At 38.6% G+C, this 72,089-nt stretch overlaps 1 protein-coding gene and 1 long non-coding RNA gene across 2 annotated transcripts; one reads left to right on the forward strand and one right to left on the reverse strand.

Annotated features, from left to right (window-relative positions):
• Positions 1-37,115: 37,115 nt before the first annotated feature.
• Positions 37,116-37,955, reverse strand: LOC149238292 (uncharacterized). Its single transcript, XM_089369522.1, has one exon. It carries the CDS (start codon positions 37,953-37,955, stop codon positions 37,116-37,118), a length of 840 nt encoding a protein of 279 aa, XP_089225648.1.
• Positions 37,956-67,764: 29,809 nt separating this feature from the next.
• Positions 67,765-68,613, forward strand: LOC149238293 (uncharacterized). The gene is made up of 2 exons (XR_016245360.1): positions 67,765-68,398; positions 68,537-68,613. It is a non-coding gene; the product is annotated as an uncharacterized LOC149238293 (long non-coding RNA).
• Positions 68,614-72,089: the final 3,476 nt, after the last annotated feature.

The following is a 72,089-nucleotide window of genomic DNA, read 5'->3' on the forward strand; positions in this document are numbered from 1 at the left end:
AAGGATATGAGGAACTGTTTGATCTCAGGGAAAGTATGCCAACGAGATACTGAAGAAGTTCCACATAGAGAGCAACAATCCCATGGATACTCCTCTAGTAGGGAATTGGAGGAAGGAAAATGCTATTTCAGGTGAAGTAGTGGAGGCTACTATTTACAGGAAGCTTGTGGGTTCACTTATGTATTTTGTGAAAACATGACCAAACATGTGTTTTGCAATTAACCAACTTAGTCAAGCAATGGTTAAGCCAATCAAAATCTATTGGAAGGTAGCTAAACATGTGTTGAGATACCTCAGAGGCACCACTCAGTTTGGTCTTTGGTACAAAACGATAGAGGGAGTGAATCTGCAAGGCTTCATAGATGCAGATTGGGTAGGGAGTCCATCCGACAGGAAGAACACATCAGGGGGAATATTCTTTAATGGGTCAGCAATAGTTTCTTGGTACAATAGGAAGCAAAGATTAGTGGCACTCATCTCAGTAGAAGTAGAGTACATGGCTGCTAGTGAAGCAACTTGTGTGGCTATCTGGATGAGGAACATCCTTGTTGGGTTATTTTTTCAACAAATGGATCCTACCGTGATTTAGTGTGACAATAAGAGTTGTATCAAACTATCTGAGAATCCAATTTTTCATGATTGGTCCAAGCATATCGATATCCAGTATCACCATCTACAAGATTGTGTGCAGAGGACAATCATGTTGTTGGAGTACATTCCTACAAAGGAACAAGATGCAGACATTTTGACTAAGGAACTGTTAAGAGGAAAATTCAAGTTCCATAGAGGAAGGATTGGGGTAGAAGATAATCCCTTTCTTGTTGAGAGGGAGTGTTGAAAATGCAACAAAAAAATCCTAATTTAATGTTGTCCTTGAATTAAATTAGGAATAAAGTTGTAACTCCACATCACATGACAACTTGTATTAGTTAACTAAGTTAATTTGACTTAGTTGGCTCAGTTAATTCGAGTTGAGGGTCTAACTTGAGTCATGTAAAGTGTCTCCTACATTATAGGATCTCTCATTGAGTTTATTTTGAGTCGTAATTAATTAATTCAGTTTAAATGCGTTAAAGTCAGTTAAACTAGTTCCATCATAATGGAGGAACTAGTAGGAGGTCATATAGTGGGGTGCTACTTCATGTGTTCAACTATTTAACTGATGATTCACTCATAAATAAATCATGCATGTTAGATCTAAGAGTTACCCAGTTGAGATTGGAGTTTAGGGACAGTGTACTATTAGTTGTATAATCATTCGAATTGTACAAGTGGTGCATGTAGTCACAAGAAGGCCTATGAGGATTGCATTCCAATTGAGGAATTCCCTAATTAATAGGGGCTAATTCCCAAATAAACAACACAAGGAAATAAGGTCTTGGGCATGCGATAAATTGATTAAGTATTGGTATGGTTTTGTCTAGGAATCAATGAGACAAATTGAGATAGTGTAGAGGTTGATCGGGCTTGAGAAAAGCAATGTAATCTTCTCATATTTCTAACTAATGCAATATATAGATAGAAAGGGTTTTTAGCTATGGATATCCCCAGGAAATCATTGTGTAATGTGTTGACTGAATTCTTTCTCTAGTATGCTTCATGATTTTACGATCATTTAATCGTTTTTTCTAATGAGTAGAGTAGATTCAAGTCTATTGTTTTAGTAAATTACAATTAGCAGTTTGAATCTATAAGGAATTTCTACAGGAGTTATGTGAATCCCAATAGATTCAATATCCATGAAGCATATAGAGGTTACATGTCCCAAAAAATTCAAGGATGAAGTACGAAGTCTATGACTCAGCATAGCCATGGATGGTATCAACCCATATTCCCTCAAAAACACCAACTATTCTATTTAGCCTATTGTAGTGATCAATAATAATATCCCCCCATGGTTGTCCATGAAGAATGAACATCTTAAGTTGGCTGTCATAGTCCCTGGTAGAAGACAAGTAAAGAATATCGATGTCTACTTACAACCATTAGTATAATATGAATTGAAGGAATTATGGGAAGGGATACATGTATATGATGTATCAAGACCCATCACAATAGAGAGGAGTTTTATGTTGTATGGCATATGTGCTTACACCATACATTATTATCCAAGCTTAGGAGTTTTCTCTTGTAAATTACATGTTTATTTATTTTTTTGTATACATAACAATATTGTTTCACATATTAATTTAATTCACGACAATTGTTTTGATATTCATGATCTCTAACGTGCTTGGTATACAATAATTTTGCAGGTATTGTAACAAAAGGGTATCATAGATGTAAAGTTTGTGGATCTTCGATGAAGGCTAGGTGGTCCAACCACCTATGAAATCCAATGTATGACTACTCTAGGGTATTCCTCCCAGAAGAACACCCTTATAGAAGAGAAATATTTGCTTTCAATGGTAAACCAGAGAAAACCCTAAGCCCTGCAATAATGACACCAGTTGAATGGCTTAGATCATATGAGAGATAAAAGGAGAAGGAGTTTACAAAAATGTTCGATTCAAATGGGGAGCCTATGTTCAATGATCCATAATTCTTTGACACCTATGTGGAGAAATTTCCCATTGGGATGAAAATGAAATATGTCTTTTATGAGCTGCCATATTGGGAGTATCTTAATATTTCCCACTTACTATATCCCATGCATATATTTAAAAATGTTTCATATTATTTATGAAGGCATATATCATCAAAAGAAAATGAAACATTGGTTGTTAGGAGAGATCTTATTTCTTAAAAAACTAAAAAGAAAAATTGGCGAAGAAAAAAAACTAGAGGAGAGGTTGGTCCCTCTTGGTCTTTCAAAGAAGGTGATGTCCCAGGGATTTAAAAGAAATATTATCTTTCTTTGGAAAAGGAAGTTATAATGGGTGTGAGGGTGCCTTCTTTAGATGGGTCTTCACTATGGCACTACACGGTGGATGACCATTTGTCGGGGTTGAAATTGAATGACGATTTGAACCTTCTAAGAGTACATATGTCAAAAACATGATTTTATTATTTGTTATTATTTTTTGCAATGAGATAAAATATAATTAATTTTTGTATGTGTTTACTTTGCAATGTCATTATCATCTTCTCGTACATGGGTGTGTGAACCATGAATTCCCCCAAGACCTACAACGTGCCATATATAAATTATCTTCATTTGTACGTTGGATCACATAAAAGGAGATCCATATGGCTAGCATTCCACGGTGGCGTCAAGAGATAGCTTATTGTTTATATGTTTGGGAAGAAACTGCCGATGAGTTTCATGGACTTGTAGGTTCATCTTCTACTTCATCTAGTAGACAAGGTTGAATTAGTTGGGGTGGTTTCTTTTCGTTGGATGCTCTTCTTAGAGAGGTACATGAAGAAATTGAAGGGTTTTGTTCGACAAAGGGAAAAACCCAAGGGGTCTATGGCAAAGGGGTACATATCATATGCAGTTTCTTATCGTTGGATACTCTTCTTAGAGAGGTACATGAAGAAATTTAAAGGTTTTGTTTGACAAAGGGAAAAACGTGATGGGCCTTTGGTAGAGGGGTACATATCATATGAGTCTTTTTATTATTCTAGTGAGCACATCAAGCAGATCGATAACACAACAGGTGTTGTGATTTGGGATGAAGAAAGAGATGAAGACAAAAGAGAAGGGGAGCTTCTCTAAACGAATGGAAAAAGGGGCATGATAAAGAGTAAGTGACTTATCATTGGTAAAGTTTCTACACAGTAACTGTTCAAACTGAACTTCATATTAATGCATATTTTGATCTCATACATTCTATATATTTTGGTTTGATTTCATCAGCGAATTCAGAAATTCAAGCCATCAACAAATTCGTTCTTTGTATTTGTGAAGTGACACAACTGTGGGTCGCATTGTACGAACAAAAGAGGAGGAAATGGGACAATGACATGAAATAATTTAGAAATTTTAATGGTAGAAGTACACCTTATCCTGATCATTTAAAATAAAATATGCCAATGGCATGCCCTAACAGTTGGGTTGTTAATCAAGTTAGAGAGATTTGGTGCATTTGGTCATTACCCGCATGCTGAAGAGGATGCGCTAAACATAGGGATTGGATGCAACAACTTGGTAATAATATATTTCTGTACATTTTTAGCTTCATAATGCACCTTTGAATTGTAACATCTATATTTTATAGTTTAATATGGTTTGGTTTATTAGACACATGCCACTGTGATTTTTTCACTTTTTTATAGGTTCATTTGTTCCCATCTATGTGGGCATATGGACATCATTTTTGCATGGAGGATGCCAATGATGGATGCATGACACAACACTGTGGAGTGGAAATCGAGTTCGACCAATCTAGTCGTGCTAGCCACCATGATCAAAACCCAATACAGGGGATGTTAGGTTACGTTGGAAAGATACAAAAGAACATTGAAGTGGACTTATCTTCATTCCATTGTGTTATTTTTAGGTGCAAGTGGTGGGACACCTTTGATCAAAATAATGTAAAGGAAGATCACGATAGTGGGATGATATCTATCAACTCTAGAAAGATGTGGCATGAAGCTAGGGAGCCTTATGTTTTTCCCAAACACTTCAACCATGTGTGTTTTTTCCCAGATGTGTTGAATAGGGATTGGTGGCTTGTATTAAGACACGACCTTAGATCAAAACATATTTTTGATAACAACAATGTTATCATGCCAACCGAGGAAGAGAATCAAGGTGATGACAATGAAGAGTGATATGTACTTGTGTTATTTCATCATTTATACTAGTGTTTTATGTTTTTGTTTTCTTTATTTCGCTAATTATATTGTTTTTATTTATCTTGTTGGAATTTTATATAATTGGTAAGATTCCCAAATGTTTTTACATGTTTTTTTTTCCAGTGGAAACATTTTTACACTTAAAACTAAGTATTTCCAATTGTGTAATTTATAATTTAAAAATTAAATTATAACATATTTGTTAAATTTGTTTAAATCTATTTTACAATAGACTTCTTCTATAGGCTTTGGATAGACATCGGGATGGATCAAGATATTGTAATTCTTAACATGAGTTATCAATTTTGTACTCTTTTCTTGTACTTTTGTGACCCCAAACATATATTTCTAATATACAAAAATTTCTACTCTAGATATAAAAGTCCAATTTGAATCCTAAAGGTGAGCACTTCATTAAGAATGCTTATTTATAGGTATATTATTTTAAGATACCAATCTAAATATACTTATTATATTCTTTCTCAAATAACATCGAGTATTAATCTAAAATAACTCACAAAGTGATAGAAAATGGAGAAGAAAAATCATATATGTGTACTAAAAGGCCTACTATAACCATCGTCAAAGTTTTTCAATATAGTAAAATAACCTCCTTTATTGTCACTATGTAACATATCTCCATAAATATAAATGTAGTTTAAAACATGGTGTACACTATCTATGATAATAAGGATTCAAGGTGACAATCCTTCTGAAATAAGAAAATGAGAAGAATATAACAAAAATGAGAAAGTAGGGAATTTGGAAACAACATTGAATATTTATTCTAGATTTAGATAATTATTGGTTTATTAATCATTTCATATGATTTTTCTTGAAGTTTATATAATAATCAATAAAAATCATGTAGTGATAAACCTATGAGGACTATAGAAAGGAAAAAATTGTGTATTAATATGTAAGATAAAATTCTTGACATGGGAGATAAACTCATATTTACAATATTTAAGTTCCAGTGCTTTCAACATTATGTAAACTAAAAGGAGGTCTTATGTGCATGCGTAAAATCTTGATTACATCTTTTTATGGACCATAAGAGAAACAAATGGGCTTACATGAATGCATGAGAGGTTTTAATTTTTTCTTCATGGATAATGGAAGAGTTTTGACTTTTCTTTTCAATGGTAATTATAAATAAAAGTTGAATTAATAAATATTTTATGGTTAGCAATTAAATGATAAATAATGTGATGGCGATTAAAAGACATTTGTTTGACTTTCTAATAGACTTAGTGATGCATTTTTCTTTCCTATTTATATTATGTAAAATAAATATCTATTTTTATGTATTTATAAGTAAATTATTTAAAGTAGACATGTCTTTATCATTGTAAACATGATGTATTAGCTAGGAAAATTTGAAAACATGAATTTTAGTGACTATCTCATGATAAGTATGTGGAAAAAAAATATTTCTTGACTTTTTAAAATTTAACAACATATTTAATCTCTTTTAGTTCTTCATAAATCTGTGATTAAGATGGATCTATTATGTTTTTCTATCTCTATATATAGACCATGTGTAATTTTTTATTGTTTAAATTGCATTTTTTAATAAATTATTACTATTATTAATAGTTTATATTAAAAATTGAATGAGTTACACATTTTCGTATTATTAAGAACTAACTAAATTATTTTACCTTTAATTATTTTTTCCTTGTCAGTATTGAAATATTCTACTAATTTGGTTAGAATGAATATGAATGAACTATCTAAGCAATAGCGAAATATTTATGGTAATTTTACAATTATAGTTTCAACCATACTAAACATTGTAATTTATAAAAATATCCTAATTGCATTTTTTTTTTAAGTCATTTTGCATGTAATTTCATATATGAAATTTTGATATAACTTCACCAATACATAATCTATAATAAATATTATTTCATAAAAATAAACATCATGATGATAAACATCTAACAAACATAAAAATCTTCTAAAATACACATTCAAATTTGCTAACATTATCTAATTATATACACTTCTATCACATATAAGCGTCATTAGCTAGCACACAAATCTAATAATCTAATAGGGAATCATCATCGTGATCACATCTAAAAAAACACAAGCATGGTAATCCAACATGATCACCACACACATCCTCAAATATACATATCATGTCAAATAATTGCTATCACATACAAATCTATCTACAAGCACATTAAATGAACATATCTAACATGACCTAACAATATACACATCAACACCAACATATAAATTAAGTACATCAACATAAACAAAAGAAATGCACCGTATACACACACACACACACAAACAATTCAAATAATTGCTATAAAATATCTTATATAACAGACGTAATAGTGGCAACCTCGTCTGTAGCGGAAGGTGATGGATGGTCAAGTGCCTCAACAGTCGAACTATGAGTTGGAGTAGAAGGTGCAATATGGTATGCTCTCTTAGAAGAAACATGAGGCAGTATTGGGTGATCATGATGAGGTGAATGATGATGAGGTGGAGTACTACTTGAAGGATCACTAAAACCCTGATCATGATCCGATGGGGTAGTAGGTGTGGGTGAAGACTGTGTAACTAATGTGTCATGACCATCTCGAGTAGGTGGAGATGTAGTACTGGAAGGATCACCTCCTTGATCATCATGATCTGATGGGGTAGAATTGGGTGAAGACTCATGTGTATTGGCTTCACACCCATCCCTCCTCATCATAAGTAGCTTGGTAGCTTCGACGATATGACACATAAGACTCATCATATCACACAGACAATCCCTCAAGATATCTAGGAGCCTAAGATATGCCCTGATATCTTAAGCCCTCGCAGGGCAAACTCCATCCTTAACCAAAAGTTTAGAGAGTCAGTTGCAATACTCCATCATGAGTCTAACACTACCCCTATGCACTTGCATGACTACACCCATCTGCATCTCAGGATGTGCCTTACCCTCTGTGGCCTCGACCATCTTTGCAACTCCCTCCAGTGGGGGAGGAGGCATGTCCCCAATGAAACTGCTGATGTCTACACAACATATACTATACATGAACAATAATTAGACAATTTCATTAAACAATTTAATAAAAGAAGTTAAAGAACATGCTAGAATACATTTTATTCTAATTAATTAAGACAATAAAATGAAACTAGATTAATTTAAAGAAAACACTAGTATTACCTCTATCATCTCAAGCTCATCTCATGTTAAGAGGGTTTTGCGACACTGACTCCAATCAAACCCCACGTATGGACACAACACCAAGACAAACATGTGGTCAACCTCACTGGCCAGTAGCCTCAATCCCTCGGTGTAAATCTTGGTCGGATACTTTGACAGACCCCTCTTGGGCATCATCTCACCCCACATGCTCATCCACACCTCAGTCATTGGCCTAGGGTGGCGATGGTAAAAAGTAGGCCTCATCTATGGAAAACTCTCAAAAAATAAAAAATAAAATCTTGGAAGCAAAATGAAAGTTCGTCCCCCCATGTATCATAGCACAACATCTATCTAAAACCATACAAAACTATGCAAAAAAATGGCATACCATCTGATACATCATGGCCTCTACACCAAATAATTGACATAAAAAAAAAGAGGGAAACTAATGCATTGCCTGTTGGGGCCTTCGTTTAAATTTTGAAAAGGTTTTGACCAATTTTGGCTGACCAAGGGATGAGAAGGAAACGGGTGGCAGCAACGGTTGGTTGGCGGAACAAGCAGTTGCGCAAGAGTTGTGGCAAGGTGGCAACGGAAGGAAAAGGCAGCCGAGGGGGAGGGAAGGTGCAGAAGCAGCCGAGGGGAAGAACTGGTAGTCCAAGTAAGAGAGAAGGATATAAAAGGAGAAGACCAGATAAGGAGCGGGGTTAGATTTGGCGAGGTTGAGAGAAGGTGAAAGGATCCTTGTTGCAGCAGACGGAGGGAAGGTTGCAGGAGTCGGGAAGACATGGTCTGTGAAGCTGAACAAAACCTGTGGAACTGAGCCGGGTATTTCATGTAGTTTTTTATAGCAGAAGCCAAGTGATATTGTAATGTTTGATTGTTATGATTAATATAAAGATTTGTTAAGATTAGTTGCAGCTTATTATGTATCTGGGCCCTGTGTATGATGGATCTTTAAATTTTTTTGAACGTCTTATCAATTGCATGTAATCGGTAGTCCGTATGATATCATGAGTATGTTGTTACCTCTGTGTTTTATATAATGGATCTATATATTTGATCGAATGAAACCCGGTTAAGCCTTCCGTGACCCCATGCTGAACCCTTCTCCCTTTTGGTCGTGACGCACCTCGGGTGAGACTCCTTGCCCTTTAGGGTAAGGTGAAAATGCCATCATTGTCCTAGACTAAATCAGACCATTGTTGGCATCCTATGCCCGAACCCAAGGTCTCCCCCTTGATGACTCTCACGAGCCAACAAATGGTTCCATTGCCGAGACCTAAAGGTATGAGAACTGGTTCATACTATGGTGTCGAGGATATTTAAGAGAGATATTAGGGATTAGTGGAACCATAGAGTAGATCAGTTTGTAGTGGAGCAAGCTACCCGTAGATGTCAACCGATCAACAAGGTAAGCGAGGAAATTTTATATGCTGACATTAATGATCAGTATCAAATTTTCTGGTGTAAGTTCCCAGAGGAAATGTACAATTGGTTAAGAAGGCTGAAGCGATAGACTCAGCCAGGTGGATCGACGAAAACTCGCTGAAGCTGGACTCCGTTGGATGTTTCCCTACTACAACAGTTGGATAATGATATGACTATAGCAGTCAACTTTTGGGTAAGGACTACGGTGGAGGGATATGTAGTTGAGTTTGCCGCAGAGAGTTATCAATCTTTCTCAAAAGAAGAAGTTGTGTTCAGCTCGGGACTGAGAGGTGATTTGATGAGGGAAGTCCCGATGTGGATCAAAATGTTTATGGTGGAAGAAGGACTGTTGTCTTCGCCCGCTGCGGGGATGGCAGCGTAAATCCCCAGTACCAGGGGAAGATGTAGAGGGGGGAATGTTGTCGGTTGAGGGATAGAGATGCTGCTGAAGGGATGGATGTCAAAGAACTAAAGAAAGAAAGAGATGTTAGGGCACAAAGAAGGGCACTGCTAGTAGATAAGTGGCAGGCGAGAGTGATTCAGACTCTGGGGAAGAAAAGGATGGGGCCCCACCAAGTAGGAGCGGTGAAGGGAAAACCCTGAGTCGAAGAGGAAGGAGAAGAAGGTGCTGGGCAAAGCAAGAGTGGTGAAGGAAGATGGAGGAGTCAGGGAAATGAGGACGGACCTTCCCTGTAGGTTGCAGAAGCTGTATCACAAGTACATGTTGTGACAGACGGATTGCAAGATGAGAGGCCACATGGGCATGAAGAAGGAAGCAAAGAGGATACGGGCGAGGTGATGAGGAGATTATTCAGTGAAGAGGAGGCATCCATTAAGAGTCAGAAGAAATACTCCCGAGACATAGGTGGTGTTTCTCCTGATCTTCCCCTAGTACTTTATCACAATCCAGAGGAATTTATTATTAGCTTAGCTAAGGAAGTGCGGGTATATAGTGTGCGGGAGAAATACCGAGTCAAGTTCAACATTGGGAGTGGCACAGGAACTAGTAATATCAGTAACTTAGGATTACAGGGATCCCAGCAGCCGGGGAGCAAAGGGTTCGTGCTGATAGCTCCTACCCAGATAAGTATGGCAGGATATTTTACCAGATACCCTGAATTTGCAAGAAGAGGAAACAAGGATGTAGTGCAGCACTGGTATCTCTGCGAAGCTATTTGGAGGGCCCGTCAGACTCCATACAATGTAAGGGCAGTAGAATTCCAAACCACGCTAAGGGAAAGGGATCTGCACTGGTTTACAAAGTGGGCAGAGTAGACTCAGAACCCCACAGTAGATGATATTAAGAGAGGATTTGTGCACGAATTCAAGGTATCGCAGATGGATTAGCAAGGGCTATCGGAACTATGGGAAATTAAGTAGAGGGAAGGAGAGACGGCTTGGGAGCTCATGCAAAGGTTTAAGGATGCCATTGCCAAGTTGAGTTACACTCTGGACCCAAACCACCAGCGGGACTGGTTCATTAAGGCACTATTTCCTTTGACCAGAACGCCACTAACACAACAGAAGATAGGAACCCTCCAGGATGCGTTGGAACAAGAATCACACATAGAAGCTATGGCGGGATACCCACATGAGTACAGGGGAGGGGCGAGCCTACAAGACATGTCAATTTTAGGCCTGTAAAACCAGATCGTGACCTTGACAGAGAAACTGAAAGATCTTCAGCCAGTGTGTCTAACCAGACCCAATGTTTGGTGCACCCACTGCATGGTGGAGGGGCATGTCATGACAGAATGCCCGAGGTTGCGAGGGATTAATCATCTAGGTGGGGTTGCAGGGTCGTCTAGTGCCCCACCAACTGTAGGAGTTGCGGCAGTGGGAGTGCAAGAGGCCTTCCCAAGGAGGAATAATCAAGACTTTTGTGAAGTCTGCGGGGCATATGGACACCTGCCATGGATGTGACCCATTTTTCAAAATTACTCTAACGTCCCCAATAACACCTACTGTGAGTTTTGTGCATCAACGACGCATCACACCAATCAGTGCTGAGTGCTGGATGCTCTAACAGAAAGGCAGGACAGATCCACGTTCAGGATCAATGAGTCAAACTGGGGGGGACAAGGAGGAAATGGGAGAGGAGGAAGAACCAAAGGAAGAGGGTATGTGAGGTGTTACAACTATGACCAGGAATGGCATGTTTCTAGAGAATGTCCGCTGCTGAGGAGAGCCTGGTGCTCTCAATGTAGAATTAATACCCACGCAACGGAGGACTGTCTGGAACTCATTACGAAGTGGGAATAAAGGACCAGATAGAGAGGGGCCAACTTGGTGAATGCTAAACCACGGACCGATGAAGACCTCCTTGCAACGAATATTAATATAGTCACCAGGGGAGGAAAGAAGATAGGGGAGGACTGCTACATAGAGGACCCCCCCTTAATCCTTAAAGTGGCGTCTCCGCGAAATGGGTATCAACCTGAATGCCAAAAAAAGTACTATCAGGATGCAGCTAAGTTGTTTGAAGGGATGACCGTGGAGAAAGATAATAAGAGACTGCGAGATCACATACTTGATCACACCTAGCTGATTGGGGAATGGTTTAAACTCTTCTTGAAAATTGTTGAGAATGAAGGCATCTTGAAGGAATTGAGAAAAATTCTAAAGGCTGCAGTATCCATGGAGGAAGAGGAAGTGGAACGACCATGCATAGGGTTGCCAAAGAAGGCTTCCAGAAGAGTGAAACGGAACAAGAGAAGAAGCGGAAAGGAGTTTCGAATCAATGCGCAAGTGGCAGGATTCTAGATAAGGGACACCATGTTAGACTTAGGGTCGAATGTAAACATCCTACCTAGGAAAACTTGGGAGGAAATGGGGAAGCCTCAACTAAAATACTCGCTAATTCAACTAAGAATGGAAAATCAGTACTGCATACTACCAATTGGGAGATTGGAGAATGTAGAGGTTGATGTGGCAGGGGTGAAGACGCACACAGAATTCGAGGTGATTGACATCATGGGGGATAAGGACCCATACCCAGCACTCCTGGGGATTGATTGGGCATACGAGAACTATGCGGTCATAGACTTGAAGAAGTAACTGATGATTTTCGAAGCAGATGGGCTAAGGGTGATCCAACCGTTAGACCCCCACCAAGGACCTAGCTTCACATAACCAACAAATGACATGGATGAGCCAGGAGGGTTAGACCAACTATACACGCTCACAATAGGGAAGAGGGAGGAATGTTGGAAAATACTGAGGGGGGGGGGGTGAATCAGTATTCCTTAGCAATTAGCACTTTTAAATATTTTCAGAGCATTAGTTAATCTTCAATTATTATTAATGTTTATGCACTAATAACAGTAAATAAAAGAACCCAGGAGGCACAAAGATTTTAGGTGGAAAACCCCCTTCGGGTCAAAAACCACCGAACGCTTTTCAATAAATTCTTTAATTTTCAGCCCCAACTGAAATGAAAGCAACACCTTCCTAGAATTCTAGAAAAGCATTCTTCTCCAGCTCCCACTGGATGGATGCTCCAACGCCTGAGATTCTTCAGTAGTCAAATGAATGGATGCCCCAACACCCAATGAGTTACAACTCACCCTAGCACCACCCTACCACCCTATAGAAGAATAAAAGAAGAATGGACTCTCGTACTAGGGAAAATGGTCCACGTTACAATGATATAGAATGATGTAAAATAAGAAGACACACTAGACCATAAGCCCAACTATGACACAACCACCTAATGATGATCCTAGACCTCCCAACACTGCCTCTTCAACTCTTGGCAGATAGACACTTGTACAACTTTTACAATGACTCTGTACAATGATACTTTTACAATGATTGTATGTAGTGCTTCCCACTTGAATACTTCATATGGTGAACTTATTGTTGTTGTTCTGCAGCTTGATTGCTGCTCTTGTCATGCTACCCTTTCTCATTCTTTAGAAGATTAGATTATGAATTGAGTCTTCTCTTGATGAATATATAATACCTGCAAAAAAGTCTTCAAGGAAATACCCATGACATGATAATAGAAAAACTTACCTCATCCTGCAGAGCATATGTCATTGCTAAACAAAAACAACAAATTAGAATACATATAACCTAATGCAATTAAGAAATGAACATGCATATACAAAAGATACTTACCTGTAACTTACCTCTACTGCATCATTTTGCTGCACCTTTCTCTTTGCTGCCCTAGAAAGTTCGGTCCTTTGCACCCCTTGACAACACTTGATCTATTTTTTCTCTCCTTTTAGGAGCATGATATTTAATCTAATGTATCTCTGTGATTTCAGATCCCCAATATGTGATATTCAGTCCTGTAGTGTCCCTCTGAGTCTTCTTTCCAATGCCACAGGTCTGACCCGATTTGGACTCTTCAAGGCAAAGTTACGCCCAATCTCTCACAAAGACCTAATTATGGACTAGCTCAGTAGAGCGAACTTGTACAACGTGCCACGTGTCATTGTGTCCTCCTTCGGTTCTAAAATTGATACAAATAAAACTGCATTTCGTGCACTATCTGCCACTTTTTACAGAATTCCAATCCTCTTCTCAGAGAGAAAGAAAGTTATGACGCTTTTCCCAAGGTCACTTCTTTGAGATGAAATTCGGGAGCCTGCAAAAACCCTAACATCCACAGATCATATATCCGAAAATATAGGGAACCAAGATCTGAAATTCGGTCTTGACATTCATCAAGATTGCGAATAAAATTTCTTTTCATTTTAGAATCTAAGACTTCACAGAAATGAAGTTATAACGAAAATGCCATGGTCACTACATTTGGAGGATATATGAGATTTATTTTTATAGAGTTGAGAGGGGCTTCTATAGAGAATGTTGGAGGGATTTTAAGAGCTTAAAAAATTATTAATTATTGACGATTCAACGAACAAAACTAATTATGAGTTCCATGCCACTACCCCATAGGGTTTTAGCCCACTAACAGGGGTTACTAACTTCAAACATGAATATCTCTCAAACCGTGAATAATTACTTGGCGTGTCATTTATCAACATAAACATCTCAACGAGTAGAATCCATATAGAAGATCCTTGAATCAAAATAAAGTGAGTTGTCAAGTCAAAATTCCCTTGCAAGATCAGGGTAGCCCCTGGTGCTGCATGGGTTGACATCAATGAAAACCTCAGATCATCTTTAGATCAACAAGGACTACATCAACCCCATGGTTGGAGGATCAGTAAGCTGGCGAAGTATCCAAATCTAGGAAACCAGTTCAAAAGCTGCTTGGCAGCAGGGGGAATACGAACTGACCACTAGACGATGTGTGATGATAAGCCAAGTAAACCAGGGAGAAATGGAGATAGCTGACTACCCGAGGTATCATGGCCTCGAACCAATGCACACGTTCTTAGACAAAGTAGACCGGGAAATAATAGAGGATCAAAGGATCTCCTATCTAAGTATCGACCTCATGGAAACTCCGACAAGATGGTGGAGAACGTATTGCAATACACTAAGAGACCCGATAAGCGTCAAACAAGCCATGAGGGAAATATTTTCCCAGAATGAAGATCAGCCACAGGACAGGGAGGATTCAAGTCCTAAGGAGCACATCAAGGATTTCCTAATTAATTGGAAAAGCAAAGGAATGCCGAAGGATCGATGGGTACACGCATTTATACATACCCTCGTAATTGTTCCCCGAGCTTAGTATGTCCAAAAGGAGCTCTGTCGACAGACAACAAATTGGGATACATTGGAGGTACAATTTGTCAGCAAATTCTCATTCAGAGGAGACAAGGCACAAATGATAGGGGCACTCCAAGAAATAAATGGAGTTATGTTCACAGTAGAGCCATTGGTTGAGGGAGGGCCCGATGAAAATTTTCTACAATATTTGTATGAAATGGAGTTGCCAGCATATGCAGCATGCGACAGGGTAGACGCAGGACCAGATGACGATGACGGGTTGGAGGGACTGAGACATCTAGCCTTTGGGGAAACAGAAGGGGATAGGGACATCTGGGAGAGTCCCCTAACGGAAGGTGTTCACCTTCTACCAATGAAGCTAAGGAAGCAAAATCTTGGGTCAGAGGATAAGCTCAAGATAGCATTGGTGGGAGATTACTAGAACGAGCAAGCCACCAAAGAAATTTTTGACCTATTGCATGAATATCAAGGCCTATTCTCGGCTTCAATGGTAGAACTGAAGGGAATAAAAGGAAACCTCGGGGAAATGAAAATTGTCTTGAGACCAGATGCCCGACCGGTGAAACATAGACCATAGAGATTAAACCCAAGGGGAAAGAGAAAGTTAAGAATGAAATTGACAAAATGTTGGAGCCAGGAATCATTTTCCCGGTGGATGAAGCTGAATGGATAAGTCCGATAGTTATTGAGAACAAGAAGGACACAACTGAAATCAGAGTATGTGTCGACTACAGGAGCTTGAATAATGCATGTGTGTATGACCTGTTTTCTACACCCTTTACTGATGAGGTCCTAGACAATGTTGCGGGGAACGAAGCATATTCGTTCACAGATGGGTTCTCGGGGTACCACCAAGTTAGAATAGATGAAAAAGATAAGAGTAAAAAAACATTCACTACGGATTTAGGGTCATATGCCTACAATGTGATGCCATTCGTACTAAAGAATGCACCAACAATTTTCTCAAGGATTGTCATAGTTGCATTCCGAGATTATATTCATAAGTTCCTAGAAGTTTACGTGGATGACTGGATGGTAAACAATCTGTTGAAAAAGCACACCAGCCTATTGAGAATAATGTTCAAAAGGTGCAAACAATTAAAAATTTCTTTAAATCTCAAGAAATGTATCTTCGCAGTCCCCTTTGGAAATCTACTAGGCCATATCGTCTACAAGGATGGAGTATGTGTAGACCCTGCAAAGGTTGCAACAATTATCCACATGGAACCACCGCACAAAATCAAACAATTAAGAGCAAATCTGGGGCATATAGTATAGTACAGGCGATTTATCAGAAATTATGCATCCATCACAGATCCAATGGAAAAATTACTGAAGAAAATGGAAGAGTTAATTTGGACTGCGGATTGCCAGGCAGCCCTGAAAAACTTAAAAGAAAGACTAGTAAGTGCCCCTATATTGGTGTATCCTGATTGGAACAATATGTTCCATGTTCACATCGATGCGTCAAGAATAGCGCTGGGAGCAGTCATAGCACAACCAGGGGAGAAAAACATGAACCATCAAGTCTACTATGCTAGCATAAATCTATCTATTGCGGGAAGAAACTATATAACAACCGAAAGATAAGCCCTGGGAATGGTTTAATCTCTCCAAAAGTTCAGAAACTACTTACTGGGTGCACCATTCAAATTCTTCAAAGACCATTCTGTGCTCAAGTATTTAGTAAACAAGCCAGTACTAGAAGGGAAAATATGCCGATGGCTGTTACTGTTCCAAGAATTCATGTTTGAAGTAGTGGTAAAGCCCAATAGACTCAATGTGGGACCATACCACTTATCACAGCTGGAAACAGGGGAGAATGAAGGAGAAGTGGATGATCGACTGCCTAATGCTGATTTAGTTAGAATAGAGGCAATCCCGCACCACCTGGAACAAATCGCCTCATTCTTAGCAACTGGTCACTGCCCAACAAAATATAGAACAACACAAAGATGACACTTAGTGGTTACGGCAATAGATTACCAGCTGATTGCAAGACACCTTAACAAGATGGGCTTAGATCAAATAGTGAGGCGTTGTGTCCTTCAACATGAAAAGAATGATGTATTATGGGAGTGCTATGCAGGGGTCGTAGGAGGTCATGTAGGAGGGAAGGCCACCACAAGAAAGATACTCCACGCAGGACTATGGTGGCCAACTATCCATAAGGATTCTAAAGAATTTTCCAGGACATGCGACATCTGTCAAAGGGTCAGGAAGCTGTCAAGACGTGATGAGCTACCTCTACATCCAGTCCACACAGTGCAAATCTTTGATAAGTGGGTGGTAGACTTCATTGGACCCATTTCTCCACTAGCAAGGTATTCGCGAGAAAGGTACATCATAACAACAATAGAATACCTCACAAGGTGGGAAGAAGTGGCACCTATAAAGGACTGTAAAATAGAAACAATAGAAAGGTTCATATTTGAGAACATCATTTCACAGTTCAGCTACCCTCACAAGAGACCAAGGCACACATTTCCTGAACGAGACCATTGAGTCTCTGCTAAATACATTCATGGTTCAACACAACAAGAGCAACCCGTACCACCCACAAGCCAACGGTGCAGTAGAAGCATTAAACAAGATACTAGAGAAAGGACTTACGAAAGTCATATCTGCCAATAGGGATGACTGGGATGAAAGAATACTAGCGAATCTTTGGGCATATAGGATGACAGTAAAAAGACTCCATAAGAAAACTCAATTTCAACTTGTATATGGAAGGGAAGAGGTAGTACCAGCAGAATTTATACTACCTAGCATGTTCATCTAAGAGGCAACGAGAATGACAAACAATAGTGCCTTACGAGACAAACTAAACCAACTGATGGAACTTGACGAAACCCAGTTTTTAGCAGAATTCCATCAATCAGTGGAGCAGCGAAGGAAAAAAGCTTGGCACAATAGGAATATCAAGAGGAAGTCATATGAAGTTGGGGAACAAGTGCTCCTTCATGACAGCAAGTTCTAGAAGTTCCCAAGGAAATTGCAGATGCATTAGCTGGGTCCATTCATAGTAATAGAAATAAGAGATTTGGGTGCGGTAAGGATGCGCAATTGGATGGATTCTTACTGCATGGATGGGTGAATGGCGCACGCATAAATCCATTCTACAACTATATATATATATATATATATATATATATATATATATATAGATATATATATATATATATATATATATATATATATAGATATATATATATATATAGATATATATATATATATATATATACATATACATATACATATACATATATATAAAATAATAATAATAATAATAATGGGCGGCATATATCAATAAGGTTGTGGCAAAGTCTTCGCTTACCGCAACCCATTTGTGGTCGCGGGGGTGGGGGGGGGCAAAGTAGCATTAGTGGATACACATGTAATCCCAGTAAGCAGAGTCAGTGGCCACACACATAATCCTAATCAGCAGAATACACATAGGCATGCACTTTTTCCAACATTTATGACCACACAGATACCCGTCCTGTCTGTCGTACCAGTAGTCATTTCCTGATTAAGTAACTAAATAAGTAGCTGTCAGAGTAGGAGCCGCAATATATTTTCCCATTAAGCACAAATTTAGTTAATAAATAAACGCATCATGGAAAAATAAATACGCCATGCAACACATTTTGTACCTTCGAGTCCATGTCAGGGTTGTCACATCGAAGTCGACCGACGGTGGTAAGGTCTAGATAAAATGCATGGGAAGATCGACGAAGTAGCTAATTATTAAGGCCTCGTTAGTCAAGGAACATCGTGTTAGGACCAACTACTTAAGTCGCAGAAGAATGAAGGGAATTCCATAATTCCAATTGCAGACAACATAAGAGTTACAAGTTCTCTTTGAAGAATAGGTGCAGAGACAAAGAAGCAGGAAGCCTCCAGTGCAGATAGTTTATCACAGGAGAAAGGAGATGGCCAAAGGACTTGTATCAGTTCCATAGGACGCATTGGATGCACAAATCGAAGCAGTTGATAATTTATATGGAAAGTATGACAAGGAAAATTTGATAGACAATGACTTCACAGACTGTTTTCAGTTCCTGACAATGAAGAGAGAAGTTTACAAGGAGGATTTCTAGAAGGAGGATGACACTAAGTCCTCCAGGGTCAGGGAAGAATTTAAGGGATTACAGCGATAAACAATACTCCATTTGAGGAGCCTACCTGTGTTCGACACTCAATTTTCCCCGATGTAGTGTACCAAGATGTTAGTGAGCAGGATGTATGGAGGTTCACTATGGCTGGATAAGGAGTACCCTATCCATGTGGAAGATATTAGTCGACTCACAGGACTAGTCGAGGGTGGAAATGTAGTTAGCACCGCGTTCCAGGCAGGGGCTAAGCGGGGCAAGAAGCAGAGTGAAGACAACATTTATGCCAGATATGGGACCGAGCGGGGTGGGAGAGGAGCGAAGTTAGATAAGATTAACAAGGATGACATTAGATTTTCTTGTTACCTCATTGTAGGTAAAACAATGTGGCACTTCACAAAGAGCGAATGCACCTTGGATATAATCTTAGTTGCAGAACATTGCTGCCGAGGGGAGGTGCTCAACTGGTTAGCCTATGTTCTCAATGAGCTGTTTGAAGCATGTGAGGACATGTATAGAAGGGGTACTGGGTTCGTGTTTGGATATCTGTTGATGTCGTTGGCGATGTGGAAGTGGAGGCCACCGAAGGAGAGGCAAATGGCACCCATCCTCGAGGGCCAACCAATTGCGCTCTGGTATGACCCATGGAAGGCATCAGGAGACCCCAGCACAAAGGAGATCAACAAGATAGCCTTCAGGGACTGGTACGAGCAGATGCTAGCCACCATAAGGTCGACAAAGAGGATACCCAAGGCTTTGTTAGACAAATTCTCAAAAGACCTTTGGTTTGGTGCCTCCCACGCGCATACGTACCTGAGACCAAGGTGCGTCCACCCTCAAACGTTTAAGATGAGACCTCTGAGGTTTGTCCTAACTGAGGAAGCACTACACAAAGAAGTGGGCTCATGGCCAGGAGTGGCCTGCGAGATAATAGAAGGCAAGCATAAGCACATTTTTTGAGCACTGACTCCATAGGGGCAAGGGGAAGATGGGGCCGAGAGAAGTAGGAAGCAGCCAACTGAGGACGAAATTGAGCTGATGGTGCTCCAGATGGAGGAAAGGATGTTCGAGCTCCGACGAACAATTGCTAGCTTCGAGTCAGGTGAGAGAAACTACCCTACCATATTTTAGGGCTCCACCATGTTTACACTTATTTTCATGACGCCGCTGGCCATGAAGCTCCCAACAGGAGTAGCACAAGCCCCCTGCCAGTCCACAGTCTCCAAACCCAATAAAAAGTGAGTCGCCCTCATCCCAACTGTTAAGAAACCAGAAGTTACTCCACCAGCTACGATTGTCGACCTTATTATGGAGGCCAAGCAATAAATCCCCGCAACCACCATCATTGAAGAGATCCCCACCACCACCTCCACTGCATTACATCAGTCACGGGATTTATCCCTGCACATTGCCTCAACCTCCGCGACTTTATTCGAGATCCTTCAACCTGGACGGTGAGGGACGACTACGGAAGCAGAAGTCCAGTTAGCCAGGTGGACAGAGGGCACCACTCATACCACTGGGACACAACCTACAGAACTCATCACATTCTCGATGCTTGGGTCAGACCCACTAGAAGGGGGAAACTTAGATTCTACTCTGTAGGGGGAAAGGGTTGAGCCGTACTTTCCACCTTTCCCTATAAGTCTCATAGTCTGCCCGATTCCCAGCATCATTCCACCCACTCCACAGTTCACCCCGCCATCACAGCAAGCCCATTCGACCGCCTCCCATTTCGACAAATTGAACTCCAGCAACCTACCCCTACAACAATAGTTCCCAAACCCTAGCACAATGTAGGCCGAGACACTCCAGTACTGGTCATCGGTCCAATTGTTTTCATTTATTCAGCAGGCATCACACATGGCTGAAAGGCTCCATGAGGACATGGCCCAGGAGCATGAACAAAAAATGAAGTAGTTGCAGATGGTGACCAAAGGGTGTGATCACCTGCGACAAGTAAACGCTGGATTGCAGGCCCAAGTCGACCAGGTCACTCAGCAATTCAGATCATTGTGGCCGACCATCACCGAGGCAGATACTGAAGTACCGACATACATGGCTACCTGCATGCTAGTCAGATTCTATGACCACATTCAGGCGACATACTCGTGCCTGGCAGCCAGCAATGCCGAGATGAAGAAGAAATTGGAGATGGTGAAATATGCACTACCGGATCCAGTGGAAATTTACGCAAGGATGGACGAGGGAAAGGTCATGGAAATATAAGCAAAGAAGCAAGCTTTAACCGACTCCCTCGGTGATGGATATGCCTTGATGAACAAGGTCCATGACTGGTTTAGCAATCTGGCACTGAAGAACCACTTGGTCTACCCCCTCCGAGAGAAAATAAAAACCCTCTTTGCCAGCATGAAAGATTGCACAGACCTCGCCTAGCTGCAACAAATCAACAATCAAATGGACACCCTCCAAGGTTAGGTTGATAATATAAAGGAGGAGTTTGCGAGGATGAAAAAGATAATCTGGGATCTACAGCCACCGGTCTGAATGTAGGTGTTACTTCTGAAGGAGGTGTGTGACTCCAGTGGGCAACAATGGAGCGACATCGAAAGCCAGTTTCTAACTGAACTGACGTCCCACTCGGCCGAGGTGTTTACTCAGGCCGCTGATGCAATTCTTGCACGGTGGGACACAACCGTTCAAAATTACACAGTGTTCAGGCAACAGACAACGGCCTCTGTCCCAGAGTTGGAGCCTTCGTTTGGAACGGGGGAACCGCAAGAGTGAGAAGGTGCAATAGAAGCAAATGCCACCCCGCAAGAAATGATCAAAGCAGAAGAAGCACCTACACAACAGACAACAGAACCAACGTAGGCAATAACGTAGCCACCACCTGCAGGATCAGCAGGACCGACAGAGGATGAAATGACTTGACTCGGGGACGAGTCAAGGAATTGTGGTCGGGGCCTATTGGGGCCTTCGTTTAAATTTTGAAAAGGTTTTGACCAATTTTGGTTGACCAAGGGATGAGAAGGAAACAGGTGGCAACAACGTTTGGTTGGTGGAACAAGTAGTTGCACAAGAGTTGCGGCAAGGTGGCAGCAGAAGGCAAAGGAAACCGAGGGGGCGGGAAGGTGCAGAAGCAACCGAGGGGAAGAACTGGCAGTCCAAGTAACAAAGAAGGATATAAAAGGAGAAGACTAGGAAAGGAGAGGGGTTAGATTTGGTGAGGTTGAGAGAAGGTGAAAGGATCCCTATTGCGGTAGACGGAGGGAAGGTTGCAGGAGCCGGGAAGACATGGTTCATGCAGCTGAACAAAATCCATGGACTGAGCCGGGTATTTCATGTAGTTGTTTACTATGGAAGCCGAGTGATATTGTAATGTTTGATTGTTATGATTAATATAAAGACCTTCTAAGATCAGTTCTGGCTTAATATGTATATGGGCCCTATGTATGATGGATCTTTAAAATTTTTTGAATGTCTTATCAATTTCATGTAATCGGTAGTCAGTATGATATTATGAGTATGTTGTTACCCCTATTTTTTATATAATGGATCTATATATTTGATCAAATGCAACCCGGTTAATCCTTCCACGACTCCATGCTCAACCCTTCTCCCTTTTGGACACAACGCACCTCGCGTGAGACTCCTTGCCCTTTGGGGTAAGGTGAAAATGTCGGCGCTATCCTAGACTACAACGAACCATTGTTGGCCTCCTGTGCCCGAACCCAGGGTCTCCCCCCTGATGACTCTCACGAGCCAACATTGCCCATTGCTATTATAGTGTGCAATGGTAGTCACTAATAGTTAAAGGCACCTAACCTCCTCTGCACCAAAAGAAGCGACCCATATTTTTCCACTAGACATCTGAAAATCTGATGCATGCACTACATGATCCCCAACATATCTCTAAGAGTTGACAAGATCACTCTAATGCAATTCCATGAGGTGTTGAAGAAAAGTGTAACTAGGTTCGGTATTTGTAAATGTAATTTTGATATTTGTACTTGTCAAGAAAAATAAATATTAATATTGTAAAATTATTCAAATGAGTTTCTTGCTCATTCCATAGGTCTAGGAAAGACAAAAATTAAAGTCTTGTTAAAGAGCTCTTATTGATGATGAATATGGGTCAACCTAGTGTCAAGTAGCCCTCCAAGACAAGTACCATCCTCCAAAGAAGAAGTTTACACGCAAATCGAGGTAAAATATAGTCATGTGGACCTAAACGAATTAGATTCACTCATGTTGGATGAATGAAATAGACACAACTCTTTATGAATACATGTTGGCTTAATATGAAGGACTAACCACTATATATACCTAGTTAGGGTCAGTGTAAAAGGACATGAATAATTTAGATTCTCTCTGTGATTTTCAGATGGTTTAGAAAGTGAAGGATCTCAGATATTGTGAATGGAGTAGAGGGCACAGTATCTCAGACAAGGTACATGATTACAGTATTTCGGTTGAGCACATAAGTACAATATTTCGATGGGTATAGTATCTCTATGTTTTTGGATGATCATCATGATCAAAACCTTGGTATACTAGGACATTCTTGGCATATATATCATGATAAAGATCATGGTGTAAGAAAATCTCAGCTATACACACTAGACATCATTCTCCAGATAAGGTCCCAGTCTCGACATGATTATGATCTCACTATTATACACTCTCTATATGCCAAAACACATTCATAATCTCAGCACAGTGACAACTATGATGGAAGATCATAATGAAGACCTCGGTGAAGCGTTCACATATATATCTCAGTATGAAATCCTAATCAACATGATGATGATCTCAGTGAGAAGTGCAGTAATGATCTAAGAGAAGGTGGAGATATGGTGCAACAATTATGTTCTCATTATTGTGATGAATATCTTAGTGAAGGTGCATGAATGATTACCTCAGTGAAGCAGTAGTGCTGATGATGACCTCAACAATAAGAAGAGGATTAGTGACTTGGTATTGGAGTGGCCTAGTAGGTCAATGGTTATGGTCTTGGTTCTCATCAATTGGAATCTCTATAAGAAGAATTATGTGTGGGTTTTCCTCTCCAACAGGGAGAGGTTTTGGCCTTGGCATAATGCCAACATCTTGTGTTCTTGTCTCTTTGTTTTTGGTAGCTATTTGATTAAATAAGAAAAACACATGCTAATAATGTCAAAGTGAATATTGTGCTAATAAGAAAATTAAAATGCCTCACAAATAGTTATCATGACAAGAAGAATCTAATCAACGCTAACTTCCCTAGATTCTTCAACATGGTATCAGAGCTAAGGTGTTGAAGTCAAAGGAAGGGCAACAAAAGATACATACAAGGATAAATCTTCAAGAAGGGCATCAAAGCAAGAGCTTTGTTAAGATTAAAATATTAGTCTACAACAACAGTCTACAACAGCAAAGGCTTTTGTCTATACAATAAAGGAGACAACCTTCAACAGTCTATACTACCCACTGTCTCGGTGCTATGCTATTGAGATCTCGGTGCCACAATAGGACTAAGTAATCTTAGTCAAAGAATGAAGTTTCAATCACAAGTACTCAGAACTCAGGTTCATGGCAACAGTTTCGATGCCTCTCACAGTCTTAGTCTAGGTCATACCACATGGATCACAATATAGAATGAAGGTGTTTGTTGATGGGTCTCAATACTATAAAATGATAGCAAGCAACATCAAGAATCCATGGTTCTACTCATTGCTACATACTACAAGGTTCCATAATCCACTTATGTGATAGCAAGACAATGCTCTCTCAAGTTCATCAACAGTTTGTTAATCATAAGAATCATATGTATAAATTGAAGAAACTTGAAGGGAAGAATGAAAGCTTCATACCATTACATCAAGGATCTCATCTGAAGGAAGCATCAATGCATCTACTTCAACCATCATCAAATCAATCAAGGTGAATATTTCATCTTCACATGAAAAGTAAGTATCTTTTCAATTTTATAAATTTGGTTAAATGACTTCATGATTGCATGGACATATATAGGTTGGATGGGTCATCAATATTCCTTGCATGAAGAAGGAGGATATACATAGTCCTCTAAGTAGCGGAAGTCATTAAACATATCAATAGGTCTGCTTTGAATTTATGAAAAGGGATGCTTATGAAAGATCGCCTCACATTGCAACGTTAGAGACATCAAAGTGATGTAGATGATAAACTCATTCTCTAAAGATGCAATGAAGAAGGTCACATGAAATTAAATGGCATCAAAGGATGTAGGATATCTTCCATCTACAAGATCTAGGAAGGAAGATAATCATCATCATTCTAACTGATAGGAAAGGTAACAAACGTCCATGAACAATAAAGTTACCTCATTCAACAACTTGTGGTCTTTATGCTAGATATAGAAAGACAAGTTAATGGAAAAACTATTGAAGGTTAAAAGAACTCAAGCATGTGTAGAAAGGAAAGGAAAGGTTGGTCCTCAAGCAAGAAAAAATGAGTATAGTCAAGATTCAATGCTATATAAATATTTTGGAAGCCCATAAGCTCATATCACTGAAATATGGAGGAATATGAAGAAAAGGGCCAAGGAAAGAGGGAGTAATAAATCTCTCTTATGAGTAAGATAGTATCCCTCACAAAATGGTCCAATCATAAGCTCCTAAATCTTGTGTTATAAGATATGTCTATGAGAATAAGGTGCATCATGGAATCATGGAAACATTAGAAACAAGAGCTTGTGACATCACCATGGGAATTATAAAGGACAAAATCCATGGCAGACAAACATGTAGGATATATAGCTCTTGGGAACCTCAGTGGACATGGAAGGAAAGAAAGGAGTCATCTAAGGCTCATCATACATCAAAGTAAAAAAGGAAACATCTTCCAGTTAGGGATATACAAGATCCTCAAAATTATATAATGGAATCCACATCATAAGGTTAACTAATCTAGAGAGGAAGTAAGTGTTTCAATAGGAACTCTAACTTATGGAATCCATGAGACAATGACATGATGACATAAAGAAGATCAAGATATTGAAGATATCTTTAATCAAGTAAGATGTTGGAAGAAGCCTCTATGCCCTGGAGGTAAAAATATGGTATATATGCTTGTGTTTAATATTATAATGACATGTCATATGGTTGCAGGTAACATAGATCATTACTTCTATCTTGATAAGCATGATCAAGAGAAAAATGATCTCCTCCTCTAAAAGGATGCAAGAATACATAAGACAAACTAGATGAAATCAACATAATATGTCCTCATATGAAGTATGAGGTGGTTGATCACAACTAAGAAACTCTTATTAAAAGGAACCTGGATATGGAATGTGTAATGACAGAAGAGATTGTGAGATATGAAACCCTGATGAAGGTAATCAACATCCAAAAGATTAAGAAGCCTTGACTAGAAAATCTCTCGGAAAGATATGAAGACTTTGATGGAAAAGATGTAGAATCTAGACAATGGATATCTTTGGGAGATGTGTCAATATGAATGTAAGATGTTGATACCTACAGAAAAATGTCATGATGAAGAGCCACCTAGTAAGGTACGATTTGACTTAATGATATATTTGATTTCTTGAATAATATTTGGATAAGTTCATGCAAGGCTACTTACAAGTACAACTAGCATCCATGTGATGAATGGAAGAAGAATGATGAGAAAGAAGTAGTTATATGACAAAGGTTCCAGATATGAAGATGGCCACTTTCCATGAAGAAAGGAATGACATGACAAACTAAGGAAGAAAGTGATCGATGACTATTTCCCTACAAGAAAAGAAGCTCAACTAATTTTCATGACATCAAGGAGAGAAGTTGATCAAGCAGCTAAAGGACCCATGAAGAAGAAGTTGTTGATGTAGAGAAGATTCCCTAGCTAAGAGGAAGCTCTAACAGGCCCCTGACCAAGAGGGAGCTTGAATTAGATCACCCCTAATTACAAAGGAGTGACAATTGTGTTTTTCTATTTCACGTGTCATGCACTAGACCAAGACTAACAACTGTAAGTCTAGTTGAAGGCCATGAATGGAAATGTAGATACATGAAAGATACAACATTTTTGTCTTCACCTAGGAAGGAAGAATGGAGGGTTGGGTAATCATTTGGTATCTGATTCTGTTTGAGGATGTGTAGGGAATCCAAGATAAGAGTAGGCAAGAGGACCGATATTCTTTAAGGGATGGGAACCCAAGATAAGAATATTCCTACAAGGTCATCCTCAGTGAACACCCGAGTGGGTATGTACCTTGAGAGACAATGATAAAGGTGTCTATAAATCATTGGTCTCACCAAAATTGTGTTATGATATTATGAGAGATAGAGCTATTAGTCAAGACCTTGCTATAAGCAATGTTGGTTACTATGATGCTATAACAGATGGGTTACCAATCCTATTATTCTTATGAGAAATTCTTCATATTGAGAACGACCAAGTACCATTGTAAATACCTCCCTAGTTAAGAGGGAGTGTAGAAGAAAAGTGTAACCAGGTTCGGTATTTGTAAATGTAATTTTGATCTTTGTACTTGTTAAGAAAAAGAAATATTTTTTTTGTAAAATTATTCGAATGAGTTTCTTTCTCATTCCATAGGTCTAGGAAAGTCAAAGAATCAAAGTCATGTTAAAGAGCTCTTGTTGAAGATGAATATGGGTCAACCAAGTGTCAAGTAGCCCTCCAAGACAAGCACCATCCTCCAAAGAAGAATTCTGCAAGCAAAGAGAGGTAAAAGACAATCATGTCGGCCTAAAAGAATTAGATTCACTCATGTCGTCTCAAAGAAATAGACACAACTCTTCATGGATACATGTCAACTTAATACGAAGGACTAAACATTATATATACCCAGTTAGGGTCAGCATAAAAGGACATGAATAATTCATATTCTCTCTTTGATTTTCGGATGGTTTAGCAAGTGAAGGATCTCGAATATTGCATATGGAGTATAGGGCATAGTATCTCGGATAAGATACATGATTACAGTATTTCGGTTGAGCACATAAGTACAATATTTCGGTAGGTACAATATATCTGTGTTTTCAGATGATCATCATGATCACAGTCTCGATATACTAGGAAAATATTGGCATATCTATCATGATAAGGATCCTGGTGCAAGAAACTCTCAACTATACACACTAGACATCATTCTCTAGATAAAGTCACAGTGTCGACATGAATATGATTTGACTGTTATACACTCTCGGTATGCCAAAATACATTCATAATCTTGGCACAGTGACAACTATGATGGAAGATCATAATGAAGACCTCGGTAAAGCGTTCACATATATATCTCAGTATGGAAGCCTCATCAACATGATGATGATCTCAATGAGAAGTGCAGTAATGATCTAAGAGAAGATGGAGATATGGTGCAACAGTTATGTTCTCATTATTGTGATGAATATCTCAGTGAAGGTGCATGAATGATGACCTCAGTGAAGCAACAATGTTGATGATGATTTCAACAGTAAGAAGAGGATTGGTGACTTGGTCTTGGAGTGGCCTAGTAGGTCAAGGGTTATGGTCTTGGTGTTCATCAATTGGAATCTCTATAAGAAGAATTATGTGCGGGTTTTCCTCTCCAAGAGGGAGAGGTTTTGGCCCTGGAAGAATGCCAACATCTTGTGTTCTTGTCTCTTTGTTTTTGGTAGCTATTTGATGAAATAAGAAACACACACTCTAATAATGTCAAAGAGAAGATTGTGCTAATAAGAAAATTAAAATGCCTCACAAATAGTTATCAAGACAAGAAGAATCTAATCAACTATAACTGCCCTAGATTCTTCAACATGAGGGACATCAGGGAAATCAGTAAAACCCTCCCTTCTTAGATAGGTCAGTGATAAAATATAAGTCCTCCTCTCTATGCCTATACCACGTGTCAGGACCAATGCAGAAATAATGTTGGTGGATATCCCACCGACAGATCAGTTGTGCCAACAACCCGGAGTGCCTCTTCAAGGATATAGCCTCCTCACAATACTTAAGGATTCCTACATTCCTCAAGAGCACTCGGGTTGCTAAGTTAATATGGAGAGGGTATAAATCTCTCTCCCTCTCTCATGCCTCCCACGATAAGAGCACATTATATTGGTCCGCCATTTTCTCCTGCTGTTGTTGTAGCTCCCTCTGTTGACATCTATGGTACATGATTGACATATAAATTACATATGCCTCATACATAAAACATATATATTTTTTTAAATGAAAAATGTATTTATAAATATGGACATATAACTTTCAATTTAAAAAAAAACATCCTCGGTGAGCAAAAAAAATAGGAATTCACTGGATGTTGTGCACCACAAAATAGGAAAGCACCAGACATGGTGCGTAAAGTTACATGACACACTACTTTTGGTTCACATACATACAAAAACATTTGTTATTTTTATTTTCAACACGATGCGTCAACATTAAATTCTGCACTAGTGCATATGTATAACCTTTTTGCATAGAAATGAAATGTTCGTGTTATCGAATGCATTGAGATAATTTTTTTTAATATTATGTGTGCGATGTGTTTGGTAAATATAAATGCATTGAGAAGTAACTTTTCCCAGATACATCACCATAAAAGTTATTACTTTTCCTGGTGCATTCTAATTTACCAAACACACTACCAAAAATGTGGTGCGTTAAATTAACGCATCGACTTTCGGTGCACCCTGTAAATTTATAGGGTGCACTGTTCTTGGTGCAAGCCAAACTTGTCGAACCCACCACGAATAATTTTTTTTTTAAACAATCAATTTTTTAACCTAATTTTCAATTCTACTCCGCTAAAAAATTAAATTAGAGAGAAACATAGACATTACTTGGACAATTGCTTGTCGAGGAGGCATGGTTGCCAAGTAAATGAAAAACAAATTTCACCACCATTTGAGAAAATTTGAAAGCCACGCTCTGAGCACCATACGACAAGATGACGAGCAAGGGAAGCACCAATGATAGGGTGCTTGATAGAGGAAATAATAGCACTGGTGCATGGGAGCTCTACAATATTACAAATGGTAAAAATGATTTTTATGGCTAGTAAGTCTTTTTTTATTTAACCCTGCTCCAGTGTGCTCAGGTAACTACACTGGTTACACAATTTCCTAAGTCAACTGCCTTTTTTTAAATTAAAAACCCTATCATGGTGCTCCTTGTTATTTACGCACCAAGGAATTTCAATGCGTGAATAGAACTAGTGCTTCATTGAAGTCTAACATTGAAATGGTGAAAAGGAATTTTACAACTGACATTTTTTAAATTTAACCTTTTTCCAGTGCTACCGAGTAGTATAAGCGCATGTGTGATTGATATAGGTAGTGCACTGTTGTTTTTATTTGTATAAAAAATAACCCTACAACGGTCCCTCACTATCTATTAAGCACTAGGGCTTTCAGTTCAAATGACGACACTGGTGTGTATCATATAATAAGCGCATCCTTATGTTTAAATTAAAAACCCCACAATGATGCACTATATTATTTATGCACCGAGGCATTAGTGTACTTGTTTAGCACCGAGGCATCATCAGAGTATAGCACTATACTGGGAAAAATGAATTTTATGAAAGACATTTTTTTTTTAAATTTAACCCTTTTTTAGTGCTATCAAGTCATATATGCATCAGTGTGCATAATGTACTTAGTGCACCATTACTATTTTTATTATTATTAAAAAAAATTCTGCCATAGTGCACCATATGCTATTAAGCACCAGTGCGTGTATGTATAGTAATGCATCAGTGCGCTAGTTTATTATCGACGTACCATTAAAAAATATCCGTTAAAACATCCTCCCATCCAACTCTGCTAGTGACCTCCACTAGACACGGTTTTTTGGGCTATTTTTATAGGGGCTTCCGCAAAAACCTCCACTAGAGGGTCTTTTCCTTGTAGTGGGGTTTTGTTCATAAATTCTCTCGAACCTTGGGTCAACCCCATGCACACCAATAAGTACCATCACTTTAAACTTGAGAGAACACCCATCATTGAGTGGAAGTGTAGTGAAAAAAACACTTTTTTTCTATCTTATGGGATCTATAGTAGTTTTACAGGAAATTTTATAGCAGTATAGGAAAATGCAAATAAAGTTAAAAGGAGCTATAAGATGGGACATAATTCCTTATTATCCTGCAACTAAATAAATACATTAAATCAAGCCATTCACAACACGTTCACATTGCAAAAGTAGTACTTGTGCCATAAAATTACTTCTATAGGAAAAAAAATTCTAACCATGAGTAATCTATGCATATATAAAACATCGAGAATAAAACAAATGAAAGGGAAATGAAATTATAGAGTGTTTCTTAGGGTACCCTTGGGTTGGTCCTACCTAAGGTGCTTAGGGAAAAAAATTAATAATTACCAACTAAGTAAAAGAGCTTCTTCATTAAAGGATCATCAAAACATAATACAAGTATTCAATTGGATAAATAATTAGTAGACTAGCTCAAGATATTTCAAAGTACATAAATTTATTATACAAACTAAATAAATAAGGATAAGAATCACTTTTTCCTTTTATACACAATAATAATGAACCAATTCCTTGGTTGGAAGATTGTTTGTCCCCTTGAATCCTAATATTTTATGGCCTTAGTTCTAGGAACCAATCCCCTCAGCAAATTTGGTCTTCTAACTATTTGAAGTGTACTCAAGTGAATTGTTGGTGTCTTCGACAATATTCCAACTCTAAAGGTCGAATAAAACAAGTATAATCATGAATAAAACCTAACTAATCAAGCAATCTTTTTAGACTTGCAGATTAACCACAAAAAACCATACTTTATATAAAATGAGATCAAAATATGTGTGTTATAAATATAAAAAGGTTAGAAAGCTGTTATTGATGGGATTGTGGAATAGTCAATCTGTAGGCCCATCAATTAGCTTATTGCTATATATATATATATATATATATATATATATATATATATATAAGCTTATTAGGACTACATCTTCATCATGTCCAACTTCTCACCCCGATCGGAGGGGATAGCACAAGATTTGAATCCAAGACTTCCGATTCAGTGAGACTTCATTTCCACGACCATTGCCAATTGAACTACCCCAAGCAGACTTATTTCTTATATTTATGAAAACAACTTAAATAGGAAAATAAAAGAATGAGAAATTGAACATGACATCCACACAAATGAAAAAAAATGTGCATCTTTGGAAACTCAATATGAACCTAGCTAAAAGGTGATGCATATGTTATGCTCTATTTTCTTCATTTATGAACATGCAAATACAAAGAAATGGACTCACTATAGAGTTGTATATGACACTATGAACTAAATTGTTGCTAAAGAATCTTCTTCCTCCTTTGTTACACTCTCAAATATTAGTCTTAGATGCTCCACTCAACTATGGAATAGGTATAGTGCTAAAAAAATGAAACCTTCTCTCTTTCTATTGGTTCAATATTTAACATAGCTTCATAGCCATCTATGGTTAGGGTTTTTTCATTCCTCAGCCCTCAATCAGTTAACATTTTGAACTTTCTAGAGTCTTCCTAAAACCCCACATGTGACTATCCCTACATTTGATTAATGGAGGTTGATTTGTCATCCTCTTAGTACCATGATGGTCAATAAGGCAAGTCAACTTGTAAGAGGTGTAACTTCTGCATATGAGCTCCAATTGAGGTGATCATTGTATCGTTGGAAATATCTCAATGTGTAGAGAGATGCCAGTGATTAGAAACTATGCTTGTAATTTTTTGACCAAAAAAGTGCCAATTAATGCCTCAAAATGACTCTAGTTTTTTTTAGACCCCAAATTTCCAAATTGTTACTTGCTACTAAAATGGGCCTTACAAGTCATTCCTTCAATTTTTCCACTCAAAAAGCACTAGATGAAATTTTTTATAATGATCCATCATGGATCAATGTAGACATTTGGTTTGTTATTTTCATACCAAATCTCTAATAACTTCAAGAAACTATTTTCTCAATTTTTTTTGGCAAAAGTTTAAATAAATAATTTAGTAAGAAACCAATTTTGATACCATTATATTAATGCTTTCCCAAAAATACATTCATATTTGTAAATGTAACATATTCCACCAACAAGAACTTATAGAAAATAACTTTTGAGATTAAGATTCACATATTTTTTGAGTTTAAAGAACTTATAGAAAATAATTTTTGAGATTAATATTAACATATGTTTTGAGTTTAGATGAAGTTTTGTAATGGAAATGAAAATAAAAAGTAGACATCATCAACAATAAATCATAGAGAACTTGGTTACTAAACCAATAATATATTTCTATTTAAACTTCGTATAAATACATTTAATAAAACAAATAATCATATTTAAAAAATAAATTTTCCAATGAAATATGAAATAATTTTAAAAAATAACTTTAAAAAATCTTTAAAATTATCTTTAAAAAAATCATAATCTTTCTCCCTCTCTATATATAAAGCTCATGTGCAATCTCAAATATTCACTTCAAATCACTAAACATCCAAGAACATCACATTTCCTAAACCAAAAGATTCTTAAAACTAGAATCTTGCTATAAACTTGGGTTTCATCCAAATATTCCAAATTTAATAAATACATCAAATTATTTTCTCTAAAAAAATATTTTTCTAATTAAACGAATACATCAAACATTTATAATAACCAATCTCTATTCTTTTATTTTCTTTCCCATATAATGATATCTGCTATTTTTTTTTTCCAAAGAAAAAATCGAACTTTTTATAACAAAATAAAAAGTTACATAGTATATGCCGAAACATTCTGTTTGCTGTATGATTTGAAAGTCATAGAGCTCTACATGAAGTGACTGCCTTTCCTGTCCAAAACCATGAACAAGAGAAATACCCCTGATATGAAAACGTGAGCCTTCTCATATTGAGGAAAACAGCCCCCGTCTCTAGATCAGCCAAAAGCAAAATATACAGTTTTATCATATGTTTGAACATCTCCATGGAAAGGTAAAAACAGTGCATCTATTTCCCAGGTCTCCTCATGGAGGAAAAAAACCCAGACAGGAAATAGATACATATGTCATGCAACATCTGAAATCAGTTAGATAAGAAGAGGAACAAAAAGATAAAACTCATAACAGCTAAAAACAAAATCAGGCTTTACATAGCCTGAAGAGTCCAAAGAGTAAACAGACTAAGAGTAAGGAGGCTGATCCGACACACGGATCTCTCCATGGTCCTCCTCCACTATTCTCCAACAGCCCATATCTTGTTGCAGACCCTCTTTAGAAAGCCTGTCTGCTGTATCATTGCGCTCCCTGTAGATGTGGCAGAGAGAAAAGACATTAAAGGAAAGCTTTAACTGTTGAATCTCTTCTAATAAAGGTAACAAGATATAGTTTTGACATCTGCTTTGCCCATTTAACCATTTAATAACATTCATAGAATCCCCAAAGATCTGAACTATGAAGATGTTCCTGTGGATAAGCCAGCATAAAAGCAATTTTAGAGCAGACAATTCTGCAAAATTATTTGTACCAGTGCCTAAACCCACAGAGGCTTTCAGGTTCTGATTTTTATTTATATGAATGACCAGCCCTACTCCTGTTCTATTGTTCTGGGATGCCCCATCAAAATATGCCCAAGGAATACCATCCTTAATTTGTTCCTCTCTAACCGGTCTGGGAATCCTCTCCTCTTCCGGTACGGGAATGTTTGTGTAAATAGAAGTGCATTGTATTGCAATAGCCTCAAAAGGGGTGTCCTTATCCAAAAAGATGCTCATGTTCCTGGCTATCCAGATGCCCCATGCGATGATGGGAGGTAAATTCCACAAAGTCCCCTCCGGATATAGATGCCACCATTTATGCCAAACATCAGAAAAAATTTCCCCTTCCCAGACTACATTCTTCTGGATGAGCTTCCCAACCTCCAGCCACACTTTTTTAACAATAGGACAATCTATAAATAGATGCCTAATTGTTTCAGATTCATTTTTGCAAAGCGAACATCTCCTTGGTCCTAACTTATCTCTGGTTTGAAGGATGTCCCATGTTGGAACCTTTCGCTTGAGAATGCACCAAAAGAAAAGTTTGGCTTTAGCAGGGCATTTTAACTTCCACAAATGCTTGGCCCACCATTCTGAATTCCCCCAACCTTTCTTTGACATAAGGAATTTATACCCAAATTTTGGGGTATAGGATCTAGATTCTGCATGGGCCCACACCAATTGATCCGGTCTATCTTTCAGTCTCACATTTGACCTGGAGAGTTCTTGTGTGTAGGCCTTCCAATCATTCCACCAATGGGGCAGAAGATCCAACTCCTCTCCTAATTGCCACGCTTGACCCCAAATTGTTGAGTGACCATGTTTCTCTACCTGGTTAAGAAAATGAATTCCTTTGGATTTGAGATGCCTGATAAGGTCCGGGGATAAAGCAAAATTTTCATTACATCCCGCCTAAGGGTCTTTTCCTATTCGAAGATTCGCCCCATTTCCAATCTGCCAAGATAGACCTTGCTCAATAATCTTAAAAGCATCTATGGTAGCCTTCCAGACCACAGAAACATTCCCTCCTTTCTTATTGGGATTTCTTATCCAGTCTTCTAGAGGGACAGGGTCAATGTATTTCCTTTTCACCACTTTCATCCAGAGATTTTCCATTTTAATTATTCTCCACCCTGATTTTGCTGCCAGTGAAGGTCCAAAAGCTATGAGGTCTTTTATTCCCCACCCTCCCCATTCTTTTGGCCTTGCCACTTTCTCCCAAGCAACCCAAGGAAGCACTAAATCTTCCTTTGATCCTTCCCAGAGAAATCTGCTACAAATCCTTCTTATCTTCTCCAGAATGCCTTTAGGAACCAATGCCAAGGTTGTCCAGTAAACCAGAATTGCTAAGAGAACTGATTTAATTAGGGTCAGCCTTCCTGCTCTTGAAAGCCACTTGAAACTCCAGTGAGTAATTCTGGCTTCTATTTTTGCTAGTAGCCAGTTCTAGTCCTGTTTCCGATAAGCATTCGGTTTCAACCAGAACCCCAGATACTTAAAAGGATCATCGAGTTTGTGAACATCAAAGGGTAGGACTGTTGAAATTTGGGCTATCTCCTGCCTGTTAAAGCCTTCCAGAATCAGCTGTGATTTCCTATAGTTCACTTGCATTCCTGTGGCTTTCATGAAAAGATCTAGAATCCTCTTGAGTTCCTTTATTTCAGATATGTTCCCATTGCTGAATAGTAAGATGTCATCTACAAAGAGTAAATGAGAAATGAACATATTGACCGCCACTTCCAAACCTCTTATGGCTCCATCCCTTTTAGCCTTCAGTACTAATTGGCTCAGACCTTCAGCAACCAGTAGGAAGAGCAAGGGCGACAGAGGGCATCCTTGTCTTAATCCTCTTTGCCCTTTGAAAAAGGAGGAGGCTGCTCCATTTATCAAGACCGCGAAACTAACACTTGTGATGCATCCCATAATCCAGTTGATAAAGTCGATTTTGAAACCCAGATGTGTTAGTAACATCCTGATGTAGGTCCAACTGATTCTGTCATAAGCTTTTGATAGATCAATTTTCACCACCGCCCCTTTCCTTTTCATCTGTTTGACGCTATGGATTGTCTCCTGAGCAACCCCAATGGCCTCATGGATCTATCGGCCATCCAAAAACCCAAACTGTTCATTTGAAATACATCTTGACAGAATCGGCTTTATTCGGACTGCTATCACTTTTGCAATGATTTTGTAAATGCAGTTACAAAGTGATATAGGCCTAAAGTCTTCAAAGGAGCCCGGGTCTTCTTTTTTGGGTATAAGAGCTATAAAAGTTGAGTTGAAAGGAGGATAGACAACACCTTTCCTCCTGGATTCTTCAACCACCTCCGTTAATTCCAATCCAATTTGGTCGAAGAAATGTTGGAAAAGTTCTATTGTCCACCCATCTGGGCCTGGGCTCTTGTCTTTAGCCATTGATTTAATGATGCTTTCGACCTCCTCCTTTGTGACTTCTCCCATCAGCTCCTCTACTTCTTCCTCCTCCACATATCGAGGAAAGCATTGGGCCGTTCTAATTACCTCTGCTAACGTTACTTCCCCTTGATCAGTGAATAACTTCTAGAAATGGCTTCTCCCCATGAGAGAGAGAGATTCAAAAGTATTTGCTTCTCTGCCCTCTTCATCCTTTAGCTTCCAGATGGTATTCGAGTTCTTCCTCCCTTTGGCATAATTGTGGAAAAATTTTGTGTTTTCATCTCCTGCCTTCAGCCAAATCGCTCTACTTTTCAACCTCCATTCCTCCTCTCTTGCTAGTAGAATTTTACTTCGTTGACCTTCCAACAACAGTATTCTGTCCTTTTTCTCCTGAGTTTCATAGCCATCAGAATTAGGACTTTCCAGATCTTGGAGTTCTATGCCAATTTGATTTAATTCTTCATTATGTATCTGCTTCCTAGCCTTCAACCACTCCACTGTTGCTTTTTTCAGTCTCTTAAGATTTTCCATGAAAAGGAAGCTCTTATCCTCAGTGGAGTTCCTACTTGGAGTTCTCCAGGTTTCTCTAAAGAGTTTATTGAAAGAGTCCTCCTGCAGCCATGTGGGATTGAACTTAAAAGGTGCTTCCAGCTTATGTGGAGGCTTGGAAAGCTCAAGAAGAATAGGAAAGTGATCCGAGTTTCCTCCCTCTCCCACCCATTGACGGAAAGCCAGAATCCTTGAAGCTAAATCTTCACGAAGAAGAAAACAATCCAATATTTTTCCAATTCTAGCTTCACCCGTTCGACGGTTCCTCCAAGTGGGCCTTAATTTTAACAGATTTACATCCATCAGATTATGGGAGTTGAGTGAATTCGTAAAAAAATCTGATAGCGAGTCTTCTCTGGCTGATGGTCCCCAGGTTTCAACATTTCCAATAGAAAAATTGAGATCTCCGCCTACCACCAGGTTTTGGTTCCTCATCACCGATTTGGAGAGGAGGGCATTCCAGAATGAAACTCTCCCTTGGCATGGGCCATAAATGTTTACAATCATCAGAGGAAATACTAAGTCGGAGGATAGGACTTCCATACCCAACGCATGCCCCACCCCCCACAGGTTAATCAATTTCAACCTTCCTACCCTGATGCCCATGGCAAGACCTCCCAAGTGTCCTATGGAGTCCATTGCCTGAAAATTCCAACCTGGGAGAAGAGAGTTTAATGTTGACGAAACTTCCTCACTCCTGCCTAAAGTTTCTTGCAGCATGAGGACATCAGGGTTATATCGATGGACCATCTCTTTGAGAGCCAGTTTTTGGGTTTACTGGCTAAACCCCTATAGTTCCAGGAAAGGAAGATCATTTTATAACCTCCACACAGGGTTTCATAGCTCTAAGAACCCCAGAGATAGACATTTGTTTCCCGTCTGCCACATCCATCTTCGCTTTCACCTGAGCTTTTGACAGGTCAGACTTTTTACCCCAAGTTTCCGCTTAGATCTCAAGGTCAAATCCATACCTAAACCCCCTACTAGCTCTAGGGAAATCGGTTTTTTGTCATGAGAACGGAGGTTATAATGTTTTGAACCTGGAATTGGAACAATTCTCTCTTCACTTTTCTTAGCCGGAACCCCTTCACAGTTCAGATCTAATTTGGGGATGGAAGTAATGATGCTATCAACTTGTGCATGTTCAGTAGATATTGGACAATTACTAATAAGAGCACTAGAATTAAAACTTGCATCTTTAATTGCTAATGATGGAGATAAGGATGGATTACTTGAGTCCAGGCGCATACCCTTTGTGTCTTCAAAGAGGGTTGCGGCCGAAGCTTCAGAGGAGTCCTGGACAAACTTCTCGGGCTCTTGTGGCTATACAGGTGCGCCCTCCCGTGCTGAAACCTCCTGATGAGCCTGCTCCATAATCTTTCCCTCCTTGCTCTCGTCCAATTCCATGGGATCCGGGTCCTGAACCTCATCTAACCCCAAGGGCCTTCCCTTTCTGCTTCCAAAGAATCCACCTCGGCTTTCTTCTATTTCTGCCTGCGTCGAAATCCCAGAGGACAGTCCCTTGCTAGATGGCCATACACATGACATCTATGACATCTAAAGGGTAGATGTTCATAGTCCAAAGGCTAATCAAAGATGTAGTCTTTATATTGGATTTTAATGTTTTCCACAAGTCCTTCTCTGGGATTCAAACTTACCAAAATCCGAGCCATTGCCTTGTCCCTAGTTTGAAGAAAAGACATATCTGTTTCCAAGTATGATCTGAGGTGGTTCCCTATGGATCTGAAGACTGAATCCACCCATAAGAAAGGTGGCAAACCTGGTACGCGCACCCAAATAGGGATGACCTCAACCTTCTCTCGCTGCATGTCGAACAAGGGTGTCCAATGCTTGAACATTACAGGGTGGCTGCTGAAAGCCCAGTTCTTCCCCAACACCCAATCTGCCGCTTCTTTTTTCTCAAATCTTACCATGAACCAACCTTTCGCCAAGACTGTAACCTGGAAACCTTTGTCTGGAGCCGACTGCCATTGCTGCGAGGCCCAATTTTGAATAAATTGAGCAGAATGTTTCTTACCCCTTGCTCGTCCCACTAGAGTACGCTCAGCCACCTCAATGGCATCCTCTATCTAAACATCCATTCCCAAAATGAGATTCGCTGCAGGCTCTTTTTTCTTTATGATTTTCTGCTTCTTCCTTTTTTCCCCCGTCTGCCTCTTGCCTGAAACCTCCTCCCTGATCTGGGTGACTGCAGCACCATTTGCTGCTTCTTCCTACTGCAGGGACGAGTTTTCGCCTAAGGTAGGGTTTCGTCTTTCAACTTTGTCTACTGAACTCCTGCTTCCGGATCCTCTCGCTAGCCCTTCTGAAAACCCCAAGTCCCTTGGTTGTTCAGGAAGGCCTCCTCCATTTTCATTTTCGGGGGCTTCCTTTCTATGGCCTGAACCCCAGTTAGACCCTATGCCAACCTTCCCAAATGCCAACCTAGGGTTTGACAGATCTCTGGAAAGTATGGTTCTGTTAGCGGCCAACAACTGTTCTTCCTCGGCAAACCCTAAATCTACTTTAAGACCACCTCCCGAGCTATTTCGGTACAAATTCCTCAACCTGCAACTGAAAACAATGTCCTCAAGACCTCCAGAATAAAAGTGCTCAGTTGAGAGGGGTTTTACAATACTTACTTGGAGATATTGCTGTGAATCTGCCTGAGAGTAAACCTCCTCCTGAGATATCGGCTCCTAAGGGTTGGGAAATGCTATAGCTCCTTGACTGTTCAGCACGGCCAGCCCCAGACTTTCCTCCAGAAGGCCTATCGCTTTCCTGTTTCTCCAGGTCACTTCCGAACCAAATTTAGAGTTCCCATGGCGTCCAGCTGGCCCGAAGAATCATTCAATATTCTGTGCAGTTAATTCCTTTCCCCATATTGACAGAATGTCTTCCGGCTCGGGATCGAGATCGACGGCTTTGCTAGGTTTGACCATGATTAAACAAATTGCAGCAGGTTAACGCGATGTCTGCAAACGGTGCGTTCCTTCCTTCGTTGACAGGGAGTAGCCTAGAGCAACCCAGAGACGGTGACAGCGCGAGGATAACCGGGAAACAAACCCTCGATAGTCTTCCTGCTACCATATTCAGAGGGGGGCATTTGCGGCCCACGTTCCCAGGCTCCTTACCTACGACCTTCCAGCTGTCCCCATCTGGAGCCGCTTCTTGCCACTTGCTCGCCTGCTGCCTCACTGCTGTCCTCCTCCCGTACACACCTGTCACCGTCACAGGCTCCAAGCTCCCGCTTGCAGAGCCTTAGGCCCTCGGCCCTGCCTTCCGCGGCCAAAACCCTAGGTCCCTCGACCAAACCCTCCACGCTCCTCTTCTCCCTGAAACTCTCTCATCATTCCTTTCTCCTCTGCTATTTTTATTTTATTTTAATATTATAATTAAAATAAATAAATTAAATAAACAAATACATTCAAAAAAATATTTTAAAAAATAATAATTGAAAATATAAGACCCCATACTCATCAACTTAATAGTTACCCTAATAAAAAGTTTTAATAAATAACTTATTATAAATTAAACCAAGTAACCTATAAACACATAAATTAATTTTATAAACATGAAACATGAACTATCCCTACCAAATAAATCATCTCCCTCATTATAAAAGTCAAATCAATAGCAAGTATTATAAAGTCTAGAGTTTCAAAAGTTCCACTAAGGAACTTGTTATAAATTAGACTAAGTAACCCATAAACACATAAATCAATCTTATAAACATGAAACATGACCTATCCCTACCAAATAAATCACCTCTCTCGTTATAAATGTCAAACCAATAGCAAGTATTATAAAGTCTAGAGATTAGTTTCATACCACCATAGAGACAAATAAGTTTCACCAAAATTTATTTAATCATATCACTAAGGTTGCACAATATTTGTTTTTAATAATATATGATTAAAATACCCATAATTATTTAATTTTATTTTTTAAATAACTTTATATTGCACTCAACCAAAATGACAACCACTAAACAAATTCCAATATTAAGTCACACCATGAAAAAGCCTCCATTGGTTGGTCCGAATTTAAACTTCCCTTGAAAAGTAAAGACACCTACTAATGTATTTTATTCAAAATAGAGGAAACACAAACATAAAAATCAAACAAACTCCATACTCATAACAACTCCATCCATACATAGCGAGTGGAAACTAGGTAATGTGTTGGGAAGCTGTAAAGGGTCTTTACATTTAATAAAATATGATTAATGTACTCCATCCCATTATTATTATGAATCAAGCCCATACAATCCAATATATAGCAAGTGGGGATTACAAACTAGGTAATGTGCTACGAAGTTGAAAATGGATTTTACATTTGATAGAATATAATTAAAGAAATTTACTCTTGGAATCTTAAGTAGGTATGAATTTAATATTTTTTAAAGTTAAGAAAATATAAATATGTTAGGAATTATTGTTTGATCTCCACAATTTAGTAATAAAAATTAAAAAATAAAAAATTATATATTTAAATTTTTGTATATATATTTATGAAATATTTAATATTATAAAATTATAATTTTATATTAATATAATTGAAAAATATTTATATAAAGTTATTATATTAAATAAATAATAAAACTAAATAATTAATTAATATAAATGAATCTTATTAATTTTTTTTTTTTTTTTTTTTTAAATTTAAATTTAAATATAATTTAAAATTATAATTTATTATTTTTTTATTGGGGTGTGGAAAATGGAGCTAATGGATAGAGGGGAAGCATGCCGCCACATCACCTTTCATTAAAGAGGGGCATGTTATGGCTATCCCACCCCATGTACTCGCACATGCCAACAGACTTAACATTTCCCTGTATTGAGATGACAACCTACACTGCCACTGGGAACTTTTGTGTTCCCTATTGTTTCTTTGTATTTTTAAGTTGCATACGAGGTGATTCCTAATCACAGGTGAGATATTTCCACCATGAAGTTGACTTTTTTGTCTTGTTGGTTTATGGAGGCCTAATCCCCCTTAGCTTGGAACCTTACAACACCCATTTGTTAGAAAGTGTAGCAATAAAAACTCAATTTTACTTTAGCCTTAGTCAAATTCAGTAAAACGAATTTCCACATCAGCAAGAAAACTTGGAGGCAATTAACTAGTGTGACATGGCTCTTGTCACTCATATCAACAATTTTGAGTTAGTGGGCTTGGAGTTTAGTCATGCATGTGTTTGTTAAATTTTAGCAATCTAGTTCAATTATTTTCAGTTGTACTTAGTTAATTGACCTCTAACAATTAATAGAGTCAATTGAAGGTCAGTTGTGTAGTGAGACAACAATCTAACTCAGAGACCTGTCAGTTAATTGATCAATCAACCCAAAATAGCCCAGGCATGCATGGAATTCGAATTGCTCAACTGGAGTGGAGGAGACAATGGCTAGTGTAACATTAGTTGTAATATGAGTGTACAACTTTGCATACAGTCAGGAGATCAATTACTTGGGAATTGTGCAAGGAAATAGGGACTTCCCTATTGTTTAGGAGATCGAATTAGCTCAAAATTGTGCAAGACAATAAGAGGCTGGAGGTGGCAGAAATTAACTAAGTGTTGGCTAGAGGTTCTCATTCAACAAAGAGAATAATTTTGCTTTTGTAGGTGGTGTTCAGAGCTGGAGCATGCAATTGTAATAGTTTCTCCATTAAAATGATTAATGCAAAGAGGCTTGAGGGGTTTTTCCAAGCTGGGTTCCCCTAGAAATCATTGTGTACTTGTGGTTTTGATTGTTACATGTCTATGCATGTTGTTCTAAATTGTGATTTCCATTTCGCAAATTAGTAGAGTAGAATTTGTGTCTCCTGATTTCAGTTCGATTTCTTGAGCAATTGCAATTTCTATCAAATTTCTACATGGTATCAGAGCCCTAAAATCACATTAGAACCATTATTTCGAATTTGTACCTCAATAATTTCAATTTTGCAGCTTCATTGTAGCAACTTTTCTTTAGATTTGGGAGAATGTCTTTCAACAGATTGAGATTGGAGTATGTATTGGAGGGTAGCTCGAATTTCATAACCTGGAAGGACCAAATGGAAGCAGTGCTTGATGATAATGGTGTGTTAGAATATTTTAAAATGGATATTGTGAAACCCCAATAGTCTAATGCACAAAAATTAGCCCAATGGAAGAAGGATGTTGCAAATGGTAGGAGAATTCTTTTGGAAAGTATGTGAGACCATGTCGTCTCAAATCTCTATGGAAAAGAAACATCATTCTCTAGGTGGAAGACACTAAATGAGCTATTCGAAAATATCAATGACCATAGAAAATTGGCCCTAAAAGACAAACTTCGAAACATTAGGATGCAAAAAAAGGATACCATTCCACAATATCTCTCCATATTCACTCAAGCTCGTGATGAGTTTGGAGGGGTTGGGGAGAATGTTGTAGAAGGTGATCTAGTGAGCCCAACTCTTCTAGGCCTTCTAAAATCCTGGCACAGCTACCAGGACTCTGTGAATGGAAGGGAAAAATTACCAAATTGGTAAACATTGTGGTTTGATTTGGTTCAAGAAGAGATTAGGAGAAATACAAGAGATGGAGTATCATCTAGAGCAGAGGATGAAGATAATTTTTCCTTGGTTGGGAAGGGGAAGAAGGGCAAAGGAAAGAAGACCCAAAGAAAACCTGAATCCAACCAAAATAATGGAAAGAACAAATACTTGAGCAAGATAAAATGTCCACATAAGAAGTCTAACAAGAAGCCTTAAAGAGGAGAAAGAGGTGAAGCAATGACTTCACAATTCGAATTAGACTTCACCGTAATAGCATGCATGGCCAACACTATTATGGGGAGCATGTGGTACCTTAGTTATGGTGCCTCATTCCATATGACAGGGTGCAAGGAATTTTTTAGTATCCTAGAGGAGAAGGATCTCCAGATGCATATTGAATTGGGCAATGACGGGAGCTAAAGTGCTACAAGAATTGGTATTGTCACCTTTCAGAGGGAGAAAGCCTCCCCTCTTCACCTCAAACATGTTATGTTTGTACTTGGGATGAAGAAGAACCTGATATTTGTAGTAGTATTGGACGATAGAAGTTATGATGTTATTTTCAGTAAAGGGAAAGCCTTTCTAAGACACATAGCTATTGCAAAACTGAAGTAGATTGGAGTTCGAGTGAAGAACCTATACAAACTTGAGGTGGGAGACTGTGCTGCATTAAGAAGCAAGGCAGAAAAAGTGCATATTCAAGATGTTGGAGAACTCTGGCATAAGAGATTGGGTCATTTGCACCATGGTGCCTTAAAAATCCTTTAGAAAATTACCACTGGTCTCCCTAAAGTCTCCCTTGACCAACATGATGTCTACAAGGGTTGCGCATTGGGGAAATATGTCAAATCCACCTTCCATGGCAGAGATAACAGAGAAGATGCAATCTTGGAGTGAGTTCACTTTGATGTTTGTAGACCCTTCTCTACAACCTCCACAACAAAACATAAGTATTATGTAATTTTTATTGATGATTTTCTAGAAAATATTGGATTTTCTTCATGAGGAAAATAGATGAAGTGTTTTCCAAATTTGTTGAATTTAAGGCATTATTTGAGAAGGACACTGGGAAGAAGGTGAAAACTGTCAGGAGCGACAATGGAGGTGAGTTTGTTTCAAATGCCATAAAGGATTTTTGTGCCAAAGAAGGTATTTGAAGAGAACTTATAACACCCCATAACCCACTGTAGAATGGGGTAGCTGAGATGAAGAACATGAGCATAGTTGGACCTGCAAGAGATATGCTACATGATCAAGGGTTGCCATTGCATCTATGGGTAGAAACATGTAACACAAAAATTTACTTGTAGAACCAGAGTCCTCATAGAATACATGGTATGATCACACCAGAGGAAGCTTTCTTTGGGAGAAAGCTTGATGTGTCTCATTTCAAAATTTTTGGAACTTCAGTTTATTGTCATGTCTACAAGGATTTGAAGTAGAAACTTGAGCCTACAACAAAGTTGGGATTTTTTGTAGGATACACCTAAACTCCACACAATTACTAGGTATATTTACGTTCACTGAGGATGACATTGGTGAGGATAGATTTCAAGTTTGATGAGGATAAGTCTATGATATTCTCTATGGAACGAGAGATGAGTATCCCACCCAAGTAGGATATTCTACCTCCAAAGGAGGAGCCTCGGGATGAACTTCATGAAGTTTTGGAGCATCCAAAAATGGAGTAGAGAGGAGGATGAGTGGAGACACCCATTCAACCAGAAACATACATAGAAGAGAGAAAGAGAACCAAAGAAGTTGATAGATTATTGTAGAGAATTTGGGAGCTCCTACATCATAGCACAAACAAAGGAGGCAACCTGAGAGGTACACTAGTTACATGGCTCTCATGACAAAGCTCACTGAGTCAGATCCTTCTTCATTTGAGGAAGCAGTTTCTTAACATGTTTGGCTTGATGACATGGTGGAAGAATATGAATCCGTCATGAAGAAAAGTGTATGGGAAGTGGTGCCGATACTAGAAGGGAAATCAATGGTTGGTTTTAGATGGATCTACAAAGTAAAGCATGCAACTGATGGAAGCATCAAGAAGTACAAGGCTAGATTTGTGGCCAAAGGATTTTCTCAGGTAGAGGGAGTTGATTACGAGGAAACAATTTCCCTTATGGAAAGGTATTCCTCCATTATATCAATTCTTCCATTAGTTGCACAAATGGGGTGGAAGATCCACTAGATGGCTGTTACGACCACCTTTCTCAATGGTGTTGTTGAAGAGGAAATTTATATACAACAACAATAAGGATTTGAGACATATGATCAAGGGTCACATATGTGCAGACTCAGGAGATCATTGTATGGTCTCAAATAGGTGCCCCAAGCATGGTATACCTTAATTGACAATTATCTCAGTGGATTGGGATTCACCAAAAGGGAAGCACATGTGAACCTCTATCACATTATGGTAGATGATAAGTAGCTTATTCTTGTCTTTTATGTTGATGATTTAATATTGACAGGTGATGAGAAGTTGATCCGCTCTTACAAAGAGGATATTGCAAGGGAATTTGAGATGAAAGACATGGGATTAATGCATTACTTCCTCGGGCTAGAAGTATGGCAAGGTGATGGTGAATTGTTTGTTCCTCAAGGGAAGTATTCCTGTGAAATACTTCAGATATTTCACATGGAGAATTGCAAGCATATGGACACACCTATAGCTACAAACTGGAGGAAGGAGAACACCACTTCAAGTGAAGAGGTTTATGCTACCATTTATAGGCAGCTTGTGGGGTATTTGATGTATCTTGTGAAAAAAAGACCTGACATGCGTTATGCAGTAAACCAACTTAGTTAAGCTACAGTGAGGCATACCAAGATGTATTGGAAGGCAACAAATCATGTGTTATGGTACATCAGAGGCACTACTGAGTATGGATTATGGTACAAGAGGACAAAGGGAGTGAATCTCCAAGGCTTCACCAATGTATATTGGGTAGGGAGTCCATCAGACAAGAAAAGTACTTCAGGTGCTATCTTTAGTGTTGGGTCCACAACTATTTCTTGGTACAATAGTGTTGTAGGGAAAAGTATCCAATGCGGAATGACCCTATCCCACTCTAAGGGTGATAGTACCTCAGCAACAACTGAATACAAAACTACTCAAGATTACTTCTTTATGAGATGTAAGAGAGAGGAGAAAGGGATCCACTAACCGTTGTCTTCCGCTAATGGTTGATCCAATCTTCCCTCTTTGCTGCTTGCTCCCAGCTCCTTGCTCTTTCACTGGCCCAGCTACACAAAGATCCTGCAAAAGCACAAGAAAGGGAAACTACAAGAAGCATACATCCATAATTGATTCAAGGATTAGAATAAATCAAATATACAAGCATCAATACACCATTAAGACACATGCATATAGAAGAACCTCAAATGCTTTATTAATGGAAGAAGTAAAGTTCTGAGAGTGTTACAACCATAAGAGGCCCAATCCAGCAACACCTCCCAGCAGAAAGAAATCTCCTCTTCACCTCCTTCAAAGCAATCACCCAATAGTTCTATGCACAAACCAACAGCACTTCCTTACATTCACAAAATTCCAGCCTCCTTAGACCTCATGAGAGAGCTCTATATATAGGAGATTTGGAGAAAGGATGAGTCAGCTTGAGGCTGGCATGAAGCTGACTAGTGTCCTCTCCCACTTCAGTTATACTTCAGTTCTTGAGTCCACTTGGAGATTCTTGCTTCCACTTGGAGATCAAGACCCTCTTACTCATCACAAGGCGAATTCCTTGACCCAAGTGTCAGTTTGGAAGCTTCCTGGGCAATTGACACCTTGCAGAATGACTGTGCCACTTGGCCAATCTCGCCCAGCGTAGGTAGCCTTCATTGCTTTTGACATTCAGCGCAGGTACAGAGTGGAGCAGTTGACATTCAGTGCAGATGCTCAGTGGAGCAGCTGACATGATCCAGAAATAGCTTGTTTTTGAGTGTTTTCAGGTGGAGAACTGATTTTCAGTGCTGTGGTTTGCTGACCTTGTTCCTCTAGGGGTAGGAACAACATGTTTAGGGACTTTGGATCCCTTAGATTATTGACATTTCATGCTTCATGCTGTAAGGCACAAAAATGTCTATAACAGTTGCCCCCTAAAGTATGAGGTCGTTTATCGGGTGAAATGCTTTATCAGGAGGATCCGAAGTTCATTCAATCGCTGAGAGGTGCCCTGCAATAAGATACAATACAATACATTATTTTTCATTCTGCTTTCATGATCTAGCTGAGGCGGGCATTCCCATGCTCAGCTTTATAAATTCATTTTGGTACATAGAACAGACGATCGTCTGATGGTAGACTGATAATTCTATGCTGAAATTATCATCCTTTGAGTAGGATGATCATCTGCTGCAATGACGTACATAATAAATGTCTTTATATTTCCTGAATATATATCGCAGCCCGGATGGATGAAACTAGATCCGGGGTCTTCAAACTCGTTCGATCTTCACTCAAAGTACAAGTCGATCCATGTGAGAATTGCACTGAAGTCGAACATGGAAAGACATCGCTTGATTACCGGTCAATAATGTAAACCGTTAACAAGCGCGAGAGGAATCACCAATAATGACAATGACCCTCAAGGTACTGCAGTACAATTCACGTGGTGTGAATAAAGGACTTGGCGTCGAACACCACGCAAAATCTTCTGGTCGAAGGTCATTGATGTATACCTGTCACCGGAAGTGAGAAACTTGCCATTGAGGCATGCAAGCTTCAAAGTACTGAGGGGTTGTTCCTAGATCAACTTCTTGGATAATGAGCTGAAGTCGACAAGAAGCGATCCGTCAAAGGAGGGCCTTAATGAATCCCACATCAATGACACGGAACGGAGCTAATGATTTTAGTGGAGGTGAAAACAATCTGTGAAATATGATTCAGGGTGGCAATCATGGGTGGATGAAGGATAATGTATGGCAGTGGATGGGACACGGTTGACTCTTTCTGAACAACATCTCTTGAACATATAACGACACTGATGTGATGGATCGGTAGCATTACCCCAAATGTGGATGGTTTGGCGAGGACCATGGTGATGAGACCGGTGAATGAAACAACCCAACCCGATGTGATACGGAGGACAAAGTGTCATGTTCAAGAGCGACTTGCTACCATTAAAGCTTTGAGGTTCTCCCAATTTTTCCCCAGTCATTTCTGACCAGTACCTCTTTATTTTTGTCAAGCTTGAGGAGGATAACATATGCTTGTTCTATAACCTGCCCTTCGGGCAAGCCCATCGCTATGTTTTAACGAGCTTAGCGATAGGGAAACTCGTTCTCGTCTAAAGACAAGTTTGTCGCTATTTAATCATTTTAACGAGTCTAACGACAAAGAAAACTCGGTCCTTTTCATTTTTAGAGAGTCTGAAAAGGTACAGAAAGTCAACTCCAAAATTCCTTTTTCGTCATCTAATCCCTTAAGTCCGAAAAAGTATAAAACAATACAGAAGGGATGAGTTTTCGATTACTTTAACGAGCCGAATAAAACAAGCGCTCGACCTTTTTGTGCAATAATCCCTCAGGTCCAAAAAGATTAAAATCTAGAGGAGGGATAGCTCTTCCGGTCACTTTAACGAGCTGGAAGGCCAAAACTCGGCAAACTTTTCATTTTTTACGAGTCAGGAGAAAAGAGCTCAAAGAAGACTCGTCTTTTGAGGAACGAGTGATGAACAGGGATAGCAGCAGATTCCAGGTACAGGTTGGAATTTTCCAATCACGGCAGTGTCACAAGGATGGCTAAGTGAAATCACTCTTCGCAGCTGTTCCTCAAAATGGGTAAACAATCATATGGAGGTGAACGATTGGCCAAATGAAATGGAGGTGGCAAGTGCAAAACACGACCAAGGCTTTTATGGCTAATAAATTTACGATCACAATGGTTATTTACCGGTACTGGGTTCATTTTTTAAAGAGCTTGAATGCGCCAAAACACTGCTCAAAAGCTTATGTTTATTTTTTAACGAGCATGAACTATGACGCTAAAACTGCTCGGATCTCGCTTTTCTATTTTTTAACGAGCATAAATTCCGCGGTAAAACTGCTCGATTATACCAGTCATAAGATAAGAATGTCTCCTGTGAGATAGCTATTTTTTATGGAGCTTTATCTCACGAAGCTATGCTCCTAATTTGGCAATTTTTGACCTTTGCCCCACATCCTTTCTTTATGTAAGTTAGGAAACGATCAATGACCACTCTTTGCTTACACTCCGAAAGGTTTGCATGCCCCCAGGTATAAAGTACAATTTCAAGGCTGCCCCTACTTATCCGATAAAACATTTGTTTTAAAGGGTGAGGCTTGCCTCTTTCAGGTTATCCAAAAAAATGGTTTTATTTGCTGCCGCAAATGAAACTCTTTCTTCAGCGATGTCTATCATTAGGTTACTCAAAGGTGGTTACTATTTGTTGAAGCAAAGGAATCTCTTTCTTTGGAGGCTGCCCCTACTTATCCTCTAAAACATTAGTTTTAATGGGTGAGGCTTGCCTTTTACCCAAAGATGGTTACAATTTGCTGCCGCAAAAGAATCTCTTTCTTTGGTAGCCTACCTGTTTAGATAAAGGTGAATGACTAGAAATCATCAAACACATAACTTTGACAAAGGAATCCTGTTCTAGAACAACCCCTCTTCCTTCCACGGACAGGGTACGGACTAGTCATATTCCTTCGCGGAAATTCTACTTCATACCCAAGGTTTCCTCTGCCCGAAGCAGACCAGGATGCATACCCCCTGGGTTCCAGTCCCATCTTTCTGAATCACTCGCACTCATCGGGAAGGAGGACTGGGGGTGGAGACATTTCTTGGGTGAATAGACCATTGAGGGTTGGTATTTGACTATTTGCGATGCGTGATCCCGGAAATGAAAGTTGGTCTACGAGCTTGACCACCTTTCCTTCGTGTGGAAAACACATTACTCTAAAGAGTGAGGAGACTATAGCTCCCATGCAATATATATAGTCTCGTCCAAGGAGTAGGTTATAATCCAAGGGTCCTTGAACGACCATCACGTTCATTTGAACGGTCTTCCCTTTCAATGTAACAGGCACATTGGGGAGGATCCCTAATGGTCGACTGGTTCCTTTATCGAAACCCGAGAGATTTCTCATCTCAGGAAAAAGCTCTGGGGAACCCAGTGCTTTCCAAGCAATAGAGGAAAGGATACTCACAGATGCCCCTTCATCAATGATAGTTCCAGCCATCACCATTCTGTAAATTTGGACTATGATTCTGAATGGTATACTGGCTGGTAACCGGGGTCTGCCTAGTTGGTTCCAATCAAAGGACACAACCAGTTGCTTGGTGGTGGGACCGAATACACGGCCGGATACGATCCTGACGATGTTCCTTCCTGCGATAAAGGAATGGGCGCATTTCCCTGAAGCTCATCAGAATCTGTGTTGATGAAAAGAATCTGGATGGTGTCATCCTTATTCTCTTCAGTGAGGGTGTTATTTGAAGATGAATCTTCAGTGACGGTGTCATTTGAGGATGAAACCTCTGAAGGAAGAACCGGGTCAACTGCCGTATCGACCTTTAGACTTTCGTCTGGTCTGGATTCAGTAGGTTCATTTTCAATGACTGACGCTTCAGCTGACCACTTGAGTAGGCCAGCTGTATTTTCAACCAACGAAGGACTCGGCACGAGTTTTTTGTATCCAGGAGGAAGCATTACCGGTGAAACCGGACAATCTTCCAAAACTCTCTTCGCTTCGTCTAAGAAGGGACAACGATGGATGGCGTGACCGCCTTCACACAGTTTGCAGGGGGATCTTACTCCCCCTCTTCGTCTTGAACCTTCACTTTCGCTGGTTGACGGTAAGCATTCAACCTGACTATCAGAGGTTGACGCTCCCGAATTGTGCAACCGAGGGGACCAGTCCCTTAGTATCCGGGGAATACAGGGACAATCTCTATGGAAGTGGTCTCCTCTACATATGACACATGGCGATTTAGGCCCGGTCTGTGCTGTGTGTGGATTTTTGTCAGATGTCTTTTGCTTGCCCCCAGGCGCCTTAGGCTCCTTCTTCTTCTTCTCCTTCTTCTTCTTCTCCTTCTTCTCCATGGGAGCTTGGCTTTTGCCAGCCCCACCTTGTGAAGATGAAGGATTAGAGGAAGAGTTATAAGAAGTAGAAGGCTGGTGGGCAGCTCTAGACTGATCTAACTGTTGACTCGACTGCTCAGGAACCATGGTGGTCTGAACTACATTAGTTGAGAATAGCCAAATAGGCAGGCCAATTGTCAGTCCTGGAAGCGACAATGTGGCCATGTGGGGCGCACCAACTTCTCCCCAAGAGGAGAAAGGACTAGGATTTCCATCATGTGGAGTTCCTTGGTTGGGGCGTTCCATGTTCTCAACCTAAAGATCAACGTAGGAATAAGAGGTGATTATGTTCCGTTTAAAATGAATTTTATAACGACGCTTTAGACACAACTTGCTTTTTCACTTTTTAAGAGTCGAGAAAAAGCTAAAGATGACTCTAGTCTCCTTCGATGTTTTAACGAGCCCGAAGTGACAAATGCTCGGATGGACTTTTTCAGTTATAGAGTTTGAAAAAGGCCAAAAGAAACTGCTCTGGAGTTCTAGGCAGAGGGTGTGCCAAACTTTTCGCAAAACCACAGAATACGTTTTACGGTACGGGTGGTCGATCTTCGTGAATGCTGTGTTCACTACATTGCGATCAGTAGGGCGGCCGACACGGTTTCCTATTGGATAAAGGCTTTGATCCTATAGGGGTCTCCCAATATATACGCGACAGTACGTGGGAGCACAAGTCCGTATTGATACTTATCGCTTCACCGTGGAGGAATCACCCAACCACTCAACGCTAAGATATCACGTTTAACGACGCTGGAACACGTCTCTAGCTTAGACCTCTATGTGTTTGCGTTATGTTTCAATGCGTTGTTATGTAAATTCAATTCATTTTAATGTTGATATTGTTTAGCAGTTTGCCTTTATGGATCACCACGAGATGTATAGTAACACTCCTAAATGCAGTCTAAGATGATAAGCAAGCTTTTCAATCTTTCAACTTTGAAAATCTTAACTACTGAGGGAAAAGAAAGACAACATCTTTTCACACAGATCATAGAGCACACACTAATGCACTTTTTCCTAAATCAACATGCAAGCTGTCATAATGCACATGCACAATGCAAGTATTTCTTTTCTCTTTCTTAATGTTGGTGAAATGCAAAAAGAAAGCTGTTGTATAATTTTGAATTCAATTTCAAGTGAAAGCAAACAAGCTTGTCCAAAATCAAAAGACACCTTAAGATTTACTTGTTTCGACACTAGAAATATATAAAATCAAACCAAATGACGAAAGCAAAAGCTCAATCAGCTATGAACAGCAAACAAACTAACTCTTAAGATCAATACGACACTTTATCACAGGTCTAGATCTAAGAGGCCACAACAAGACTAGTTCACTTTCGTTATGGGAAACTGTAAATGCATAAGAAATACACAAAGAACAAACAAAGTTTCTTTATACAACCGAGGCGGAATAGTGACAAGGAAAGTTGGTTTCAGATAGGCCCACTGACTGGTAACAAACAACAAAAACAAGAGTGAAAACAGGGCAAGAAACAGCAAGAAACCCCAGCAGCACAAGGCAGGACTGGTCCAGCGCAGGTGGAACACTGCCTGTTTGACCTTCAGCGTAGGTAGCCCCTTCGGGAACTGCACTGAAATGCAGACAGCCTTTGTACAACCTGCACTGAAGAATGAAACTTTCGTTTCTGGTGGTTTCCGGGTCACAGATTGCTCAAAAAATCACAGTTTTTGCTCGGTTTCCGGGTCACAGATTGCTCAAAAAATCACAGTTTTTGCTCAAATCAGAAGCTATCAGTCAAGGACACACTAAGGGATGACAAGGAGGATGAAAAGCTATCACTACGAGTTTATTAGAGTCCTTGTGGATCAGCTCTTCAAATCATAAACTTGCCCAGAAACTGAGCTAGAATAGCTGCCCTCTACTTTGTATTTGAAGGATTCAAACACAGTTCGATTCGGTACTCCCTTTGTTTATGAAATGAATAGCAAAAACACAAACAACCAACAAGATACGATCCCCAGTGGGGTCGCCAATTTGTTGTAGGGAAAAGTATCCAATGCGGAATGACCCTATCCCACTCTAAGGGTGATAGTACCTCAGCAACAAGTGAATACAAAACTACTCAAGATTACTTCTTTATGAGATGTAAGAGAGAGGAGAAAGGGATCCACTAACCATTGTCTTCCGCTAATGGTTGATCCAATCTTCCCTCTTTGCTTCTTGCTCCCAGCTCCTTGCTCTTTCACTGGCCCAACTACACAAAGATCCTGCAAAAGCACAAGAAAGGGAAACTACAAGAAGCATACATCCATAATTGATTCAAGGATTAGAATAAATCAAATATACAAGCATCAATACACCATTAAGACACATGCATATAGAAGAACCTCAAATGCTTTATTAATGGAAGAAGTAAAGTTTTGAGAGTGTTACAACCATAAGAGGCCCAATCCAGCAACACCTCCCAGCAGAAAGAAATCTCCTCTTCACCTCCTTCAAAGCAATCACCCAATAGTTCTATGCACAAACCAACAGCACTTCCTTACATTCACAAAATTCCAGCCTCCTTAGACCTCATGAGAGAGCTCTATATATAGGAGATTTGGAGAAAGGATGAGTCAGCTTGAGGCTTGCATGAAGCTGACTAGTGTCCTCTCCCACTTCAGTTATACTTCATTTCTTGAGTCCACTTGGAGATTCTTGCTTCCACTTGGAGATCAAGACCCTCTTACTCATCACAAGGCGAATTCCTTGACCCAAGTGTCAGTTTGGAAGCTTCCTGGGCAATTGACACCTTGCAGAATGACTGTGCCACTTGGCCAATCTCGCCCAGCGCAGGTAGCCTTCATTGCTTTTGACATTCAGCGCAGGTACAGAGTGGAGCAGTTGACATTCAGCGCAGATGCTCAGTGGAGCAGCTGACATGATCTAGAAATAGCTTGTTTTTGAGTGTTTTCAGGTGGAGAGCTGATTTTCAGTGCTGTGGTTTGCTGACCTTGTTCCTCTAGGGGTAGGAACAACATGTTTAGGGACTTTGGATCCCTTAGATTATTGACATTTCATGCTTCATGCTGTAAGGCACAAAAATGTCTATAACAAATAGGAAGTAGAGGTATGTGTTATCCAACTCAACAGAGGTTAAATACATGGCTACAAGTAAAGCATCATGTGAGGCCATATGGATGAGAAAAATACTTGAGGGTCTTTTTAGTCAGGAGATGGATCTGACAATGATATATTGTGATAATCATAATTGCATTAAGCTCTCTAAGAATCCAGTATTTCTTGATAGTTCCAAGCATATTGATACATGGCATCATCATTTGTGGGACTGTGTGCAGAGGAGAATTATGTTGCTACAATACATTCCAACTAAGGAGCAAGATTCTAACATCTTGACAAAGGCATTGTCAAGAGGTAAATTCGAATTCCATAGGTGCAAGATAGGGGAGGTGAAAAATCCATTTCTTGCTAAGAGGGAGTGTTAGAAAGTGTAGCAAGAAAGGCTCAAATTGACTTTAGCCTTAGTCAAATTGAGTAAAATGAAATTCCACATCAACAGGACAACTTGGAAGAAGTTACCTAGTGTGACATGGCTCTTGTCACTCAGTTAGATCAACAAATTCGAGTTAGTGGGTTGGATTTCAGTCATGCATGTGTTGACCACTAAATTTTAGCAATCTAGTTAAGTTATTTTCAATTTTACTCAGTTAACTAACCTCTAACAATTAATAGAGTCAGTTGAAGGTCAGTTGTGCATTGAGACAACAATCTAACTCAGAGATCTGTCAGTTAACTAATCAATCAACCCAAAATAGCTCAGACATGCATGGAATTTGGATTTCTTAGCTGGAGTGGGGAGACAAAGGCTAGTGTAACATTAATTGTATTCTAATTGAGTGTAAAAGTTTTGCATGCAGTTAGGAGATCAATTACTTGGGAATTACGCAAGGAAATAGGGACTTCCCTATTGTTTAGGAGCTCGAATTAGCTCAGAATTGTGCAAGGAAATAAGAGGCTAGAGGAGGTAGAAATTGGCTAAGTGTTGGCTAGAGGCTCTCATTCAACAAAGAGAACAATTTTTCTTTTGCAGGTGGTGCTCAGAGCTGGAGCATGCAATTGTAATAGTTTCTCTATTCAACTGATTAATGCAAAGAGGCTTGAGGGGTTTTTCCTAGTTGGTTTCCCCTAGAAATCACTATGTACTTGTGGTTTTGATTGTTGCATGTCTATGCATGTTTTTCTAAATTGTGATGTCCATTCTACAGATTAGTAGAGTAGAATTTGTGTCTCCTGATTTCAATTTGATTTCTTGAGAAGTTGAAATTTCTATCAAATTTCTACACCATCTTTAGATATAATATCGAGTATGGAATTGGGGAGAGGTAGAAGGAATTGCTAAAATGGGACTTTGTAGTGTCCATAGGAGTGGAGCACATTGTTTGCAACACTCCAAATCCTGGTGGGTCATAAACATAAGTGTAAATCCTCCTATCTCTAGTCTTAGAAACTTCTTCAACTTGATTATATCTGCATGGTAGAATCTGTTTATGGCTTCTAGGGTGTCTTGGTGGTGTTGAACTCATTGGAGTGTTTTGGGTAATTTGGTTTACTTCCCCCACCTGAAGCTACTCCTTGAACCTACCCCCTCCATCACTATTGCCTCACCCCATCCCTTAGTTAGCTTATATATACGACATAAAGCTCCTTACTTCTTTGTCTTGGTTTAATTTGGCTTGGTTCACTGGTTTGCGCCTCCTTTAGGGGTTCTTCATCCTTGTGCCTTGTTTTCTTCCAAACACCATTCCTCACCAACGCATGTGCTCTCGTAGGGAGTTTGGAGGTTGTGGCCCTTCAGGCAGACCTCAGGTTTAGATTCAAGCCCAAACGACCACCAATATATGTCACTCTTCTACTCCACTTGAAATCAAAATGAAAGTCTAATAGTTGGAAGCTTTAACCACTAATGACTGCTAGGCATATTCTAATTATATGATTCAAACTACAATAGATAGTTGGGTTCTGGACCTTGGGCACATCAAGGGATGATGTAGCCAATACCTTAATTCCATCACCCTCCATTGGAAAATGAAGACGCTCCCTGGCTAGGTGCTTAAACAAAAGTACGAGGACTACAATAAAATCATTGCATGCCTTAATGAAATCCAAATATTCCAATGCCACCAACGTTCCTACTTGGTCAACCTCGATGCCCACCTTGCACATATAGAAGGTCACCTCTAGTGTGGCCTCAAACCTCTAGCAGGCACAAGTGCTTAGGACCTGGCCCTAGTAACATCTTTTGACAAATGATGCTTGTCTAGTCTTCTTAGCTCATGTTTTAGTTTTAGCAAATTATTTTCTTTATAGTAAATGTATGGCCAGTTACAAGTGGAATCTATGGCATGTAGTAATTTTGATATTATCTTCAAAAAGTTTCTTAGAAGTAGACTAGTTAAAGAATTTTAATGGTTTTAGATGCAAGTTAGCTTTCCTCACCGCCATCGGTATAATTTCCCTTGTCACAAACCACAATGATGAATAGGCCAAAGTGTGAATTGCAAATTTCATATGATACCAATTTCAAGAAAATAATAAATTTAATTAACATATATTATATATTTTATTAATGAAAACAAAACTACATGTTGTAGCTACTTATAAGAAGTCCTTTATCTAGTTAGAGACTGATGAGCTTAAGTTCATACATAACTAATTAACTAAAAGATAAGGAGAAAAGTTAGACTTTTCTCCATTTCTTCTTTTCAACCTTTCGCCATTCTCCTTGAGATGGCATAGATGAGACGATAATTAGTTGATTTTCCACTATTCTTGTGGTTTCCTTGTCTGAATCTGAGTTATTGGAAGCACGCTGATGTTTTATTCCTCCATTGTCCTTTGCTTCAGTTATCCGGATTAGCTGATTTAAGGGGCCTTGTAATTCTGTTGTTATATGTGTCGTTTAGGCTTTTTCTTCGTTTTCTTGTATGTGCTATTCTTCCTGATTTGGAATGAGTTCCTTTTCTGCTTCTTCTTCTTCCTCATCTAATTCATTTGCTAGAAATTGCCATCCTTTTGGTTGCTTCCTTGTTTTATTCTTTCTTCGTTGTTATTTCTTGGCAGCAGGGCATGTATTTTGTAAGTGTCATGTTTGGCGACATATTCAGCATCTAAACGCTGTGTTCTCGAAATCCAGGATTTGAGTCCAGCTCTACTTGTTGTGTATCAATTGAATGCAATATGTTAGGCCTTTACTGAGATCCACTTCCACACATATGCATGCGAAAGTATATATTCGTTCTTCCATCCTTTGTTCATCGGTCTTTATGTACTGTCCTAAGATATTTCCAATGGTTTCTAACACTTGATTATTGCAGAAGTGTAGGGGAAGGTTATGTAACCTCACCCAAACCAAAATCCTTGATAAAATCATGGTGTTTGCATCAAAATCTGGAAACCATTGAGTGATGAAGAGCCTCGTCGATCCCCAGAACCATGGGCCTTCCTATAAGATAATGTCCCTCTCTTCCGATGATGCGAATTTTATAATGAAGAATCCTTTGGAGTAGAGATGTATCTGTTAGGTCCCTATAATACTAATGATTCCCCCATTACTATTGTAGTTGTATCCCTTATTAATATTGTTGTGCCCCATAGAATCCCTCTATTGTTATTTTTGTGCCTTTATATTATTATTGTTAGGTCAGCTTGGTTATATTGTGACTCCTTAGACTCCTATATATAGAGAGGAGGTTTTTTCATTTGAATCTTCCAAGAATTGTTCATTTATGTAATGTAAAGGAGGTTTCCCCCTCGAAGAGGCTGAATTCTAAGGCATTGATCTATCTTTTCTATCTTTTTGTGAGCTGGTTTCATGACATTTGGTATCAGAGCTTTGGATTCTAGGTTTTTGCTGCTCAAAATAGGTCATCCTGGCATTTTGCTATAACTCTTTTTATGCGACGTTTCAGAAGCGAACAAAAAAACCCATTTGAGACGAAATCGCGTTGAACCTCGGATCCGAATTTTAGAGATTTTTGCACTATATTTGTGGAGATATGATCTGAGGAAGTTGGTCTTTTTGCAGACTCCTGAATTACATTCCAAACAAGTGACCTTGGGAAAATCGTCATAACTTTTGTTTTGAGCATCAGATTGAAATTTCGTAAGAAGTTACAGAAAGAGGACAGACTGTAGTTTCCTGTGTATAGTTTTTAGACCCGAAGGTCAAAACAGTGACACGTGGCACCTCATACAAGTTCACTCTTTTGAAAAGGTATATAATCAGGTCATCTTGGGAGATTGTGCATAAATCTTTCTTGGAGAATCTAAATTTGATCAGACTGGTGGCATTGGAAAGAGGACATAGAGGGCTACTGCAGGTCATAATTTCAAAATTGAAATATCCAAAATTATAGAGATAAATCATATTCAATATCGAGTGCCTACAAAGTGAAAAAAAGGTGTGTATTTTTTTAAATATTTGCATAAGATTGGTTTGAAAAATTAGTTTGAAGGAATTCAAAGGGAATAGTGAAGAATTATTATCAGTAATTGATGCCCCGAAGAAAGAAAATGGAAGCACCTAGTAAACAACCTGAAAGCTCTAGCATGACTCATGAAGAAGAGGAAGAAATGCTACATGATATATCAAAATTACAAGACCAAGTGAAACAAATGTCACTCTCGCAAAAGCTAACAAAAGCTAAGATAAATGGCGTGGAATCTAAGATAAAGGGCGTGGAAGCTAAGATGAATGGCGTGGAAGCTAAGATGAATGGTGTGGAAACTAAGATCAATGGCATGGAAGCTAAGATGAATGGCATGGACGTTAAGATGGATGCCATGGATGATAAGATGGAAGAATTGAAGATAAATTTGAATAAGTTACTACAAGAAATGGTCACTAATTGTGAAAGAGTAGTAAAGGAAACTCATGATGAGAACAAAAGAAATATTAATCATGATTTCATAGACTCTAATGTTGGATCGAAGACCCACCATATTCCAAAAATTGATATGAGGAAGTTTGATGGCAAGGATCCCGCAACATGGATACTACAGATGGAGCAATTTTTCGATCTCAATAATGTGCAAAACACAAAAAAGGTACATATTGCAACTTTATATTTGGAACCAAGTCAGTTTGTATGGTATCAATGGCTTTGCTCTCGTAAACAAATTATCACTTGGGCAATTTTTATGGAAGAAATGACAGCATATTATGAGGATACAAAATGCAACACCTTTTTTAGCCAATTGATAAGTCTCAAACAAAAGGGTTCAATAATGGAGCACATTGAGGAGTTCCAAAAATTGAACATAAGGGTAAAAAATATTATAGAGGAGCATAGGATTGATGTGTTCATAGGGACTTTAAAGGAGAATATCCAACATGATGTTCGCCTTTGGGAACCTGATTCATTGGAGAAGGATTTCAGGTTAGCAAGAAAAATGGAAAGAAAAATTATGGCAACCAGGAAGCCTACCACTCACAACTATAAAGATGGAAGTGTTGTTGCCCCTATCCTTCCACAACCTATAAGGTTGACACCACAACAATTGGAAGAAAAAAGAGCAAAAGGGCTTTGTTACAGTTGTGATAGCAAATACACTAAAGGTCATAAGTGTGCCGAGAAGAAATTATTCTACATAGATTGTGAAGAGGAAAAGGAAAAGGAACAAGAAAGTCAAAAGAAGAGGATATACTCCAGGAACAAAGCCTAGATAAAGAAGAAATGAATCCGACCATATCTTGTAATGCATTGGCTGGATTTACCACTCCTCAAACCATCAAGATAGAAAGACATATCAAGAAGAAAAAGATAATAGTGTTGATTGATTCATGAAGTACCCACAATTTTATTCATTGTAAGATAGCAAAAGAATTGAATTGCTTCCTATATCCAGCGCCAGAGTGTCAAGTGATGGTTGCAAGTGGAGGAACGATAAATTGCTCTGGAAGTGCCATAATATTATGCTATCCATGGGAGAATATGTATTGAATAGCCCAATGCTTTCCATTCCAATGGGAGGTGCTGATGTTGTACTAGGAGTTCAATGGCTACAATCCTTGGGTACAATAGCTTTTAACTTTCAAGAACTTTTCATGAAATTTTATGTGGAAGGAAAGGAAATTGAATTAAGGGGCATTGCAGGGAAACCGAGAAAGATAATAAGCTCTAACGGTATGACAAAGCTTCTAAAAAAGGAACAACAAGGTGTAATTGCACAATTATGTTCGCTAGATGTTTCCACATCGAAATCATCTATTTCTCTAGATCTCCAAAAAGTCTTGGACAATCATTCCAAGGTATTTGAGACTCCCAAAGGTCTCCCTCCTATTCGTGATCATGATCATGCTATTCATTTGATTCCAGGAAGTGTTCCTCCAAACATCAGGCCATACAGATATCCCTATTCCCAAAAGAGTGAAATTGAACGTATGGTTGCAGAAATGCTAGAGGCTGGTATAATTCAACCTAGCCAAAGTTCTTTCTCTGCTCCAGTAGTATTGGTGCACAAGAAGGATGGATCATGGCACATGTGTCCGGATTATAGGGAGCTCAACAAGCTCACTATTAAAGATAAGTTTCCCATTCCTGTCATTGACGAATTATTGGATGAATTGCATGGATCAATTTACTTCACCAAGTTGGATCTTCATTCAGGATATCATCAAATCAGAATGAAGACTGAAGACATTCCGAAAACAACATTTAGAACTCATGAGGGTCACTATGAATTTTTGGTCATGCCTTGTGGCCTTACCAATGCACTCAGTACTCAGTTAGCTCATAGCTCATCTTATCATCCTCAATATGATGGGCAAACTGAGATAGTAAACAAATGTTTGGAAGGATATCTTCATTGCTTTGTATCTGATAAACAGACATAATGGGTCAAATGGTTGCCTCTGGCTGAATGGTGGTATAACACTTCCTTCCATACTGCAACAAAAATGACCCCATTTATGGCACTTTATGGATATCAGCCACTATCCATCACATCATATTTAAGAGAAAATTCTAAGGTTCAAGCAGTGGAACATCACATCGAGCATCAACAACAAGTTCTCCAACTCTTAAAGGATAACCTTGTGTTGGCACAGAATATAATGAAACAGCAAGCATATCAACATCGTAGCGAAAGAAGTTTTGATGTAGGTGACTGGGTATTCCTACAGCTACAACCATATAAACAAATGTCCCTCAAGCAAGCTAAGAAGGATAATAAATTATCACCAAGTATTATGGTTCGTACAAGGTGTTGCAAAAGATTGGTACTATGGCATACAAATTGGAGCTTCCTGCAGCTTCTCGATTGCACCCAGTTTTCCATGTTTCATGTTTAAAGAAGGTTATAGGCGACAAGCTCCCAGTTCAAACAATATTGCCAGAACTAGACGAGGAAGGAAAAAATTATATTGGAATCGAAAGTAGTCATAGAAACAAGAACTTGACAGCTACAAAATTGATCCATTTTGGAGTATCTCATCAAGTGGAAGAACTTATCTGCTGAAGATTCCACATGGGAGGATGAGAATATTATACAGAAGCATCCAGAACTACTCAAGTGTTGAGGACAACACTTTTTTGAAGGAGAGGGGCATGTTAGGTCCCTATAATACTAATGATGCCCCCATTACTATTGTAGTTGTATCCCTTATTAATATTGTTGTGCCCCATAGAATCCCTCTATTGTTATTTTTGTGCCTTTATATTATTATTGCTAGGTCGGCTTGGTTATATTGTGACTCCTTAGACTCTTATATATAGAAAGGAGGTTTTGTCATTTGAATCATCCAAGAATTGTTCATTTATGTAATGTAAAGGAGGTTGCCCCCTCGAAGAGGCTGAATTCTAAGGCGTTGATCTATCTTTTCTATCTTTTTGTGAGCCGGTTTCATAAATTTAATTAACATATATTATATATTTTACTAATGAAAACAAAACTACATGTTGTAGCTACTTATAAGAAGTCCTTTATCTAGTTAGAGACTGATGAGCTTAAGTTCATACATAACTAATCAACTAAAAGATAAGGAGAAAAGTTAGACTTTTCTCCATTTCTTCTTTTCAACCTTTCGCCATTCTCCTTGAGATGGCATAGATGAGACGATAATTAGTTGATTTTCCACTATTCTTGTGGTTTCCTTGTCTGAATCTGAGTTATCAGAAGCACGCTGATGTTTTATTCCTCCATTGTCCTTTGCTTCAGTTATCCGGATTAGCTGATTTAAGGGGCCTTGTAATTCTGTTGGTATATGTGTTGTTTATGTTTTTTCTTCGTTTTCTTGTATGTGCTGTTCTTCCTGATTTGGAATGGGTTCCTTTTCTGCTTCTTCTTCTTCCTCATCTAATTCATTTGGGGGAAATTGCCATCCTTTTGGTTGCTTCCTTGTTTTATTCTTTCTTCGTTGTTCTTACTTGGTAGCGGGGCATGTATTTTGTAAGTGTCATGTTTGGCGACATATTCAGCATCTAAACGTTGTGTTCTCGAAATCCAGGATTTGAGTCCATCTTTGCTTGTTGTGTATCAGTTGAATGCAGTATGGTAGGCCTTTACTGAGATCCACTTCCACACATATGCATGCGAAAGTATATATTCGTTCTTCCATCCTTTGTTCATTGGTCTTTATGTACTGTCCTAAGATATTTCCAATGGTTTCTAACACTTGATTATGCCAGAAGTGTAGGGGAAGGTTATGTAACCTCACCCAAACCAGAATACTTGATAAAATCATGGCGTTTGCATCAAAATTTGTAAACCATTGAGTGATGAAGAGCCTTGCCAATCCCCAGAACCATGGGCCTTCCTGTAAGATAATGTCTCTCTCTTCCAATGATGCGAATTTTACAATGAAGAATCCTTTGGAGTAGAGGTGTATCTCACAATTTGTTGTCCAATTTGTGAAGATCCGGTGAAAAAGTTCCATTGGTTTTGGCCAAAAACTGTTAAATCTACATATGAGGGCTTGTGCCTCATAGGTTGTGTAGAAATCGTTTGTTTCTGGCAGTTCTATGTTTAGTTCTGGGACATAATTTTCCTACTCCACGATGTATGGATTCGGAGTATTAGGCATCTGAGTTGAGCTTGCTGTAGCTGTTGATTTCCCTTGGAGGATGTTTTTTGTATGAGAGACCAACATTATTATGTTCCTGATTCAGTTCTGTTCCTTTGGGTAATTTAGATCCAACAACACCTCCTGTTCCTTTGGATTTACTTGATCCTGCTGCTCCTCCTCTTAGTCTCAGATTGAGAATGATGGAGTAGAAGGTAGAATATTATAGTCATGTATGCTTCGTTCATCCTGTAAGGATCTACCCCCATAGATCAGTTTTTGTAATTGGTATGGATATCCCAGTTTATTCATAATGTTCACCTTCAGGTGGAGTACCCTGTCAGAGGCTTGTATCCAGACCACTGTAGATTTACCTTTCAGGGTTTTTAAAAAAAATTGGAAAAAATTATGGTATTCCTGCGTTAGGAATTCATACCCCTTATGTGTAGTGATCTGCAAGTCTGGGGAAATCTCCAACCCTTGTAACCAAGCAATGTTTTGTTTTGTGTTGATTTGCATAAAAGAAGTGCAGACCATCTTTTTCACGTTCGCTTTTCCATTGCCACATGTTGTGATCGCCTCCACCCCCTCTTTATCGCAGTCCTCTGCGATTTCCTCCTAGACATCACATCATGGTAACACTCAAAGCCGGAAAGAGTAATATAGATCTGTCCATATCAGGGGTCAATCTGCTACATAGAACTCTGGTTTTGAGAGATCTGGCCAACACGGAGACTGATCTATTACTTGGTGCACCAAATCTGGGGAGTGGTCACTTATCCCCAAGAAAAGAACCAAATTCGTCCACAACAAGTGCCGATCTACCACTACGGAAATGATATCTACATCTAAGTTCCCCAAATATCGTAGTAAGTGACTGTGTAGAATTCTACCAAACTTCTCAAAGGACCCTCCTTTGCAATTTAACTTAGAGGCAGCGGATCGGTAAAGGGCAAAGCCAAATCGAGTATAGATTTCTGGATCTGGCTAGTGCGGGGGCCGATCTTCCTTTTGGGTGATTAGATCTGATAGGTTACAGCCCGATCCATGGAAAAATCTTCGATCTAGAAAATGAGCGATCATCCCTAGCCAATGGAGGAGCCATTCAACCTCTGGGAGGTCATGCTCTGTTCCATGGCGATGTCGAAAGAGCAATTGTTTGGCATAGACTACAAATGCACCTTCAAATCTTCTGTGGAGGCATCGTATTCCCATCCTATGAACTCCATTGATGCCCAAATAACTGAGCTAAAAAATTGCACCGACGCGAAAAACAACTTCAAAAACCCTCGCCATCCACTCAATCCAAAATCTTCTCCCCTTATATATATATATATATATATATATATATATATATATATATATATATAATATTTTCTTAATACAATTAATTCAATAAAAAACTTTTTTGTTTTTTAAAATTAATACAAAATAAAAAATATTAAAAATATCTACCTTAAATTTCACAATTCCTGTATGAAATAAAAGTGGAATAACTTAACTGCATTCTTCTTTTTCTGAAATTTATACTATATACATTCCTTTTAATTTACACCAAGAAAAAGAAACTCAATATAACTTCCACCAAAACTCAAACCCAACCCCAAAAATTAAAACAATAAATCCCATTTCAAATACCAAAGTATGGACTCTCCATGCACATCATTTGGACAAAACATAGCCCTATCATTGTCGCACCAATGTCATGAATCGGTAACTCTATGACCATATCATCATGTCAACTAACACCTTAATTATTTGTACTCTTTTTATAAACGTAAAGAATGGCTTTTCAAAATTTATAAAATATATTTTCCTATAAATAAAATATACTTTTTAAATATAAATAATATATATATATATATATATATATATATATATATATATATATATATATATAGATATATATATATATAAAAAAAATATTAATAACAATTAATTAAATCAATCTAACACATAAGTATTACTTATCTTTATTTTCTCGACATTTATTATATACTTTTATTATCATCTTTGCAATACTCATACATTTATCACTTATCCTCGCATTATTAACATCAATATTACAATATTTGATTTCCAAAGATACATTTTTTTCAAAATAAACAATGTTAATTTCCAAGGATACATTTTTTTTCAAAATAAACAATTTTAATTAATTAGAATGTTTCGTAAAACCAAACCTATTTGTACAAATATTTTATTAAATGATTTCGATTTTCTATATAAAATTGCTCAATTTATTTAAAAAAAAATATTATTATAATTATTTATTATTTACTATTAAATTTTCAAATTATAATATATTTTCAATAACATGAATTTGTAATACAACTTTCATATAATCAAATATTCTAATGCTAGCAATCATGTGTACAACACATTTCCTATATATCAAATATTCCTTGATATTCAATAATTAAATAATTCATAGTAAGAATTAACCACCCATCTTATTATTATGTCATTTACTTTTATAAAAAACAAGAGTATCTAGTGTAGGGGTAGTCTTTGTTGATTTCCAAACTTTAATATCTCTGTTAAATTTGTCAGATTCGTTAGGAAATCTTAAGGCAACCAATATATCCAAAGCTATTGAGCCATAAATATGGTGGGGCAGTATATGTTCATCGTTGGATCGAAACAAGTACATTATCTTGTAGTGAACATATACTGCCCCACTTATTTATGACCCAATAGTATGGTAAATAAGAATCTTAATATGTTTGTCAGATCTTGAAAACACCACTATACTTGACCATCACTACAAGAACCCATCTAGCTCTCCATTAATAAACAAAATGCTGAATTATTAAGTCCCATCAATCTTTTATGAACCCTGCTATGGCTAGTGCTTACCAAGTACACAACCCATGAAAAACACTTACCCAGTTATCTCATTGCTGTATCAAATCTCTTATTACTAGCTTATTGGAAAATTGCAACAATATTTTGTGAGTTACCAGATCTGCAATTCAATGTACATTTTCAACCTAAAAATCCCAGCGGAAACAACAAATCATAATTAGGTTTGTATAAACCCTAGCATGGCATATGAAAAAGAAAGCACTGAAACTATACTCAGATATATGTTATTGATTTATTGTTCACGTTGTCTCTATATATTTGGATCACTTTTAATAAAAAATAAAAGAACGACATCAGAATGCCATTAAATATAATTATCTGCATATATTTCGATTAAGGTGAAGGATGTTCTGCAATAAATTTGTTTGAAATCAAATGTTAGGCGATTTTTTAAACCCATTTTCCTAAAAAATAAGGGACACATACTTAGCAAAATACTTGGTGTAATAATCGAATGGTCACCGTTGACCTATCAATTTAGGAATCATGGCAATAACACAAAGTAACTATTCTCAGATATATGATATTGATTTATTGTTCACCTTGTCTCAATATATTTGGATTACTTTTAATAAAAAATAAAAGATCGACAATGCCATTAAATATAAATTTCTGCATATATTTCGATTAAGGTAAGGGATGTTCGGCCATAACTTTGTTTGAAATCTAATGTTAGGCGATTTTTTAAACCCATTTTCATAAAAAATAAGGGACACATACTTTAAAAAATACTTGGTGTAATAATCGAATGGTCACCATTGACCTATCAATTTAGGAATCATGGCAATAACACAGTCTGTGGGACATCAAATAACAACCCACATGCAGGTAGTTGAGTTGTATCTTAGCTTCTCTAACATACGCATGCATTACAGTTATTGTTAGTATTCCATTTCCATGTTGAAACATTATGTTACCTGGTTTTATTTAAAATAGAAAGGCTACAAACCGTATTCTGTTTGGCAGAAGGTAAAAGATCTCAATTTCCAGCAAGGGGGTCGAAGCATCTGGTGTATATCATGAAAAATCCAAATCCAAGAAATCAGATACCGGGGAAGGGGGTAGCTATATGGGACATGTGGTAGGCAATGGAGTCCATTATCGCTCTGCGCCTTTCTCCTCTGCGTGTAGTGGCCATTACTGATGATCTATGTGCGTAGCTGGTGTTTGTGCTCCTTCTCGCTCGCCTCTCTATGCAGTTGGGGGTTTTCCTACCATATCTAAGCATACACATAAACATCGCACATCCCAGAATTGCAGACTTATTAGAAGGGTGCTGGCAGCAAAACCCAACACTGAGTCCAGATTTTTCTGAAATGACAGAGATTCTTCGCAAAGTCTCAAAGAGGTAAACAGTTGTAACTTGTTGACACGAAATTGCTATTAATTTGTAAGGTGCTTCATGATCATTTATGTTTGTACGATAAAACTTATTTCTATTGAAATATAAAACTGCGTTTAACAAAAATTTGCTTACAATTTCAAGGGTCGAAGACTTCGTTGGACTGCGAAGTTTCAGGAGAGCTTCGAAATATATTTGTAAGAAGCCTTCAACAAAGAGAATCCATGGTCGTGAGGGTTTAGACCTCATTGGATTGTGAAGTTTCAAGAATGCTTCGAATCCATGGCCGTGGGGCTTTAGATATAAAATTGGGTTTAAAAATTCTCTTCAGGAGTCCAATAGGTTATATGTATGAGAATAATTCTTCAGTCAAGAAATCAAGCCATCTAGCAGGTGAAATCTCACAAGTACAAACTTTCTAAAGGAATTTTGAGAAATCAGTTTGAGAAAGCAGTTATAGGCAAGATAGGGCAGAGCCGAACCTAGATGATGACGATCTCTCTTGATTGGTGAATACTGTGGTCCACTTAAAAGGCCTGCATATAAGATTGAATGCCATGTCAGTTGAACGTCATGACACAATTCTAGCCATTGAGACATACTCCTATGAAATTCAAAAAGTGCTCAAGAAAATCAAGGCAGTTCTACCAAACCTTCACTTCAGTGATGGTGAAGACATTTGAAATAGTCAGGCTTATGAAATTCAAAATGTGTTCAAGAAAATCAAGGCAGTTCTACCAAACCTTCACTTCAGTGATGGTGAAGACATTTGAAATAGTTAGGCTTGTCGGTTTGGTTTTCAGCAACGTTCTCACAGTATAGAATACATGCAGTACTTTGTCTACTTATAATCCGCAATTTAGATGTGTCTCATTGATTTTATTTTCCTTAAGTTTCCATGCTACCACACTGCTCCATGCAAGCAAGCTGGGAGTTTGGGAGGCAGTATAGAATATATGCAGTACTTTGGCTACTTATAATTCGCAATTTAGATGTGGCTCATTGATTTTATTTTCCTTAAGTTTCCATGCTACCACACTGCTCCACAAGGCACAACTTTCTCAGCGAGATTGGTATGGTAGCCTTGATCAACGTCTAACTTCCATGTTTTTATAAATAGAAGCTTCTTGCTTTACCTACAAACAACATACCCACACAAACTTTCATGTCACTAGCATAAAAAAATTCCTTAGGCATTTCAAAGATAGCCAAAGCATGATTGATTTTATTGGTATGGATAAGCTCAATGAGAAATTCAAGAGAAACTCAAGGTAAGATATTTCTTGCAAGCCTTAAAAAAGACTTCTAAGTTTGCAGAACATGATAGAGAAAATTTTGGAGAAATAAATATACTACAAAACAAAGTAGAACAGTAGAGTGTTTTCTTAAAAAAAAAAGTATCACTCGGAGCTTTCTACTCACTTTCATTCAGAAGAATTGTAAAGCAAATCAGATGCTATTGTAAAGTAATAAACATTTTTATGATTTAGAACTGTGAATTCCCATCAAGGAGATGTAGAGGATGGACAACGCAGGTTTTCAGTGATCACAATAATTGTTCACATTTGTTTGTGGGGCAGTGTAAAACTATAAACAGAGCACACAAGTTGAGACGGGACAAGCAAGGCAGGGTGTTAGACTTCTTGCCTTTCCCTTCAAAATATGGGGCTTACAGGGCTCTATTTTCTACTCTATGTTTCTCCCTGCATTATATTTATGTATAGTTTCTTTAGATATGTTCTTTGAAATTTCAAGCTCACACAACCCAATATGAGCTTTTTTCAGAGAAATGGATCCCACTTAGTTTATGGTGGCTGAGAGGCCATTGTATGTTGATGGGCAGAATTTCTATTGGCTCATGATGCAGAATGTTAATTACTCTAGTAGAGGCCATTGTATGTTGATGGGCAAAATTCCTATTGGCTCATGATGCAGAATGTTAATTACTCTAGTAGAGGCCATTGTATGTTGATGGGCAGAATTCCTATTGGCTCATGATGCAGAATGTTAATTACTCGAGTAGGCATAAAGTTAAGGGCATGCGCTAAGAAAGTGTCAAGATGGGTCTCTCTATGTGTATGCAACATTGAAAGGTATTTCTTATCCAATATTTATGTTGCTTGCACTCCATTGAATTATATTGATTTGAGAAGTTAGTCGTTCTTGTTTGTGTAACTCAGAATGCTACTTAAGCCATAACAATACTAGGGCGACCAGGTTACCAAAACTTTATGTTTTATTTTTTCACTGAGATTTGGCAGCACAATATATATGTTTAGGCCGATAGGCCTTCTTTTGAATCAGTTAGTCGTTTACACTTTCATTTTTTGATTGACATCTGGCATATGATTTTTGTTTGACATCTGGCTACATATCTTTTGTTGTTTGACATGTGGCTATAGTGTTTATGTTGTAGAGGACCATCTCCCTTGTTATGCTATCTCTAGTTCCTAACGATTTCTCACTCTCCAAAACCGCATGGCTACATTTTAGGTTGGTACTCCCAGTGCCATAACCATTTCTACAGTGTGCACGACCTGCTTCCGGTTTCTGCTATGCATGATCTGCTTCCATGAAATGAACAATTATGCTGTCATCTCGCGTCACAACTCATCAGCTACCCAACCCTTTATAGATTGTGTTTAGTATAGCAGAGCGGCCGTGTTCAGAAGTTTCGTGCTCAAAATCTCACAGACGACCCAGGGAGACCAGATAAGGAGCCCGTGTTTAGTATAACAGATTTGTTGGAGGCGCTAAAGCCCTTTAGGTATGCACTAAAACATTTTCATCTCAGAAATGTTGAAGAATCCAACTTTGTTGTTTTAGTTGCATAGTGTAAAGCTTGTTCACTTTAATCCTCATAGTATCGTTGTTATAGCATTGCAATCTGAATCATTGTCTTCACTGTAATATACATCCAACACCTGTTTTCGCTGCCTCACAAGACAAAACCAACATCCCACCTTTCTCAAAAACATGCAGAACATTTGGCCGCTCCCTCCCTGATTTTAGCAGTGGAGGAAAATCAATAGAGTGGAGCATGGAAACCCCGAACTCATCTCCCCTTTAACGCATTTCAGCTCAGGTCGATGATGAATCGTTTAGTATTTTCAATACTTCCCAGATGCAGAAGCCCTCCTTACATTTCGGTCTCATAATGCCTTTCAAATCAACAGTTCATTAGATGTATAGTCATTATCTAGGCATAACACTGTGTAACGAATCAACCATCAACAACAATATGTTGTATCAGTGCTTCTATTCTCCCTATGTCCTGCTTCAATTCGTAGAAACCATGTTTCTCTTCTTCGAACACGATCATCTGAGTCGCCTTACCATAATTTATAAGAGCCTAGTACCATGCCTTTGCATAGTATGCTATGTCTCTCAGCATGTCGCATCAGCCAAGGTTGAGTAACCTTACTTGAGAAACCTGCAGAAGTGTTCACAAGATCATGTTACAAAAAAAATGGGAGTTAGTTTATTGTTACAAAGTTTAGAACATGGTATAGACATATTGCACTAAAACGTCCATTGCATTCAGATAAGAGTGCAAACAACCTCTTCATATTCTATCTTTAAAACAATCTTCTTTCTTAGGGTGCCAGAATAGAATAGATCACCTGTAGTAGATTTGTTCATGTAACATGAGACCAGTCATGTTATTCTTTTGCTTCTTTCCAGAACAAAGCATTCG

Source organism: Pinus tabuliformis, chromosome 8 (assembly GCF_031772625.1).
Source record: "Pinus tabuliformis cultivar Carrire ecotype Pingquan chromosome 8, CPIR1, whole genome shotgun sequence".
Lineage (NCBI taxonomy): Eukaryota > Viridiplantae > Streptophyta > Pinopsida > Pinales > Pinaceae > Pinus > Pinus tabuliformis.

Excerpts from the sequence above, each read along its gene's own strand:
- LOC149238292 (XM_089369522.1), bottom strand. The coding sequence starts at position 37,955 with ATGAGGAACCAAAACCTGGTGGTAGGCGGAGATCTCAATTTTTCTATT.